The sequence below is a fragment of the Tachypleus tridentatus genome, chromosome 6, assembly GCF_004210375.1.
Source record: "Tachypleus tridentatus isolate NWPU-2018 chromosome 6, ASM421037v1, whole genome shotgun sequence".
Lineage (NCBI taxonomy): Eukaryota > Metazoa > Arthropoda > Merostomata > Xiphosura > Limulidae > Tachypleus > Tachypleus tridentatus.
In genome coordinates this window covers 38724916-38797004 of record NC_134830.1, presented here as the reverse complement: position 1 = coordinate 38797004, position 72089 = coordinate 38724916, and the positions used below count along the sequence as shown (strand labels likewise).

General features: G+C 32.9%; 2 protein-coding genes and 1 long non-coding RNA gene across 3 annotated transcripts; all 3 read left to right on the top strand.

The window, feature by feature from the left end:
* Positions 1 to 18013: 18013 nt before the first annotated feature.
* Positions 18014 to 24176, top strand: LOC143254531 (solute carrier family 22 member 13-like). Its single transcript, XM_076509702.1, has 4 exons — positions 18014 to 18431; positions 19082 to 19263; positions 21222 to 21361; positions 22597 to 24176. Exons 1-4 carry the CDS (start codon positions 18278 to 18280, stop codon positions 22661 to 22663), a joined length of 543 nt encoding a protein of 180 aa, XP_076365817.1. The 5' UTR covers positions 18014 to 18277; the 3' UTR covers positions 22664 to 24176.
* Positions 24177 to 39169: 14993 nt separating this feature from the next.
* On the top strand, positions 39170 to 50360 carry LOC143251593 (solute carrier family 22 member 6-B-like). Its single transcript, XM_076502864.1, has 9 exons — positions 39170 to 39314; positions 41285 to 41765; positions 44976 to 45079; positions 46962 to 47116; positions 47574 to 47742; positions 48064 to 48211; positions 49137 to 49225; positions 49711 to 49925; positions 50212 to 50360. Exons 2-9 carry the CDS (start codon positions 41412 to 41414, stop codon positions 50358 to 50360), a joined length of 1383 nt encoding a protein of 460 aa, XP_076358979.1. The 5' UTR covers positions 39170 to 39314; positions 41285 to 41411.
* Positions 50361 to 50362: 2 nt separating this feature from the next.
* Positions 50363 to 55314, top strand: LOC143252282 (uncharacterized). Its single transcript, XR_013028924.1, has 3 exons — positions 50363 to 50391; positions 52373 to 52512; positions 54476 to 55314. It is a non-coding gene; the product is annotated as an uncharacterized LOC143252282 (long non-coding RNA).
* The last annotated feature ends 16775 nt before the right edge of the window (positions 55315 to 72089 follow it).

The window sequence follows — 72089 nt, the reverse complement described above, 5'->3', positions numbered from 1 at the left end:
ACATCCCAGAAATTGGGTAACTGTACTAACTTGTAGCTGTAACTCTAACACTGGTTGAATTCTTGCTTGTTAGTGTCTAATAGTATGGAAACATTCTTCCATTGGGTAACTGTCAGGTTCTCTAGTTCATGTGGTTTGACACACCAGTGGTCAGTATCAGGAGCCAAAAACGGTATGGCCAAAATTTCCCAATCTGTCGATATTCCTCGGAAAGAGAGTAAGATTATTATATAACACTGAAGTCGTCATAAATTTCCTACGACGTCAGTGATTTCGATGTTTCGAGTTGGTTGTGTTGTTGTTTGTTTTTGTTCTCTCTCTCTCTCTCTTTCGTTAAACAAGTTTCGTCAAATTTTTGACCGACTGTAAACTTTCAGACCGAACCGAACACAACATTACTATCTTGGTGAAATAAAGTCGCCAGAATTCGACGGAAATATGTAGTAGAGCTTAGAAGCAAACCTGAAATACTATATATTATCAAAAAAGAAAGATTTTTAAAACAATATCATATTTAAATAAACACACTACTCTAAAATGTAATAACAAAAACTTATATTCAAAAAATACTTAAATTTTATGTCACAGCTACAAAAATCTAAGATGAGTCTTTCTCCATTGATAAAAAACTATGGTGTTTTTTATAAATTAATCTACAGAATGATCTGAAGTACATATAATGTACTAATCACATAAGTCAATTATGTATCTAAAACTGTAAAATAAAGAATTTCTGAGCGTTAGATCTAGTCAGATCTATATCGTTAAGACCCCACCAAAATTGGTACAGCAGTAAGTCTACGGACTCACAACTCTAGAAACCGAGTTTCGACAACCATGGTGGGCAGAGCACAGATAGCCCATTGTATAGCTTTGTATTTAATTATAAAACAAACAAACCTTACAGGATTACGGTTATATAATCAATTACTTACATGAGAGAGAATTCAGCCAGCCACAAGGGTTTGACTGTCACTCTTTTAACTCGTTCCAAGCTTACTTTGGTTTTTTCACCTAACACCATCTGATATGTCAAACACTCTTTTTTTTTTTACTGAAAGAGTAGAAAGATAGATCTATAAACTTTAGAAAAACAGTATTCCTTTGCACATACCATTTTACTTGAAAGTTAGTTTAAAGTGTTGTTCAAAACTGGAATTGCTTTTTAAATAGACCACTCGTGTATATAGTCGAAATTCTCCCCTCCTCAGAAGGTAAAGATGTAATTATCACTTACCAGAGAGAAGACAACCACTGAATATCACCAGTCGCCACAAAAGATTGACTTTCACTCTTTTTGTTTACCCAAAGCTGTTTAAACGGATTACGGCACTAACCTTGGGCTTTTTCATCCAGAAACCAGTATGTTTAGCAGTGGACCATTCTCGGTCCAGCTTAAAACTGCAGTCATTACATGAGAATTTGCTGTACTATTTTGAAGCCTTCCCCGTCACATTTCAATTACTCAGCGATTAATATGAGGATTCATGCCTCTAAAATCTATGTTTCGAAACCAGTGACAGCACAGATAACCTATAGTGTAGCTTTGCACTCGACAACTAGCAAACAGAAACTAACGTGAAATATAATTTTATATATATATATGTTCAGTGCACGAATTATTATTAGTTCTCTCTCTGTAGGAAACAAGTTGGACAACAGCAGCTATCGACAACTTGTGGGCTGCTTTTGTGCGCCCGAACAGTAATGCTTGGCCGCTACGGTTACGGCGAACCCCTCAGTAAGTGGATTAATATCAAAATAAAACATACATTATTGAAATAAAATGTTATTAACTTTCAAAATAAAATTATCCGCAAACATTTTATTAAGTATTTCTCTGTAGAAGTTTACTTATGATAGCTGTCCCTAATTCTAAACTGAGAGATTAGACAGAAGAAAGCTAGTCAACAGCACCCACCGCCAACTCTTAGAATTATAAAATACAATCTACCCATAACACATTCCAAAGGTAAAATTCTGCAAATCACTTTACATTTGTATTTTGTTGTCTTGGGGAATGAAATGGTAAACTTTTCCAGATTATAATCTTAGAGAACCTACAACTAACAAGTGAAAAAAGAATAACAACTTTAAATGTTCGGTAGATAAATACTACAATAATCACTATAACTGAGGACAACTAAAGTAGATAATGTTGTATAGTTGAACGTTAAAACGTACTGCTTGCTGCTATATTTACCTTATAATTAATATTAAAAGAAAAATAATATTATGTGTGTCATTTCCTGTCTTATTTTTATATTTTCACTTTTAACATAAACAGGAGGGATTGAGTCGAACTTAAGCCTATTTTTCTTTCAAAATGACAAGAACACGTAGACTTCTTATAAAACTTTGATAAATTTTTTATTACATTATTACCTACCATAGTATCACTTATACTCCCATACTCGTAAGGATTCAAATTCAAGTCCTCACGTTGAATGGTAGTAAAGATTTCATCAAGTTAAGAATAAGTTGGATGTTTCTCTTCCTCGAACTGGCATAAAAAAAATGCTATTTTCATACGTAAATCTCGGATTATGTGAAACCGCACCCAAAGTGATCTGATTTAGCAGTGATATATATAAATTTCATGTCCGCCTTTGTGATGTCAAGATATGATTTCTACCCGCTCCAGCAATCAAGAAGTTTACTAAAAAACACACTCAACCATAATGTGAATAAATATTGTGGTTCCAGTTGTTTACTGTGTTTGTATTTTTCTTTTTTCAGTTCTTTTTATATTTTCATGAAACATTTCCTCAATCTACTGCTTACTGAAATTGCTTATAAATTAATTATAGAACACCAATGTAGCAGAATACTAAATCATGTACATGTCATATGATTTACTTTGACCCTGAGTCCAAGTGACGAGTCTAGTTTGTGTATGAGCTGGTGTTGATGTTAGATCTCACAGTCAAGATAGGTTAGCCTAATTTTTGGTGATTGGCGTTACTATAATATGTTTATTATAAAATAGGTAAATACGTTTGCTAGCATAAAAAAAGAAATGTTGGTATATTTGATAATGGTCAAGTGTACTCTAACGGCTAATTAAAAACTGAATAATAAACAACGCTCCAAAATGTTTCTTTGCACCTGATCAGGATAGAAATCTCTAGAGTTCAGGCACATCTATCCGTAATTTTAAAGTACTAACTGGAGCAAAGACAGTCAGTCACCAGCACCCACCGCCACAAAGACATCATTTAGCTTTGACTCTAATCGTTGTGTTGACTGTCATTCTTATAACACATCTATAACTGAAAGTACGGAGAGCATTCATCAGTATCATATTGATATCCGTGGATGATCCGACAACTACCAGCACATGTCCATCTCGATATTTTTTTAATAGAACTATCCAATGTTTCATCTTTTTATGTGTTGTAATTCATACATGGCTGTGAAAAGTGGGAGAAATTTGCAACACTGGGACTATAATTACAGAAAACTACAGAAAGAGTAGATTGCGTTTGTTTCAACTAATTAGAATACGACAATTCCTGGCTGTTCACACATTTGTAAGCGATGACATGATAAACCTATGTCGATCCATACAAGGCCTATATCTATGCAAAACACGGCTCGTTTGGGTTGCGAAAATATTTTACATAGAACCCAAACGAGCCGTTTTTTTTGCATATATATTTTTCTACAAGTGGGTTTTCTCGACATCACTGAAGGCCTATATCTGCTCAAAGTTACTGACCAACGTGTACATAAGGTTAATTTTGAAACAAAGTCGCTGATTGTGTAACGTCACATACAATGACTAGCTTACTTTTTACACTGCTGTGAATTACTGAATTTATAGTGTAGCTGGTAAGGTTTCAGTCACTAAAAGTTTTCATTATGACGTATTGAACGATGTCTGCACCATGAAATACCTTAAATACACCGTTTTAATCTTCTCAAACTGACCACTGGTATGCGAAGCCGATTCAGCTCAAGAACTGGACTCACGATGAATGGAAGACATGTTCATACCATTAGATAACCAGAACCTAATGTTTAGCCAGTGTTGGAGATTCTGATACTAGTGTATTCTAATACCAAAAATTAGAATGTTATTGTGAACGTTGTAGTATTTTTTGAAAGAGTTTTATTACAGGTGTACAAACACTTCTGTTGTACACTGGTAAGTTATACAATTCCTTTAATTTCGTTACTGAGGACTTATAATGCTAAAAATCAAGTTTAGGTTCTCGAGTCGAGAAGGACACAGATAACTTACTGCGATTATGTTTCAGCGATATTTTTCAGTAAAGCAACAGATACTAGGTTAGTGATGTCGAGAAACCCACTTGTTGAGAAATTTATATGCAAAAACGGCTCGTTTGGGTTGAGAAAATATTTTACATAGAAGAGCGAACAACGTTTCGACCTTCTATGTAAAATATTTTCTCAACCCAAACGAGCCGTTTTTGCATATAAAGATACTAGGTTATGATGCCAGGCATGCATCTTATGATGCTCATAATTAATGAAAAACAAAAACAGGAGTTAGGTCGGGGAAAAATGTTGGCAAGTCATTACCGAAAGCCTGTGTATGCAATATTATTATTATTTCATATAAGACAAAACAAAATCTTGTATAAATATGACATCATGGACAACTTCAAGCTGCAGGATGTCTGCATGGTGAAGGTAGAGTATCGTAGCGTACAATATTAAACTCTAGGAGTTGTGTATGACGCAGGCAAAGCATCACTGTGTACAGTATAAAACTGTAGGAGATGTGAATGGTACAGGCAGAGCAACACTGTGTATAGTATTAAACTGCACAGGTTTTGTATGATACAGGCGAAGCAACATAGCATATAGTATTAAACCGTAGAAGTTGTGTACGGTGCAGGTAGAGCAACATAATATATAGTATTAAATTGTGAGAGTGGTGCATGATGCAGGCACAACAACAGTGTAGCGTATTAAATAGTAGAAATTGTGTATGGTACAGGTAGAGCAACAGAGCATACAGTATTAAACTGTAAGAGTTGTGAATGGTACAGGCACAGCAATTTAGTGTACAGTATTAAACAGTAGGAGTTGTGTATGATGCAGGCAGAGCAATAGTGTACAGTATTAAACGGTAGGAGTTGTGTATGTTACAGGCTGAGCAACGTAGTGTACAGTATTAAATTTTGGGAGCCCCTTATCCCCCATGATTTTCCAGTTTATAAGGATGAAATTAAAATCTCCCATAATTATAAAGTTATTAACATCCGACTCCATAGTTTCTTATTACTTTATTCAGTTTTATTTGGTGATCTGTAACAAATCCCAACTAAAAGCGAACCCATAAGGTAAATCCCGTATCTATACCATGTACAACTGAGTATAACAAAGTTTCAAAAGTGCGTTCATTTTTTTAATGTTAAATTCCTTTGTTTTATTATATATGAGACAGGTTTTAATTTTAATAATCAAGGACAACACGAATAATCAATAAAACAGATTTAAAGGTCAAACACAAGGCAGATTCTCTAAGAAATTGTTTTTATTGTTTTCAAAATAACATTTCAAAAACCTTAATGTATGATAAAGTATAAAAATTATAATAATTAAATAAAAGTTATACTGACTTTAAGCTTAAGTGCTTTATAGATGCAAATAAACCTTTCAACAAACTGTATATTAGAGTAGCTTGAAGTTTGTAGAATATGTTTGAATAAACCTGAAACTAAAGGCACACAAGCAAATACTTATGTCCATCCTTGATATACAAAATATATTAACTTTTTTAAAATTATCTTAGTATGGTTTATTTTATAATTCATTTCAAATTTATAAGTGAACAAATTTGATCGTTACAAACGTTGTACAATTGTTACTATGGCATCCTGACATAAATGAGAGGTTAAACTATTGACAGAGAAACAAAGCTTTATCCATTTGCACCTCCTTCCATATTTATACAAATGTACTCACCAGTGATGATGTTGTCATACTGATTTTGTCACGTGAAAAAATATATTAATAGAAATATTGAAAACACAAAAAATGAAACCTTTTGTAGAGACATGAAGTGTGGATTTTTGTTTTTTCTGAATTCAGCCAATATATATTTAAACGTTCATTTAAGCATCATTTACTTACATAAGCTAATTAATTTTTCATGGTAGAAACATTCCGAAATATTCCACGAGTTCCCATTTAGGCCTAAAGTTCTATATCTTTCAGTGGGACTTGTTCTGTGATCGTGAATGGCTTGTGCCCATGAACCAAACGGTGTTTATGTTGGGAATTTTGTTCGGAGTATTTATATCTGGTCATCTTGGCGACAAGTAAGTATTTTAGAGCACGATTTACCTTTTTTATAAAACAAACTTCTCTTTAATTAAAACATTTTAATAGGATAGAATAACATCAAATATTGGAAATAATAATCTAAAGTCATTATCATTACTGTTCTTGTTTTATTATAACAAAACGTGACTTGTGTAATTCTAACCCTCAGCTTGTTCTCTTGTACGTTTACAATGAGCTATTTCAAAAAAAAAAGAAAAAAAGGAGCTCACAATTTTAGACGAGAGAATGAATGGCCTCACATCCTGACTAGGCCCGGCTGGCCAGCTGGTTAGGACGCTCGACTCGTAATCCGAGGATCGAGGATCCGAATCCCCATCACATTAAACATAGTTACACTTTCAGCCGTGGGGGAGTTATAGAGTTAAGGTCAATCCCATTATTCGTTGGAACAAGAGTAGCTCAAGAGTTGGCAGTGGGTGGTAATGACTAGCTGCCTTCCCTCTAGTCCTACAATGCTAAATTAAGACGGCTAGCGAAAATAGTCCTCTTGTACATGAGCGCGAAATAAAAACAAACATATCTTGAAGCGATCTGAACGATTTTACTTTGTGTTCTTCGAAATATAGTATCAATACATAGAGAAAATTAAGATCGTTTTATGCTAAATAAATCTATTTTCAACATGCACTCTGAAAATCTCGTGATAACCATAACGATATGAAGCCTCGGTGGAACGCCACATATCAGAACCACATTTTGTTTAAATTTAATACCCTGTAAATTTATTGCTTTTTTGAAGATCCTGTAAGAGCTTTTTCCGACGCAAAATATTTATACCTTCAAATAAAAAAAGATGTGTTCGTTTCGGGAAATTTTCAAGATGGGGACATTCTTCATACCTAGTAATGTTAAAAGAAACCATATAAATTAACTCTGAGAAAGAGGCCTATTCAATCAAGATCTGCAACAATTCAAACTCCAGACAACAGTTTAAAATATAATTAAGGGACTAAGTGATATTTATGCCTGGAAACGAGGCTAAAAGCTTATGGTTTCACCGAGATAAGATTTATTTTATTCTCATACTTTTTGCTCAATCGTCGCTTATCTCAAGTACATGAAAATGAAACGAATATTTCTTCTAGTCCATACACAAACACAGAAATCAAGTTCCTAGCTATCTGCGAGATCGCAATGTGGAAACTTTTATCCTGGTACCACAGAATAATTATGTTAAGTACTCAAGGAAGAGTTGTGTGCGTTGGATATAACATGTTTGTAACATGAACTACGTTGTAGGACTATTGTCAAGATGCACGGCTGTCAGGTAGAGCATGACCGGGCGTGGTGATATAGGCTATAACGACGTGTTGAATCTCGTAAATCGTTTTAATATAATAAATTCTGCTTTTCTTTGAAACATCCTTAAGTGGATCAGCCGTAAATTTACGGACTTAACATTCTAAAATCCGGGTTAGAGACCTCGTTGTAACCATTATATAACCCATTGCACTAAAAAACAACAGCCTCTATTATACTTGCTCCAAAATTATTAGAAGACCAATTCGCAAACATATTAATTCAGTTTATCTTCTTTCCATCTCAACGTTCATATTAACAGCAAAAAATAAACGTGGTGACGTGAACTGTAACGACGTGGTGAGCTCCGGAGTGTATTATAAATAATTTGACCATTGTATAAAAATAACTTATTGGGTAATACATTCTTAAACACGTTGCTTTAGGTTTCATCACACACGTTTCTCGATTTCGACTTTCACACAACTTTTTCGTTTCAAGTATTTATGAAGGTATGGACTTTTTTTCTTAATTTACACAATTTATCACTTAGGTTTGGACGACGTCCTGTGTTGCTGGGTTCCCTTTGCCTGATTATTGTTTCAAACTACGCAGGCGCAGCTGTTCCGAACTTGTCATTTTTTTACATCACCCGATTTTGTTCAGCGATGGGGGTGGCTGGCATACAGAATGCAGGTGTTTGTCTTTGTAAGTAGTAACAGAAAGTTTGTTCTTGTTCATCTCCGTATGATGTTATTATAGTAAGTAATATTTGTAATATTTTAAACTCGTTTTCTTGTACGTGAAAAATAATTCTACCACCTTCTATCACTGAGGGTATCAGAAATGAAACTTTGAATAATCACTACCGAAATGTGGGCCCTGTTTGTCTTAGATGTTCATTCCTCCCAAAATTTAGTGTCTTCTATTGTGAATCAAGTATCTTCAAAATTCATTTAGTATTGTCATTTTAATGGTAGTAGTTTTAATGTATAAAACTTATCTTATGAAATTTCTATTTTTCTTTTGTTTATTTTATGAGGTAATCTATATTAAGAAAACCAGCGTTATTTCATATAATTACTATTTGAAAGTACTTCCCCCCAAGTTGTTACTGGTTACCGATGTTGATCGCCTGTTGGTGAGTTGGGGAATATGTTCTGTTATCTCGTAAACCAAAAACTCAACTTCCAATATGCAGCAGGTCAGCGCTAAAATCTGGGATTTCTCTCTCTGCGGTAAACACAGTAGATAGCCAGATGAAGCTTTCGTTAAAACAAGCAAACTTAACACTTTTTTATAGTTGTATCACAATTTGACTACTTTGACTATTTGTAGCATTAATAAAATACTAAACTATAGGGTAAGTGCTTCATACTATTCATAGTAGCAAAATATTTCGATTACTTTAATTATTCACTAAAAGTCATAAACTACTTACAGACCGATATTCGGAATGATCAATAGTCCAAAAATTGAACTTAAAAAACAATTACACATGCAGGCCTAATCTTCATTCATGTTGTTATATTACATGAACAGTACTATATGTATAAGGTATATTAGTTATATATAACCCGATAACATTTTGAAGTATACTGTAATTGTTCCATAGATCTTTATACTTTTTACCGTAGTTAATATTTTCTAATCTTTTGAAACATTATGTCAAAATTTACATAATAATAATAAACAATAATAACGATAATTAATGATGATAATATTATTATAGAAACAGGACAAAAAGTTGAATAGCATTTAAAAGAAAAAAGCAAACTCCAGTATTGGTGGGTGATTTTTTTTATAATATCGATCTGCCCCCCCAAAAAAAATAGTTAATGCTTTCTAGTGTAAAAGTTCTGTATGAGTGTTTTAACGAGCTGTGTAATCAAATTCTATAAACATAAATACATTTACAATAATCTAATTACAATATTATCATTCCTAGTTTGTTTTAAATTAAACATTCACAATGGCAAGAGAACAGCTTTGTTTTATAGGTATAAATTAATAACAATGTGTAATGTACAGGTACAAATATGTTGGCCCGGCATGGCCAAGTGGGTTAAGACATTCGACCCGTAATTTGAGGGTTGCGGGTTCGATTCCCTGTCGCACCGAATATGTTCGCCCTTTCAGATGTGGAAGCGTTATAATGTGACAGTCAATCCCACTATCGTTGGCAAAAGAGTAGCCCAAGAGTTGGCGGTGGGTGGTGATGACTAGCTTCCTTCCCTCTTGTCTTACACTGGTAAATTAGAGACGGCTAGCGCAGATAGTAGCTAGCAGAGTAGCTTTGCGCAAAATTCCAAAAAAAATAACAACATACATGTCAAGCTTAACTGATGTATAGATTGTTGAATTTAATAAATAAGGAAACTACCTTCTTTTGTCGTACATACAGAACTAATTAAACGTGCTACTTTTTGGAACCTTCATTATAGATACTATTATGTATCTGAACCCAATTATATCAAGTGATACATTTGTAGAATATCAGTACTTAACGATATATAAGGTTTAAGCAGCATTATCGTGTGCTAGTGTTAAGTATTACAAAACTCTGGTTTATTATTTATTGTTTATGGTTTTTCTGGAATATGTAACAGCAACCATCGTTATTTTTTGTTAATTCTAACATCATATGTGTGATAATTTTGTATAAATAGTATTACTATAGGTGTGATAACATTGTATAAATAGTATTACTGTATGTGTGATAATATTGTATAAATAGTATTACTATAGGTGTGATAACATTGTATAAATGATATTACTATGCGTGTGATAATATTATTGCATAAATTGTATTAATACATAGGTAATTATTTTATTGTATAAATAGTATTAATACGTGTGTGATAATATTATTGTGTAAATGGTAATAATACATATGTCATAATATTATTCTCTAAATAGTATTAATACATGCGTGATAGTATTATTGTACTAATTGTATTAATACATGTGTGATGAATTTTCTGTATAAATAGTATTAATACCTGTGTGATAATTTTATTGTATAAATAGTATTAATATATGCGTGATAGTTTTACTGTATTAATAGTGTTAATACATATGTGATAGCATTACTGTATAAAGAGTATCAATACTTGATTGTATTATTGTATAAATAATATTAATACATAAGCGATAGTATTATTGTATAAATAGTATTAATACTTGTTTGATGGTATTATTGTACAAATGGTATTAATATTTATATGATAGTATTATTGTATAAATAACATTAACATATGTGTGATGATACTATTGTAGATATAGTACTAATATATTCAATAAAATCTTTAACCACAGATATGTATTAATATTTTAGGTTCCTGCCAGAATCTCCAAGATGGCTTCTTACCAGAAAGCGGTATACAGATGCAGAGAATACCATCAGGAAGTTTCTTAGTTTCAATAAACTAAGTGTTTCAAACCTGGATCACACGATGAAGATATTGGAAGCAAAGATTGAACTGGTAATTAATTTATATAATGAAAGACTTGAAGAAGAATTCTAAACAAGTATTTCTTGCATATCTAACAAGGACGTGCGTAGGAATATCACTTTTACTGATATCGAGGGTCAAGCAAACACACACACTATATATTTGTATACAACTTACGAGTACAAACACGTACATCACATGCAAAGAAAGAAATAGTATTACATTCATCAAAATGGCCAAGTTTGTGTACATATGATTGGGGGGCGGTGGCTGTTTGCTCCTGCTTTTGCACGCGCCTCTTCTCTCATCACTTTAAGTCGCTCAGTGGATTATAAGCACTGTATATGTACCATATGGATTTTAGCATTATAATATCTTAAGCTTGCTGTCGAGCCATCAGACAGAGATAGAGTAACTTAAACTATAACATAATTTACAATAACAGATTTTTAGCTTATTTTATTAATTTTATTTAAATTACCTCAATAATCAAATTTCATGAGAGTAGCGAACTAAATGAGTTCATATAAAAATTGTAAAAAAGAAACGAGACCTACAGTGACGAATAATAGCACTTTATTGTGTTTTTTTATTATTTAATTACTAGTTCCCTGCTGGATCAATGGTAAGTCCACGTATTTATAACATTAAAATCAGGCGTTCGATTCTCGTCAGTGGACACAGCAGATAGCCTGATGTGGCTTTGCTATAAAAAAAACATATACACTTTAACTGCTAATATTAATATATTAATTGAAATAATCCGATTCGGTATTATAAGTTCATTCGCTGAATTCGACTATTTTCTCCTTTAAAAATAGTTATTTTTTAAGTTACACATCTCAAAACATAGGAGAATCATATATTGTTCGACAGACATTTTTAGCTCGTACGCTATAATGAGAAAAGATATATATTTCTCATTATAGAGTAGGTTAATAGGTGGCTTTGTGTGCTGTTAATTGCTTTAAAATTATGGATGTCTAAATGGAAATTGGAGACATTGTTTGATCTGGGGAGGTTAAAGCTTAAACTTGAGCAGTAGCTTGTAGCGAAGAACTTAGGAAGTGAATTTTACCAATAGTACCTGGTTTTTTATGATTCATTTTAATGTGTTTTGAAACTGATAGCCAAAAGATAAATAAGCCAATAAAGGTAGTTAGGGCCCTCGACTCGTAATTCGAAGATCGCGGGTTAAAATCCCTGTCACATCAAACATGCTTGCCCATTCAGCCGTGAGCGCGTTTTAAAATTACAGTCAGTCATACTATTCGTTGGTAAAACAGTAGCGCAAGAATTGACCCGTGAGTGGTTATGACTCGCTACCTTCATCCTATTGTTACACTGGTCAGTCTGGGACGGCTAGCGCAGATTGTCCTTCTGCAAGTTTGCACGAAACAAACAAACCAATAAAAGATAATGATAAACTTAAGAAAATGAAACCTCCGTAGTAAAACGTGTACTTTGAGTCTTTAAATATCAGAAGTATTAAAAAAGAAATGTCTGTCACTTGAATTTTGTCTGATCAGAATAGTTACCTAAAGTTAAATAATGTCTCTTGAAACCTTGTTTCATCCGCTTTGGTTCATCAATAGTAGCAACTCGATTTTTGTAACCATTTAAGTCTCCCGGTGGGACAGTGGTAAGTCCATGGATTTCAAAAGCTAAAATCCAGAGTTCGATAGCCTATGGTGGACGCAGCAAATAGTCCAATGCGGCTTTGTTGTTAAACAAACAGATAAAGCATTCATCAAAATATTAAAAAAAAATTCGCTCATTTCATTGAAGGTGATTTATCTTTACTTGGCGAGAACAGAAAGTAAGCCTAACCGAAAGAACAACATTATTGAAGTAAGTAGTATATTGTAAAATACATATCCATTAACATAAGTATGTTCTGATCAAAGCAAGATACCGATAAAGAAGTTTATTCCAGTAAATATAATGAAGATAATTCGATATACAGATTTAACTAAGAGTTGCAAAAGTAAAACTTGTAATAATTGTGTTGCATTAATACATCAGCCGGGGGTCTTGCTTTATCGTTATTTTCAATGTATAAATAATTCTTGTACGAGTTCTATGTTAGTCTTAAAATCGTATATTTATCTAAAATTGTGGAACATTATACGTAATAAAAATAGCATATAATATGTAAATGAAAAATACTAAACAAAGATATATGTATTAGACATTTGAACTACTAGTAAAACTAATCTTAAAAAAAAAGGTAAAAATAATCTTACTTATGGAAATCTCACTCAATCTCTCACTATCAGCTTGTTCCATTGCCATCTCAGCTTAACCAAAGGAAGACGTTTGTTTCGAAAAGAACCGTTAAACTTTGCTCAGACTCCAATCACGTCTTCTGGATCTTCTATTTGTCTATATAATATACAACTTCTCAACCACCAACAGGTGGCAGGTTCCCTTCTGCTATAAAAATTAAATATTTTGACAGAAACTAAGCGATTCTTTTAAATGAATATCTAGAAATAATCTTTCATCTTTAGCTCAGTTATTTTTCACGGTCAAATCTTCAAACCACTGAAATTAAAGTAAATAATTACTACTTGTTATTTCTGTTTTAATCAAACTTTAGGAAAAGAAAACAAAATTAACGTTAACTTCACTGGACTTGTTCAGGACTCCACGGCTACGACATAGAACAATAGAAATAACGTTTGTTTTGTGAGTATTCATAGACAATACGTGCTTTGATGTAACACGTGAGCATATTTATGTAGATGTATTGTATTAGTGATACATTGTCAAACATAACATTGAAACGTTGTTGGTATTAATAATGTAAAGTTTTAAATATTAATTTTATATTTATGATAATATTGTTTGTGTGGCATAAATCAACATTAATGGTCAAGTGTACTCTAACGGCCAATTAAAAACTGAATAATAATCTAACAATGCTCCAAAATGTTTCTTTGCACCTGATCAGGATAGAAATCTCTAGAGTTCAGGCACATCTATCCGTAATTTTAAAGTACTAACTGGAGCAAAGACAGTCAGTCACCAGCACCCACCGCCACAAAGACATCATTTAGCTTTGACTCTAATCGTTGTGTTGACTGTCATTCTTATAACACATCTATAACTGAAAGTACGGAGAGCATTCATCAGTATCATATTGATATCCGTGGATGATCCGACAACTACCAGCACATGCCCATCTCGATAATTTTTAATAGAATTATCCAATGTTTCATCTTTTTATGTGTTGTAATTCATACATGGCTGTGAAAAGTGGGAGAAATTTGCAACACTGGGACTATAATTACAGAAAACTACAGAAAGAGTAGATTGCGTTCGTTTCAACTAATTAGAATACGACAATTCCTGGCTGTTCACACATTTGTAAGCGATAACATGATAAACCTATGTCGATCCTTACAAGGCCTATATCTATGCAAAACACGGCTCGTTTGGGTTGCGAAAATATTTTACATAGAACCCAAACGAGCCGTTTTTTTTTCATATATATTTTTCTACAAGTGGGTTTTCTCGACATCACTGAAAGTTGTTTGTTCTCTTTGAATGAATAAAACCTCAAACACTATAACCAGTATGATATACGAAATATTCTGGAGAACTTCTCTGGTTACTATGGTTACATTTAGAAACCTCACTTTATTACCACACTAGACTCAACGTGATGCAATGTTAAGTTTACCACATTACTATGGAAACTTCTCTTTATTACCTCATTTTTTATCACTCGAATAAATGAATGGAGAAACAGAATATTAGTGTTGTTTTTAAAAATATATATATACATTATTTCTTGTTACCACAACCGTTGTTTCATGAATGAAAATCTTTAAGTATAGCCTGTTCTGATTCTTACTTACTGTTCCAGGTTTTGTACTTTTTAAAACAAGTTTGTTGCTCTTAAAACATTTTAATTTCATTTACTAGTAACTGTTTTTGTTTTGTTTTTAGTATCAACATGTGTGTAAATTTATTTTCTCGACAACGAAGAACTCTTGCTCTGAAGAACTACAAGTTTTCCTGTTGATAGTCTTAGGGCTTCTTTTTTTGTGAGATTTGAAAAGTTTCTATTACTAAATATCATCAATGTAAAATGTGTCAAGTTTACCTAGACATGATGGATTTCTACTGTCAGATAAGAACGATAATTTGAAAGTTAGAAATGATTAAAATCACTGAACTTGAGTTTATATATTTTAAAATTCTTCATATCTTTATTTCATTAATACCTTAGTGAGTATTTAAATGTACTGTCAATTTTAGTTAGGTGAAATTATTATTAAATAAAATCAACCAAAGTATACAAGTAAAGTTCAACATATTTATCAAGATGAAAGGATTTGAATAACTTCAGTCAATTTTAACATGACATAAGATAATGTGTATGGACAACAAATGACTTATTGGTCATTTTCACTGTTCCATCCTCTATGCCAAACTAAAACTATTAAATAAATACACTTAAAAAATTAAATTCATCTTTATCATCCATTTATCCAGCTTTCTTTTAAACTCACTCAAATTTATTGCTTCAACCTTATCCAAAAGAAACCCATTCCATAGGTCAAACACCCCATTTAACAAATAAAATTATCTTAGCTGAAGACCACTTCTATTTTACTTAAATCTATACTTTATGTCTATTTATGTAGATACAGCGTAAAATCCAATTTGCCTTACCACTAGCAACAGCACACTGCTTGGATGGCTTAAAAGACTAATTAGCCATTATACCAAGGTAATTTTCTTTCATGACACTGTTAAGGTTATTACCATCCAAATAATACTTATAATTCTAATTATAATAACCCACGTGCATTATTTTGACTTTATCATAATTGAAACTCATCTGCCATTGATTTGCTCAACTCCTTAAATGATTAAAATCCTTTTGTGATGGAACAGCATCCTTTTCACAGGGATCAGCATCCAAAACCTTGATATCATCACTAAATTTAAGTAATTTATTTACCATTCCTTCATCTATGTGATTAATTAAAATCAAAAATGAACAATAGTCCTAAAAATAAGCCCTGAGGTACCTCGATTGAAAATTAATTCAGCTTGACTGAACTTTATTTGTAATAACCATCTGCTTTCTTACATCTAGCCAGGCTTCTATGCAATTAGTTAACTTATTTTCTACATGTATAAAGATAAGTTTCTTTACAAACATTTTATGTGGCACATTATTAAATGCTTTCTAAAAATCGAGATACAAAATCTAAATCAACACCATTATCCTCAGAGATAACTTTGTTAAATGACTTTGCATAGTCTCTTTTATCAAACTTTCCAAAACCTTTTCCACAACTAATGTAAGACTAATAGGCCCATAATTGCTAGAACAACTTCTATTACCTAACCTGAAGACAGCAGAGACATTAGCTTATTTCGAATCTGTTGGCACTTGTTCACTATTCACTTTTGACAAATGGTTCACATATCCAATTCTTGACCTCCTTTAAAGCCCTTGGGGAAATATTATCTTGTCCAAGAGCCTTATTATTCTTTAAACTTCCCAATTTTATTTTATCCAGCTTAGGATTTATTTAGTTGTCTTGTTCAACTTTGTTTTCAGTTATTAATTGTTCAATATGAGGAATACTGCTTAAGTCTTCATTAGTAAAAACTGAAGAGAAAACAGATTTAACAACTTAGCCGTTTCATAATCATCAGATACGAGCTTTCCTTTATCATTCTTCAAGGGTCATATCCCTATTATAACATTTTGTTTACCCCTAATGAGCTCTAAAAGTCCTTACTGTTAAATTTTATGTTTTCGGCCAAATTATTTTTCACACATTCTTTTGAATGACCGAATTTCATATTTGACGAACTTTTTTGATCTTCCATAATACCAATCAATTTAAATTCCTGATGGTTTTCTTTCATTTTATCTCTTGTACCCTTTGTGAGCCAACCTGGTTTTTTACTTGCAACTACCATTTTTTTCTCTGTAAGGAATTTTTTGTTTTGAATTTTGAAAAATTTGTCTGCAAAAGTTTTCTACATTAGCTCAGTATCTCTGAATAACGTATCTGCCCAATTCACAACAGATAGTTATTGTTGCATCCCTTCAAAATTTGCTTATTTGAAATTTTGAATCAAATTATTCTTGATTTTCAAATGCAGCAAGACAAATCTAACACAAAAATGATCATTTTTGTTCAGGTGTTCTGCCATTTCCACCCTCTTAACCATTTCTTTATTAGACATTAACGATAAATCTAAAATAACATTATTTTTATAAGGCTCCTTGACCAATTGCTGAATAAATTCATTTTGATCAGTTTCTGGAAACCTTTCTTCCTTATAGCTTGACTCTAACGTTTCCCAGTCAATATGTCTGAACTCTAAATCACCCATAATTACGACTTAATTAACATCTGAAACCTTAATCTCACTGTAAAGTTTCTCACTAATCTCATCAGTTTCATCTGGTGGTCTGTAACAGCTTCCTACTAAGTGTTTTTTTTCCTTGATATCCACTAACAAAAACCCAAATGGATTCAATTTCCTTGCTATTATCTTTGATATTCTCAACGTCAACAGGATGTAATTCACACTTTACATATACAGCCACTCCTCCCCCTCTCTGTACTACACTGTCCATATTAACTAATTTATAACCATGTATTTCAAAGAAAGTTTCTCAACTAAAATATTTTTTTAATCAAGTAATCTTCAGTATATCCAGGACATATAAGAAAGAGACTTGTCAATCGTTCTGGGGCAGGGCGTAACAGCTTCGAAATGATATGTATTTATAATAGACTTCTGTTTACACTGAACAGAACGTATTAATAACCAGGAAGATTTGACACTTGTATTATAAATATACTTACATAACTTCGTTTATCGACTATTAAAGAATAAAAGCCACGATTATAAAGCAGTGAACCAATGGATGCGGACTTGAATTTATAACCAGTTTCAGTGATATTCTGTCTCTTCCGTATTTGATACTTGTGCAGTGTGCAACAGTTTGAGAAGTGTGAAAAAAAATTATATAATATGTCCGCGTATGTGGGTGTGTGTTTGTGTGAATTGGCAAAATAGATAATTTTGATAATGTGTTGCTCTATCGTAAGAAAGTTGGTACCTGATAGAAAACTAAACATTGACCTACGACAACCACAACCGTTTTCTTGTCAAGGATTTTTTACTAAAATTATTTTGCTTTACTATATAGTTTTGTATCATCATTTCTATACTACGCATTGACCTTTGACTCGGCTAGACTAGGGGGCAGTATGTACATCAACTTATTTATCTCGGCTGCTGTGGAAATCCCCGCTTGTGTAGCGGCCCCACTACTAATAAAGTTCGTGAAACGGAAACCACCATTCGTAGTATGTTTTGTGGTTACTAGTATTGCCTGTGTTCTGGTGATTGCTATTCCGGAAGGTTCGTGTAAAAGTAGTGAGAAACCTTTATTTTTAATTGTGGCAACTTGAAGAATAAATATATAAATAAAAATAAAATCTGTGTTCAAAACACACAATAAAACTGTATTTGTCCTAAATTAATTTTGGCTTTAGGCCAAATACAGTTTTATTGTGCATTTTAAACTTTTACATTATTTTTAATTTGACGGCTTTTTTTTTTAATCGAAAACTAGAAATTACTTTTAACAGATCTAAAGTGCTTTCACATTAGCAAAGTGTAACAAACTAAAGCAACTGGAACCATTTGAAACTATATTTATTAATTATAAGAAAATCCACATTAGTCTAAATATTCAATGAAAATAAGGTGACTCTGGAGTATATAAAAATATTTCGTGAGATAATTGTCCTTTGTCTTTCTCATTTTTGTATTTGTATAACAAATAACAATCGTTATTTTGACCTGACTCTTTGTAACTGTTATGTTTAACATTAGTCATGACAGTGACTGCATGTTGAATATATCTTCCTGTGATATCTTTATGAAAGTCAAAAATTCATTTATATAAATTACGTTTTTAAGGTATCATATCTGTATTTAACTTACAACTGTAGTTTAATGGTCACTGGGTTGTTGTTATTTTAAATGTATATATTTATTTTACACAGATATGGTGGCGACAAAGATTTCACTAAGTATGATAGGAAAGATGTTCATATCCACTGCTGGTGGCATCAATTTTGTCTATGGAGGAGAAGTGTTCCCCACTGTTATTCGTACTGTGGGGGTTGGCACTTCTATCATGTGTTCAAGGATAGGAAGGGCAATCGCTCCTTTTGTCCGTGAATTGGTGAGTTAGAACAAACTTACGTTGTGATAAACATTTGTATACCAGGATTAAGTTTCATCCTTGTAGATACAAGCCGAGATAAAGATTACTAAGTCAAACTGGATTATAACAAGCCGTTTCGAGCCGTTCAAGAAACATTTATGCATTAAAATACACCGGATTATGTATTGCCTCTCACCAGACATTAATTATGTTAATGAAGAACCACTGACCACCTATGACTGATATACGAATTCATTTTTCATGTGTTAAAAATTTCACATGACAAAGTGACCATAATGTAAATTAAATCAAATAAGCACATGTAATACAGCTCGGCATGGGGTTCGCGGGTTTGAATCCCCGTTACACCAAACATGCTCGCCCTTTCAGCAGTGTGGGCGTTATAATGCAACTGTCAATCCCATTATTCATAGGTAAAATAGTAGCCCAAGAGTTTGCGGTGGATGGTGATGACTAGCTGCCTTCTCTCTAGACTTACACTTCTAAAACTTCTCGAGTAGTTTTGCGCGAAATTCAAAACAAATAAACACGTGTAATAGAAATTAAATTAAATTATAAATAGGATAAATAGAAACTAGTCGATTCTTAGAATTACATAAAAATCGCTAGAAAAACAATTCTTTAGCTTTTTGCTAAACAAAACAAGCATTCAAGTGATATAACTTAAAATACTAGAAATGTATCTATATACAGTTTTTCCCTGAAAAAGAAAGGTCCCGGCGTGCTCAGGTGGTTAAGGCATTTGACACGTAATTTGAAGTTAGCGGGCTCGAATCTCCATCACACCAAACATGCTCGTTCTTTCAGCAGTCGGGGCATTTTACCACTATTCGTTGGTAAAAGAGTAGTCCAAGAGTTGGCAGCCAGAGGTGATGACTAGCTACTTTCCCTGTAGTTTTACACTGGTAAATTAGGGACGGCTTGTGCAGATACCTCTCGTGTAGCTTTGCACTAAATTTGAAACAAGCAAACCTTTAGAAAGCGCATCATGTTATAGGTTTTAATCATTTTACATGTGGAGACTATCTGGCAATGTTTTTCATGCTTTAAGTATAAGAAAAAATAAATAAAAGTTCACAATAAATACTGGCAGTTATAAAACACAGTTGACGCAATTACACTTTTAATATGTTCTGTGTGTAATTTTATTAAAATTTGATAAAAGTAATATATGTTTCAAAGAGTCCAGATTATATGATCTGGTGTTCGTAGAACAATAATGATCGCTTGAAAATCTCTGTTTATTATAGATCATCCTGCAATGCCACTTTTTGTTATACTCAAACAACTCTTCTTGGTGTTTATCCTGTAATTTTACTTCCGTAATATAATATGTAACAGAAGTTTTGTAATAATTACCTTTTAGTCTTATTAGTGACGTGTAAAACACGACCTTTAATCACAAAATAAAATGTTGTGAAAACACTTTCTGAATAGCAGGTAAAATAACAATTTAAAAACATAAATAACTAATAATTTTTCAAATTAAAATTTCATATTTTTTTTACTTAATACGTCGTTTCTTAGTAATTGACAAGCCATAATAGTAATAAATATATTATTTTGCCCAGTTTGCAACTGTGAAATACACTTTGGTTTATTATGAAGTCGTTCTTACTGCGATGTTGTATATAAATGAATTAGATACGATAGAAACTAAGTAATCCGTCCGGAATTATAACACATGTTATTTCATTGCAAAAGTTCCAAACACAGTGAAGTGTTGTTTAAAATAACAGTGTTTAACAGCTTGTCAGATCGTTTATATTCCTTCGCTATTTGACAAGAAATGCATTTGTAACAATATAGCTTTAAAAACAAAAATTATATAAATTAAACTTATATTGTCTTTTTAAAGTAATTGTACATTTAAGAGATGACTTATTTTTAAAGTTCCTAATTTATTTATAAGTTTAAGAATAAGACGCAATAAGTCCTTCCATATTCTACTTTAGAGTAAATCCACGCACGTCGCTGTACCTTCAGTAATCTATGGTGTTCTGTCAATAATAGCAGCCATTATGGTCTTCGTTCTACCAGAAACATTTAACAGACAACTTCCTGACACAGTACTGGATATAGAGAACCCAGAGATGTAAGTGAGCTTTTAATTTTGATTTATAATAAACCATGACAGTGACGGTGTTGAAGTATTAAAAGTGAATATTTTCTAATAAATATGAATTCAGAGAACGACATTCTGAAGTTCACTTTTTATTGTAAATATATGATTCTGACACGTTTTTCTTTTGGTTGTTTAGTGATGAGCTGGAGGGCTTATAATTCTAAAAATGAGGATTCAATACCTGCGGTCACTGCAATACAGGTGACCGATTGTTCAACTTTGTGTTTAATAAAATCAAAACAAAAGACTGTCATCAGGCCATACTCTGATTTAGTTTGTTATAAAATAAAGTTGGAATGTTGTGTTGTTGTTAGGATTATGTGAGAAATTAAAGTTTAGTTCTTGATGTTTCAAATAACAGCAAAGTTATTGTCAAGGTTACTTTGTAATTTGGCTGTCCAATTGTTCCACTTGGTTATTTAGTTACATGTTTAGACTTAAAATAATTTAGGTTGGTTTCAGATTTACTTTTAAGATATAAAACAACAACAATAGCAACAACAACATTTAAGATATCACTCAATTATTTAACATATTTTACGTGAACTTTCATCATTTCCCTAACTGAATTATAAACGTAAATTAGGCCCGCGTGCTTAAGTATTATGGGCGAATGTCTAAAAGATTTCCTTTCTCGGGTAGTGACCCTATTACAGTAGAATGTTACTGGAGATAATGGAGTTTTGTTGGTACACTGAGACCTTTATGAATTGTAAGGAGCCTATGAACTCCGAACTAGATACGGATATTTTTTACTTATATCTAATATAGGTGTGAGTTTATTTCAGGAAATAACTAATAAACCTCCTTTCATGTTTTAAACAAAGTTTTTACCACCTGTTGATTCAAAGTGTTTCAAAGAAGCTGTGACTTTATTATTCAGTCATAGAAAGATGCTAGTTCTTATATAGAAGCCTTGGCTTATTATTATTTAGTTAAAGACATATCTAAAGTGTTTTAAAGAATCCTTGACTTTATTATTCAGTCAGAGAAGGATGAAAAATGTTGCGTCGTATTTCTGAGCAAAGCTGATAAGCCTGAACAGTCAACATCCGATGATTGTGATTAAATGCTTAAAGCGCTATCTATCTTGTGTTTGAGATAGAACTGAAGAATATTTTTGGAAAAGTATATAAAACAGTAACTTTTTACTCATATTTTGAAATATACTTATCAATTCTTTTCATTCATATCTTTTCTTACAGACTGACCAAATATCATACAGAAGGTCCAGTTGAAGAGACTGAGCTTCCAGAACCAGTAACAGCATGAAAACAGAGGCATAAAATCTATGTTAATTTGTGTTTGACAGCATATTAGAATTATTTTAATAACTCTCCTTGTAATTAAATTCATCGATTCAAATGTTTTCCAATTTTGATTAGCATTTACTAAAAGGAAAAATAATATGAAACAAAATAAATGAAAAATTAGCCGCGTGGTTAACGCGCCAAACCGTGATTCAAAGATTCATTGGTTTACACGCTGTTTAGGAAAATGAAGTCATGAAACGCATTGAATGATTGTTTTTGCGCTATAAGAGTGACTGTTAAATCCTACTGTTGAATTAGAGTAGTTCATGAGTTGGCGATGGATAGCGTTGACTAGCTGTTTTTTCTCTATTCTATCACTTCAAAATTAGGTACCGCTTGCATAGATAGCCGTGGGGTATCTTTTATTTAATAAAGAGCAAATAAAAAAATAATAATAAACATCTGTTGCTTCAGCCAAGTAAAACTAGAAAATATAAAAGAAAAACATCACCGTTAAAGCAAAAACGTTTTTAATATTTAGCTAAACGACTTTTTTTTTAATCCTATTTTTTGGTACTGGTTTTCTCTGTATAAAACTACAAATGAAATATGTAATCTCTTCACTGCGGGGAAACGAACTACGGATTTTAGCGTTACTACAGTATCGTAAAGTTAGCACTGACAATGCACATTTCTCTTTCTCTTACAGCGTCGACTCGCAATCTAAGGTTCGCGGGTTTGAATCCCTGTCTCCGGACATGTTCGCCCCCTTTATCCACGGGGGTTTGTAATGTAGCAGCCAATCCTACCATTCATTGGTGAAAGAGTAACCCAAGAATTCGCGGTGGGAGACATTGACCAGCTGCCTTCCCTTTAGCCTATCACTGATAAATTAGAGACGGGTAGCACATACAGCCCTTTAGTAGCTTGCGCGAAATTCAGAGCTAATCAAACCTTTACAGCGGCTGTAATCAGTTATTTAATGCAAAATTTTAACAACGTTCTGGTAAAAACAAAACAAAAAAAACACTAATATCTTGCATTGGTAGTGTTTAGTATTATAGACCAACTGCAAAGACGATTTAGACTTCTTTAACACTGTACTCAATTTTGAAAATTACAGCTGAATACAGTTTTGGTGTTTGTGATTTGATTTAAACTAGAATTGATTTCTTTCTTTCATTATAACACGAAAGGCCATTGGGCATGTTAACATAAGGTTTTTGTCGCATTACATAGTAATCAGAGGACTCTGTTGAGGTATGACTCTTCAAGGTGAAAGTCCATGACATTCAAAAATCAAATGAAAACCATATAATAATTTGTTTTGGTACCCTGCTGACCGAATAAAGACCAATAAATACTTTTGATTTTCAAAAATTTTTATTGCAGATTCAAAATGTGCTATAAACCGCACTTGATTTATTGTTAAACTGGATCTTATGTAGCATTGGAACATTTTTTCAGAGTTAGAGTATCTTGTGTTGTTCTATGTATCGATATTTTTGTATATTAAGAAAAAATAAACACAGTTTCCAACTTTTCTATGTCGTTCAATTTTGAAAAGGGATTTCGAAAGGTCAAACCCTTAAAGAATGTTGAACGTCATAAGGTTTCAATAGCTCGTGGATTAGACTACACTTTTGAATACTGAGAGTGTTACTTGAGAGCATTAAGATGTTTCAGTAGCACGTTAATAGTTTATTTTGGCTGTAATTAAGATAGACGTAATCTAGTAAATGTCATTAATATAGTTAATGCAGCAAATAGGAATAGATCGTTTTGTCATTACTAAAACACTCAAGGAAACAGCACGGATATAATAATTGGCTTGGAAACTTATCTTTTCTATTACTTATGCTAAAAGTTCATATAAACAATGTTCGTAACTTATCTTGGGTTAATAAATTATTTAATTCTTAGGGATAAGCGAGACCAGTAGAAAGCATCGGAGAAGAGTCTGTAGATCTAAGGATTTCATCTCCTTAAACAAAAAACATGGTCCACATATTTGGACTTTTAGAGTGCGTTATAAGGGTGAAGTCCCACTTTTTGGTCACTGTAGACTAAACAATTCAGTGGGTTCTTAGCTTTTTTTATTAAATATATTTTTTAAAAAAAATAAATCTTATATGGTTGATACTATTAGTTGTCTCAATTTGTTAAACATTCAACACAGGTGAAGAATTCGCCGTCCAATTGTGAGGTATCTATTTATCCAGCATCTTAATGCCGTTTTCCTGTAGACTTGAAAGCTTACTGTGCAGTTAAAGGAGGAATATACCTGTAAAAAATCAACAACAAAGAAAAAACATGGAAATCACTGATATTATAGGTAATTTAGGACGACTTCAATGTTACGTGATAATCTTACTTGTTTATAGCGGAGTACCGACGGCATGACAGATTTTCGCCATACCATTTTTTGGCTCCCGATACCAAACCACATGAAATAGAGAACTGGACAGTTACCCAATGAAAGAATGTCTTCATACCGTTCAATACTATTAAGCAAGAATTCAACCAATGTCAGAGCTACATGTGATAAATTAGTACAGTTATCTAATTACTGGGATGTAATTATTGTTCAGAATGTCACGGTTCCCTGTACGAAATGGATTACAGCTTTACAGATAACATAATAATAACTCAGGTAAGTTCTAAACTGTAAATAAGTCCTTTAATAATCCATCCCGTTCTATATTCGTAGCTTCAATTGTCATGTACAAACATCAGTCATCAAAGGTCAACTTTTTTTTTCAGAAATAAACAATCAAGATTTAACTTTCAATTCCGTAAGTAAAAATACTTTAACATCGTATACGATTGCAAGAATCAATCCTTTTATTGCGAATTACTTGGTTTACTGAGAGCGTGAGGTTTTTCAGTGGTTCAAATATCAGCTTGAGAGCTCATAATCTTAAACGTCAAAGCCCAATAGCTCAGTTGGTCTCTGAAAAGAAAGCAATTTGTATAACTTTGTACCTAAAAAACACAAACACAATAGAAATTTCCTATAAGTGGTTTATTTTACAAGAGTGAGAGTATCGCTTCAATTCCTAATATAACTTATCTAGAGTATTACAAATATTTTCTCTCAAGAAGAAATAATATATTTTATTATAATTAAAATGATAATTCTTCCAGTGAGAGTAAAATACACTTAAGCAAGAGTGTCGCTTCATCTACTGGAACTAATTTGTAAGGCGCGCGACTCGTAATCCGAGGGTCGCGGGTTCGCGCCCGCGTCGCGCTAAACATGCTCGCCCTCCCAGCCGTGGGGGCGTTATAATGGTACGGTCAATCCTACTTTTCGTTGGTAAAAGAGTAGCCCAAGAGTTGGCGGTGGGTGGTGATGACTAGCTGTCTTCCCTCTAGTCTTACACTGCTAAATTAGGGACGGCTAGCACAGATAGCCCTCGAGTAGCTTTGTGCGAAATTCCAAAACAAACAAACAAAGTATAACGGGAGTGAGCGTATTAATCGCTCCACAAGTGAAACAAATTATTTTATAACGCACTTGAAGTATAAGATGTAGGTTATATGCCTGTAAACATTTTTGAAGGTTATTTAACAACATTGTTAATTAACTGGTCAGGGTTTAAAAATTCGGAATTAGTTTTGTTTTTCTCTTCGGGTTCCCACTTAGGCCTAAATTTCTACGTCTTTCAGTAGACGTATATACATTGAGATATTATTTATTTAGTGTAAAAGCTGAAATCAGCATTAATTAATTTCTCATAGTAAAATACACAAAACGCCTGAACTATTTATCCCGTCTTTGTATTTTCGTTCAGTTCTATATCTTTCAGTGGGACTTGTTCTGTGAACATTAATGGCTCGTGTTCATGAATCCGACAGTGTTTATGTCGAGAATATTGTTTGGAGTATTTATATCTAGTCATCTCAGTGACAGGTAAGTATTTTAGAGCCTGGTTTATCATTTTATAGACCAAACGTATATATAGTACATGCATTTTAATAAGAATGAATACAAACCATTAATAAGAATAATTCGTAAATAAAAGTCACTATTCTTCATTTTACATTTACTATGAATATTAATATTAATGTGTTTATTGATATTCTCATCTTGAAGGCAAGGCATTACAAAAGGTGTATGGTGTAATTCTAAATCTAACATTTTTATAGTAAGATGTTTTTATAAAAAACTAAACTTATCTTTTAGACTATAAATGTTGTTAAGATATGTGTTTATTTTTAATATAGTATAGATATAGAGAACAGTCTTGAAAGGTGAACCTGTAGTGTATGGGGAAAATATTTTGTGTGCGTACATAACAAACACTGCAAAATATTAATATAAGGGATTTAACCTTTGAATAAAAACGTGTTGTTAGGTAATCTGTTTTTAAACACATACATTTTGATCAGACACTTCTGGACCTCTACTTTCACATATCGTTTTCATTGGAGTATTTATGGTGTTATGGATTTCTATGTTAATTGATCTTAGGTTTAGACGTCATCCAGTGTTGCTGGGTTCCCTGTGCCTGCCTCCTGTCTCGGCGCAGATGGCCTAGCTGCTTTGTGCCATAAAACACTAAATCAACCTCCTATCTCCAGCTGTGCTGGCACAGCTGTTCTGAACTTACTATTTTCTTACGCCATTTGTTTTGCTTCAGCGTTGGGGGGTGGCTGGCATGCAGAATGCAGGTGTTTGTAAGTAACTACTAAAAATATGTTAATTTTTATCCATACAGAATGCAAGTGTTTATTTTTGTAAGTAACTACAAAAAATATGTTCATTTTTATCTATACAGACAGGTGTTTGCTTTTGTAAGTAGCTGCAAAAACGTTTGTTTCATTTCATATCCAACTAATGTTGTTGCAGTAATATATATATATATATATAATAAATTAAATGATTCGGTGTTGCACAAGAAAAACATTTTTATCACCTACTAGAAGTAAGAAAAAAGGGAAATGACTTCTGAGCAAGCCAAATATTATTTTTCCTTCGTTTAGACGTTCGTTCTTTTACGGATTCGATGTTTACTATTTTGGATCAAGTGTGTTTAAAGTTCATCCAGTGATATCCTTTTAATTAGAACTGTTTCCGTATATGAATAAAACTTAGCTAATGAAGTTTCTACTTATTTTTTTAAAGTAATTGTTCAAGTCAACATTATTTTAAACATTAATTATTTAACTGTAGGTCTCCCTTATCCTGAGTGGTGACGTAAAATAGATGTAGATCACTATGTAATTCAGGATTTTTCTGGTCTATTTCAGTAGTGATGGAAACGATTAATCCAGAGTACCGACTTTGCGTAGCGCTTTCATTTTCATAGGCCCGGCATGGTCAAGTGGTTAAGACACTCGACTCAGGTTTGAATCCCCATCACACCAAACATGCTCGCCATTTCAGCCGTGGGGGCGTTATAATGTGACGGTCAATCCAACTATTCGTTGGTAAAAGATTAGCCCAAGAGTTGTCGGTGGGTGGTGATTACTAGCTGCCCTCCCTCTAGCCTTACACTGCTAAATTAGGGACGGCTAGCGCAGATAGCCCTCGAGTAGTTTTGCTCGAAATTCAAAAACAAAAACAAACATTCCACTTATCAAAATGGAAGTACTTTGTCCCCAAATTTGTCTTAACAATTGGATTATTTGTATACTATGATTAGATATTGGTAGTATGTTGTTAACACTATTTAGTCTAGGTTTGATAATTAAATAGTTTTAGACTGTATTTTTTTCAAAAATAAATACATTTAATTTGTCTTACAATCTCACTGCAAGTTAAATGAAAACAAAGTGTAAAAACTGTTATGCGTACGAAGTTTACTCCAACGTTATAGTCCGTTAAAGTACTAAAATCAGAATGAAAAACTTATGCCTACTACTTTAGTCACAGTCTTACTAAATATAGTTATTTTTTGTTATTTAACTCTAATTTCCAAACACAAAAATAATAAAACCAAATAACACTCAATGATCGTCTATATTGTAAGAAATTAACACTCTAACGTCTTCTCTTTTACATTGTCGAGTAATGATTCAAAAGTACATTTAATCACTTACATTAATCTTTATTGAATTTACGTTCCTTTAGCAATTTTGTAACAGTTACAGACTTCAATTATCTAAAGTACGTTTTTAAGGTATCGTATGTATATTTAACTTACTACTGTAGTTTAATGGTCACTTGTTTATTGGTGTTTTTAAATGCATATATTTATTTTGTACAGATATGATGGTGACAAAATTCTCGCTAGCTGTAATAGGATAGATGTTCATATCCACTGCTGGTAGTCTCATTTTTGTTTATGGAGGAGAAGTGTTCCCCACTATTATTCGAACTGTGGGGGTTAACACTTCTATCCTATGTTGGAGGATAGTAGCAGCAATTGCTCCTTTTGTCATGAACTGGTGAGTTAGAACAAAGTTACGTTGTGATGAACATTTCCTTATGTTTGAGTTTCATTCTTTTGAATACAGTCCGAGGTAAAGATATACCAAGCGAATGTGGATTATAACAACATTGGGAGCTGCGAGATGCACAAGAAACATTTATGCATTAAAGTATACCAGAGTGTGTATTGCTACTCACCATGTATTAATTATTTTGATGTAAAAACGCTGACCACCTATGATTAATATGCGAACATTTTTCAAAAGTTAGAAAATGACCTATTACAAAGAGACCACAATATAAATGAAATCAAATGAAAACATTTAATGGAAAATGAAGTAACTGATAAATAAGATAATTAGATTTAGTCGATACTTTACACAGATATTTCTTTTTTTAAAATACTTAGAACACCTTGCATATACACCATTGGACAAGTAAACACATCGAACAACTCAAAGGTAAATATCAAAGAACTCAGCAAGATAAACTCACTCACATATGGTTAAAACCCTATTGTATGTTAACACGGCTCCAATCACGACCTTAGACGTGTCAGTTATCTACCATTTCTGAGAAAAGTATAAACATCTATGACTTTGCACTTGCTTACGAAAGCTTATTAAAGTTCATAACTGTTTCTTGAGTTATCTAAATACAGATTAATTTTAGTTGAAACGTTGCTAGTTCAAAGTTACTTTATATACCATCCAACCACTCCAGTGGGAAATAGACAAGTCAAAGTAGGGCTCTCAGGCGACTCAACAACTTTATGTGTTGAGACTTGTAACTTATAATTTGGGATTCGAATAATTTGGCGGATAGAATGTCAGACAATCCATTTTATAATTTTTCATTAAACAAGGCAGATAAGTAAAATACGCATCTGCTCCATCGCACATGTCCTCCAGCTTCTGATCTTCCTTCATCCATCAATGTTTGAATAAAATGTTTTGTTAGGAGTCGAAATCTTGGCTTCCAGTTGGGCTGTAACTTTTAGGTGAAAGGTGCAATTTAACCATATTATTTAGTTCTATTCTATAGGTAACCATAATATAATCTATATACGTCACTTATTGAAGCAAGATAAACAATGACCAGGATACTGCGTGGCGCAATAAGGTGTGTAGGGTAGGTTATCTATTTCAATATAACACACGTGGTGTATTACTATCAAAATCCTGATTAGTACTATAGGCTACAACTAACCAATCACTACATAGGTATCGCTGCTATCCTCCCTGATTAATATTTAATTACATGAAACATTATAAATTTAATGCAGTCTTTCTTAAGAACAATTACACCAGGTTTAATAAAAGTTGCTGCATCTTATAAATTTATTCCAAGTTATATATTTGATTTGATGTCATAGTTAGTTTTACTTTGCACTTTCTCTTGGTTGACTTAAAATGACTGGTCTTTTTATGAAGTTCTTTCTTTTTTCTCGTTTACTTCTCATTTAACTATAATATTTCTATCTTATCATAAAAAACGGTTTCAGTTCTCTCTGTATTCGGATTATAAGCACGAGCAGTATCCAAGGATTTTATTATAATTATAACAAAGCATCAAAACTTGCAGTAAAACAAGCAACATATTTTAATAGAGGTAGATCAAGGTATTTTCGTGTTTGTTTTTCTAACTCATGAGATTTAAGATTACATCTTACCTGACTGTCTTTCATTCTTCTAACAGATGATGGTCCAGATTACTTCTTAAGTAATGGGTGTTTGTAGAAACGCTGACAACAGTGTGAAATCAATGATGTATTTTTTATTGAGACAAAAATGTGCACAGACAGATTCAGCGAAATGACCTTCCTGTGTTTGGTATTTCTAATATTTTAATTAGAATGATTAATAAATCGGTGGAATGAAACTTTATACATGTAACTGTTGTAACTGACTTAACAGTAACTGCTTAATAAAAACATACAACTTACATGCTTCATGATGTCAAAAAAATAGGTCGATTCTGATAAGATTGTCCCACAGTGGCACAGTGGCATGTTTGTGAACATAAATTGTCTGAATCCGGGTTTCGATACTCGTAGTAGGCAGAGCCAAGATAGCCCGTTGTTTAGCTTTGTGCTTAAATCTAAACAATCATCCAAATCTGATAAGATTAAGACTCGTCATATATTGATTATTATGCATATTGGGCAACATTAATCTGTATCATTGCATATATTTGGGCTCTAAGTAACCTATCGTGGATCAAAATTTAATACACTCAAAATGTATTCATACAGAGAGATAACTTAGCTGCTAGTAGGCCATGCTTTAAATATTATACGAGACAAAATTTTATGCACAGAAGTTCAGAATAAATTTTCGTAGTTATAAAACACCAGTAGGACTACTAAACTCGTGTGTGTGTGTGTGTGTGTGAGGTTCTTGAAATTTGGTAATAATAATATAGATATAAAATATTACAAATTTAAAGACTTACGTTAAGTGAGTTTTGATCGTTATGTGTTACGATTTTAAATAGCCTGAAATTGAGTTAAATTGTAATTCAAATTTAGAAGGTAATTTAATATGGAAATGTATGAAAGTTATGATGTTTGCCAATAAAATTGATACACACAATTTCCTTTCGAAATACAAGTATATTTTAATATACACAAAATAATACAATTTATAATAGCGGTTATTACAAATAATGATTTATGTAAAAAGGTCTTACAAACTTACAAACAATATATTGTCTTATATCTTGTATGCAACTGGATATCTTACTGAGTGTTCACGACGAGCGAATTAATTCTGAGTTGACATAGGGAAAGTTCACTTAACTTGGAGCGAGTTAGCTCTTCGCTGATCACAGGCGAATTTTTCACTGCTGAAGTTATATAATGTATTCGTACAAATACTTACGTCCGATATTAATCTGCTGAAGTTGATCGATTTTTTAAACTTTTATTCCACTTTTAAGATATCTTTACATGTATCACATTACAAATTTTTACAAGTTCTCTATTCATAAATTTAAGAATTAGTTCATATAAGTCGTTATATTTTGTTATTCTAAGAGTAAATCCACGCACGTTGCTGTACCTTCAGTAACCTATGGTGTTCTGTCAATAATAGCAGCCTTTATGATCTTCATTCTACCAGAAACATTTAACAGACAGCTTCCTGACACAATACTGGAGATAGAGAACCCAGAGAAGTAAGTGAGCTTATAATTTAGATTTTTTAATAAGCCGTGACAGTGATAAATAAATATTTTTATGAAGTGCACATTTTGTTTTAGTTATCCGATCCTATAACATTCGTGATGAATTTCTGTTGTCTGGTTGCTTAGCAGTAAGATTGAAAGTTTATAACACCAAAAAAAGCGACTCTTGTAGTGAACATAGTGCAGTTGGCCAATTGTGCCACCTTCAACTTAAAAAAGAGTGTTTCATGTAATTGTAACACTCACATTTTTTTACAGTAAAATATTATAAGTCCATAATGTTGTTTGATGTTCGTATATAACTCTACCTTGTATAGTTTACTAGAATTTCCATTCTACCAGAAATTTCTAATGCATCTGAAGAGAGAAATAATATTATTTTCTCTATCATAACCCTGGTGGTGAACACAGCGCGAGATGGATAACTGTGAAACTTTGTTATTAACAAAAGGAAAAAAACAAAACAATAACAACGTAAAAAACCAACAATTATAAATAAATTCTATAAACTACAGTAACGACAACCTTTACAACAGAAAAACTCTGATTTTGATAATTATATTTGCCCAATATCAGGCTTTTGATACATGAAGTGGGCACAGCACAGATAGCTACTGAGTAGTTTTGCGGTTACAACAAACTAACTTAAAAACAAAATGTAATTTATCAAAATTTCATGTTTTCCTACCTTAACTGTTTGCAACAATAACATGTTTTATTTAATATCACATAGAGTTATTTCTTGGCAAACTAAGTATAAAATAGCTTTTTATTGTCGTCGAATATCTTCAAGTACCAAGGAAGCAGGGAGAGCTACAACTTGCCATGAAGATGACCCCGTTAGATAGATCTAAGAGTATGCTCTGAGGGTCACTCAGTTGCTGTCGCGAATATTTTATACTCGTTATATTTAAAATAGCTACAAGTTCATTTTGAGAAATAAACAGAACTTTTTTTTATTTTTTAAACAAGATTTTTTACCCATTGTACAGTTATAAAAAAATTCAAAGTATCTTGGAGAAGCCATAATCTTATTCTTACATTATAGAAAGTTTCAAATTATTTATAATTTCTTTATTATTATTTAATTAAAGACATATTTAAAGCGTTTTAAAGAACATGTGATATCTTCAGTCATAGAAATATATTAATCACATTGCAATTAATTCCCTGTGACACCAAACATGTTGGCTTTTCAGCCGTTGGGGCGTTGTAATGTAACAGTTAATTCCACTATTCGTTGGTAAAAGAATAGCCCAAGAGTTACACTACTAAATTAGGGACGACTAGTTCAGATAGCCCTCGTGTAGCTTTGCGCAAAATTCAAAAACAAAGAAATCCTGCAATTAAAGCGCCATTTGTCACGTGTTTGAGTTAGAGAATATATTTGGAAATATGTTTACAATTGTATGGACGCTATTCACTTCTGTTTTTAAAATAATAATATTAATTTTTTATTCATGTCTCTCCTTAAAGATTGGCCATATATCATACAGAAGATCCAATTGAAAACACTGAGCCTCAAGAACCAGAAGCAGCATGTAAATAGAGGAATATAGTTATATTAAGTTGTGTTTAACAGTATATTACAATTGTATTTATTGTCTTGTTTTTTTAATTGAAATAACTGACTGGGATATTTTCTAATTTTTATTACTAGCAACTCAAAGATAAAAATAATTAAAATGAATCGCGTTGTTAGTGTTCCGGACCGTGACTCCAAGTCCAGTGGTTTACACACGATTAACGAAACGTAGTTGTACCATTGCGAGGGGTTTTAGAATAAACTGTTAATGTGCCATTGAACGACGTAGGCCTGGCATGGCCAAGCGCGTAAGGCGTGCGACTCGTAATCCGACGGTCGGCGGTTCGCGTTGCGCTAAACATGCTCGCCCTCCCAGCCGTGTGGGTGTATAATGTGACGGTCAATCCCACTATTCGTTGGTAAAAGAGTAGCCCAAGAGTTGGCGGTGGGTGGTGATGACTAGCTGCCTTCCCTCTAGTCTTACACTGCTAAATTAGGAACGGCTAGCATAGATAGTCCTCGAGTAGCTTTGTGCGAAATTCCAAAAACAAACAAAACTTGAACGACGTTTTTTATCGCAGTTGTTTTCCTTTTTTCTTTATTAGAACGCTGCACATTCGGCTGTTTTCGCTCTGTCCACTTCTTGGAAATAAACCCCGTATTTAACCACTGTAATTCTCTAATGCAACCACTCATTATGCATTCTTTTCTCTTTCTTACAGACCCGGCATAGCCAGATGTTTAAGGCACTCGATTCGTAAATCGAGGGTCGCGGGTTTGAATCCATCTTGTCATTACCACTCATCGCCAGCTCTTGGATTACTCTTTTATCAACGAATAGTGGGATTGACTGCGACATAATAACGTCCCTACAGCTGAAAGGGCGAACATGTTTGGTGCGACAGGGATTCGACCTCGCGACCCTCAGATTACCATAACGTTCTGTCACATTCAGTATTCATGAGAGAACTTTAAGAATAATGACGTTCAAAAATAAATTAAAAACCGCATAATAACAATAAATTGTCTTGTGGTTTGGTGCCTTGCTGTTCAAAGAGCATGCAGTAGAAGTGAATAAATAGTGTTCTATTTTCGAAGTATTCCGATTCCAGATTTGAAACACGTTACAAATACAACTGTAAACTTGTCTCAATCATTAATAAGTTATAATGTTTCTAGAGTTGTTGTTTTTTTATTAAATTGGATAAGTTTCTTACTTCTACACGATTTTTACCTTTTCTATTTCTACAAATTTGAAAAAGAGTTTTTAACATATCAAACCACCAGTCCACAGTGTTGAATATTTTCTTCAATCTCCATATGAATTCTTAAGGCACTCATCACTAAGGGGATTAGGATTTAAAAGTCGCAGTAATTGAGGTTTCATATTCAAAAGATGTAACGACTGAACTTTCACATATTTAGAGTTACTTGAGGGTCAATATAATATTTTCATTTAGTTATAATTAAAATATTTAACAATCTAGTTGATATATTTAGTTTAATTACTATACCAGTAATTTACTTATACCTTTGGCCTTTACCTCTCAAATTACTTACTTCTCTATAAGCAGTTTACTTCCGCTGATTTTAAGCTTCTGATCATAAGTGCAACATTTTTTTGTTAGAACAATATTAAGTTTGATTCACCTTCTAGAATATTCTCTCGTCTTTGTTTCTTGCGCGTTTTTCATGAAATAGATTTGTAAAAATTTGTGCGATTCGTTGGAAGAAGGTTGTGATGAACCAATTCTATGGCAGATTTAACTTTGTATTTTGAATGTAGGTATATAGTCTAGTTCATACATTTTGTAGCCTCAGAGGAAATCATTTGGAAACAGTTGTTACTTCCAAGTTATGGTTATAAACTGTCGACATTCTTCGCCAGTTTCTTCAAACGGTGACTTTAAATGGTTCAGGCGAGACTTCAAAGTCACATTAATTTTTCTACGAGGTCAACACATTGATGTAGCTTTGGACCATTTATTTGTCACACATTGTTAACAAACTGTAATTATGTCACTAATATCATAGAACGTTTGAGATTCGTAACTGAACTGAGAATCATAGTGAGGGACTGTAAAATGTAATTCTCGTCTTCTCTCTCTTTTCCTTCTTCTATCTCCTTCCATTTCAGTTTTCTCAAACTTCTGGATACAGCTGTCTCCTTCGCGTCTTAATTCATCAGTTTCTTCGTGTACGTATTTCAGTTTCTGATGTTACTTGTATGTTTCCCTGCGATTTATTTATCCTCCTTTGTCATTTTCTAACCATCAGCTACTCGCCTTTCTCTATTTCATTATTCAACTGATTTCACCTTCTTTCTGCTTTTCTTGGAGCTTTTGGACTACGTTTTTGAAATATTTTAATCTGGATTTTCTTGCCATCTTAAACATTAGGCTTACGTATTATGTTCCTCCTAAACGGTTAATAATGAACGGAGAGCTTAAAATTATTTCCACTTCATTTCATACCAAGGAAAGTTATCAGTTCCCCGCTAGTAAAGTGATCAGTTCTTCATATTGTCTCTCTACACAGTTTCCTGATAGATAAGTGATCAGTTCTTCATATTGTCTCTCTACACCGTTTCCTGACAGATAAGTGATCAGTTCTTCATATTGTCTCTTTACACAGTTTCCTGACAGATAAGTGATCAGTTCTTCATATTGTCTCTCTACACAGTTTCCTGACAGATAAGTGATCAGTTCTTCATATTGTCTCTCTACACAGTTTCCTGATAGATAAGTGATTAGTTCTTCATATTGTCTCTCTATACAGTTTCCTGATAGATAAGGGATCAGTTCTTCATATTGTCTCTCTACACAGTTTCCTGAGAGATAAGTGATCAGCTCTTCATATTGTCTCTCTACATAGTTTCCTGATAGATAAGTGATCAGTTCTTCATATTGTCTCTCTACATATTTTCCCGACAGATAAGTGATCAGTTCTTCATATTGTCTCTCTATACAGTTTCCTGATAGATAAGTGATCAGTTCATCACCTACACTTGTTACAATAAACAATGAGTAATTTTTAAACATACTATCTTTATTACAGTTAAAATTTTAAGAGTGACACAACAGTAGTCCACTTCACTCACACAACAATAGTCCACTTCATTCTATTTTCAATCAAACATTTTACTCTTTGATTGTTAAAACGAAGTCATTTTTTACACTTTAACGATTTCAAACTTGCCGATTGTTAACGTGATACAACTGAAACTAAAAGAAAACACACGAAACACCAATCTACATTCCTGGGCACTTTATTATTATTTATTTAGACACCTTCATAGAGGAGGCATATACAAGAAAACGATACAGATAAAACAAATAAATTATTGCAGGAATAATATAATAACATCAAATTTTATAATACTAATACTTAAAACCGTTAATATAAACTAATTATATTTAAAAAGTATTATATTAAACATGCCACAAGGATATACCCCCGAAATCCACTTTCCACCAACAGTACTATATAAAAAGTAAAAACGCTCAAAATGTTTTTTTTTTTTTCAAAATAATTTCGCTTTAAATTAACATGGACATTTTGACAAAAATAATTTAGTTGCATGAAAAGGTGTGCTACTTCTCTAATGAACTAAAAATACGATTTAATTGTACACAAACCTTAGATACACTCTCGGTAGAACCCATTGAAACACACAATACCTGATTCACCGTATTTAATATTAAATTTTAAAAATTCCGCAATTGAACTTTATCATACTGAAGAAGTAAATGAGTAATAAATTCTAATGACACTTGGCAAAAATGAAAACAGCCGGTTAGATGGAGGTTCATGTGATCGAATTTTATGTTTGTTGTAACTGCACGATGCTAAAGTAAAAATAATATACAAGTATCATAACTTAAATCCAACAAAAAGATCAAAACACGATTTTGGATACTTCTGCACTCAGTATCTAATATCACAAAACTACAAATATTTTGTTCCACAGAAGGTTGTATATGAACAGATAATATACAGTAGATGCACTTTTTAGACCACCCATCAGAAAAAGAATATTCGTCTTTAGAGGTTTATAAAGAGACAAAAAAAGCCCTTTATGAAAAATCAGACATCAGCAACTAAATAACACTCCAATTCCAAGGAAGAACCAAAAGTTAAGACCTCTAAAAAATAAATAATGGTGCTAGAATTAACACAAGGTTTAACCTCCTTGCACAAACCAATAATGACCTTCTTCCTTAAAAACAATGGAATCATTCATAACAAATCTTGACCACGTACAATATCAGCATCTACAAACTTAAAGAAACTTTCCTTGAATATCAGTCAATAACAGATTATGGAACAAAGACTGGTTAAAAACACCTTTTTAATCAGAAGCAGAATCGATTACAGATCCACCAGTAAAATGAATCCAACCCTCAAATAAGTCCTGAATAAATGGATTTAATGGTTTTAAAAGCCGAGTCACAATTTGACACCAATACCTATATGCTCATACGTACCAAGGGCATGATTTGTTAAAGATACCAAAACCTTGTAACAATCACGATTAACATAATTCTGTAATAATTTCAAGCGAAAACCATACTTACGCAGACGTAAATCACTTAAATTAATGACGTATTGTGATCTCATACTTGACGTCGCCACAAGATAATTAACAACCAAGAATTTACCATGCAGTGACAATCCAGATAGCACAAAAAGTGAGAATACCTGTAATTGTAGTCTAACTATTACCGATTAATTAGAATAAGACATCAACTGAAGATTACTGTAAGCAAACTATACCCTCGTGAACGGTATCAACGATCCAAATCCAACTTTCTGTCCACAGCCACTGCACTTTTCACAGTTAATACAACCACCAGAAGCCTTACCACAAAACCTAACTTCTTGAACATGACATAAGGAAGCCGTATCTGAGAGTTCGTGTCGTCAGCTTGTTGACAAATAAGTCTCAGAATAGAAAACAAATCAACCCAAAATAAAATGAAGTAATCATATTAAGCAAAGGTTCAAACTCTGTAAAAAAAAAAAAAAAGATTTCACTGCACTGACAACATTATCATAAGAACCTTGTAACCAACGTTAAAAGTGAGAACCAATCCGTAGCGTCAAGTACATATTATATATGCGACATTCGGCAAATATATAGGTTGACCTTTAGTAAGTCCTGTTTGTACTGTAACGCGCATCAAATATTTCATGAACTAAAATGTTACGAAGGAGGTCACAACGAAATTCCAAAGCTAAACGTTGTTAAAGTCCTTTTAAATTAATACTGTTATTCAGTTTTTTTAATTAGTAATTTGTCATTATTTTCTCTTCTTGTCGTAAAACAAATTAATCATTTTATAGAGCACTGAAACGAGATCTTAGCACATGCTTTATATCGTAAAATGAACCACTGCAGGATTGGTTGGTCTTGATCTTTGACGTACAGTAACATAACACATGAACACAATTAAAGAAAGTCCACTAACTTAAATTGCAACAGACCAAACTGAGACTGTGTTCAAAACGATATAACCACTTTAATAGGACCGATATATGAACGTGACCGTACGGAGGAAAAGTTGTGAAACATTGCAGGTAAGGAATTAGAATGAGACATGTTTTTTCTGCATTCGTCTGTTCGAAGATACTTCGCGCTTAAATATTTTTATTAAAAAATAACAGTTGTTTGATGTTTAACAAAATTCTTTTGTGACAAACTTATATTTTCATTTCATTGGTTTTCCCAACTTTAATTTTATGGTTATCTGTTAATATATTAAACTGAGTGTAATTTCTAAAATCTGAGTATTTTATTTTCACTGTTAAAACTTCAATATCTTGTTAAACTTTACATCCCTCGTGTCTATACTAAAAACCAAAATTTATTCAAAAGATCTCAAAAGTTATTGTTTTGTTAAAATTACTGTGTACAAAATAGGTTTAGCACCAAGACGTGTGTGTTAGTTTCCTTATATTGATCGAATATACAACATCACCAACTGGAATTATGGTCAGTTAAAACTTATTTCGACTCCTTATGGGCAGGTAGTTAGGGCGTTCGATTCACGATCTGAGGGTTGCAGGTTTGAATCCTCGTCACACGATACACGCTCACCCTTATAGCCGTGGAGACGTTATAAAATAACGGACAATTCCACTATTCCTTGGTAAAAGCGTAGCCCAGGATTTGTCGGTGAGAGGTGATGATACTCTAGGGTGATACTGTTTAATTAAAAATCAATAAATTATTACATTGTGTTCTCCTTCTGAGAAATTTGATGTCCCTACATGTGGCTTCCTCGGTGAGACAACGACAAGTTTTTGCTTATATCCGGGACTCATTTTCTCAGTAGTCAAAGCAAGATGGCCAAATATGGTCTTTGTTCTAAAACAAACAAACAAAACCATTTATTTGTTTGATATCATACTCTCACAGAATATTGAGATTTTAATCCTAAAGATCCCAAATCCAAGTAGCAAAGATATTTTACATAGTTTTACCAGCAAAGATATTTTACATAGTTTTACCAGCAAAGATATTTTACATAGTTTTACCAGCAAAGATATTTTACATAGTTTTACCAGCAAAGATATTTTACATAGTTTTACCAGCAAAGATATTTTACACAGTTTTACCATCAAACGTGTTATATGTAGACTTTACTTGGCAATCCTTAGTTGATTTTACTTATCCATAAGAGTTTGTCTTTTTTTATTTTCTCAACTCAGTTATGTACTTTGGCGCGAAATTCTAAAACAAAGGAACCCCATCAGTGTAAAGAAATGGTATATGAAAATATGTGGAGAGAACCTGTACAAAGAATTAATGATAATTCAGTAATTTGTATTGGTAACTAGCTTACTGTATAGATAATTTCGTTGTGATCAACCATTATTTTGTAGACGTATTTATTTTTTGTTAATTTAGTTGTTGAAGTGTAATATGTATGACGTAGTTGACAAATCAAATTGTTTTTCTCATTCAATCCTTTGAAGACCTCTCAGTAAATATTCAAAACTTACGTAATTTTCCATTGTTACAAGAAGTTTAAATCAATGTATAGGGCTTCTGGTGGGAAAGCCAAAAGTTAATGCCGTGATGTTGTTCTGCATTTTGAGCTTTAGCCGCGTTGTAAAAGTTATAGCCAATCTTGTTATTTGATCCAAAATTGGAGAAAGCCCATATGACGGCAGGTGCTATTAACTGGTTTCTTTTTACTCTGGTCTACTTTTCTAAATCAGAGCTAGCTATACCTGAAAAAAGGAATCTATTGCCAACCCATTATGACACGTAGCAGTTCCAATAATTTATGAATTATACTTAATTGCTTCAGGATATTCTGTGGATTCATTTATAAAATCGAAAGGTTTTTACCAATGGAAATAAAGCTGTTCTAAATGTTTGTAGCTGTGAAATATAAAATTAAGTTAAAATCGTATCTGTGTTTTTGTTATTAAAGTTTAGATTAGATTGCTTTATTAAACATCAAATTATTTTTAAAAAAAACTTTCATGATTGTCTTTTTTTCATATTTGTTCTAAAGATTCTCGGTTTATATGTCCAGTTAGTCCTACGAGACTCACCGTCGAATTGTGTTTCATTTAACCAACTGTATCCAGTCAGACCTGAAAGCGTATAGTGTGTTTGAACTAGGAATAAACTTGTCAAAGAAAGAACAACCAAAATAAAACATGGAAATCACTGACGTCATAGGTAATTTGGGACGACTTCAGTGTTACATAATAATCTTACTTATTTACCGAGGATTACCGACGGCGTGGCAGATTTTGGCCCTACCATTTTTGGCTCCCGATACTGACCACTGGTGTGCCAAACCACACCAATTAGAGAACTGGACAGTTACCCAATGGAAGAATATCTCCATACCGTTCGACACCAACAAGCAAGAATTCAGCCAGTGTCTGAGTTACAGCTACACGTTAGTACAGTTACCTGATTCCTGGGATGTAATTATTGATCAGAATGTCACAGTTCCATGTACAAAGTGGGATTACAGCTCTACAGACAACACAATAATAACACAGGTAAGTTTTGTAAAATAAATAGGCTATTTTATAAGTTTTCATTGTATTTGCTTTCAATGATCAGTTGTGTAAAAATGAAGTATTAAACCAGATGGTGCAAATTTAAAGATCTGTAATTTAATAGTTCTTTTATATTTCATTTCGATGTCTAGTAAAGAAAGGTTTCTGGAACTTTTTAATTTTTTATCTAAAAGTGAAAACACTACAATTCATTTGACGACTGACTTCGTTTTTATTTGAAATAGTTATTTGACTGACCGTCATCTACGTGCTTCCCTTCAGCTCCATTCAAAACAGCAGGCTCGATTATTAATTTTGAAACCCACATCTGTTCATAGAGCTTTAACCTAAATTGTCTAAACACTAGGCCTTGACAAAGTGCAAAGTTTATATATTACTGATGTTATTGTAATGGAAATATGGCATTGAAATCTCTTGTAACGTAAATATTCGTTATTTAACTTTGATTTATTTAAGGCTTAAGAAAAGTTATACTGTCTGAAACCAAACTGGTATAAATTACTTGATAAAGATGTAGCATCTATACAGCTTCGAAAATCTAGACTTTTTCTAAAAGTAGAAGACTATACGAGAGGCCTCCCCAATGTCTGTTTATGCTTGTTTGTTTTTAATTTCGCGCAAAGCTACTCGAGTGATATCTGCGCTAGCCGTCCCTAATTTAGCAGGGTAAGACGAGAGGGAAGGCAGCGAGTCATCGCCACCCACTGCCAACTCTTGGACTACTCTTTTACTAACGAATAGTGGGATTGACCGTCACATTATAACGCTCCCACGGCTGAAAGAGCGAGCGTGTTTGGGGCGACCGGGATTCGAACTCGCGACCCTCGGATTACGAGTCGAATGCTTGGCCATGCCGGGCCCTCCCCAATGTCACAAACAAGATATACGAGAGTTTAAGCTTTTCTATGGGCTCAAAGGGAATCTTGAAGGCTTTTTACTCTTTATATATTTGTTGAATACATAGCCCATTGTATAAGTTGTATTTAAGAAAAAAAAACAGAGACACATTAGAGTTTCACTTCCTGTTTTGAAAATATCTTATTTCCTCTCAGTAGAATTATCTTATTTTACGCGGATGTGAATATTAATTTCTTTTAGTGGAAGTAAACTATTTTATTCTGTGGGGGGCCTGCATGGCCCGATGGATAAGGCACTCGACTCGTAATCTGAGGATCACAGGCTCGACTTCTCGTCACACCAAACATACTCGCCCTCTCAGATAGCCCACGTGTAGCTTTGCGTGATTTTCAAACCAAACCAAACTTTGCTCTGAGATCGTTAGATACAAAAACGCTTTTAGTAATCTCCTAGGTACAAAATAATGACACGATGTTATCTTAACGTTTGGTGTCTGTAATTAATATATTTTTCTAATATATATGTTAACTGGAGAGAGGCGTTTCGGACTACTTCCATCATATATGCAGTGTATGGTTATTTAACAAAAAAACGATTTCTTTTAAGCTAATATTTCATGTAAGATTCTGTTATGCAGTATCTTTAGGTTTGCATATTTGTATATAGAACCTGATGATGTGGACCTGGGTACTCTGTAAACTATTGTAAATAGAACATTTTGTGTTGTTTGTTATTTTCTTATGCATTTTGGTGCTGTAAGTATTCACACTGGATATGCATAATCTATTACTGGAGGGTATATGTTTTATATTGTAACCATGTTTTCGGCGTATGTGCCGATGTTTTAGTCCGTTAGACTCCTAGCCTAATTCGTCCGTTGCGAAACTGTGGTTTTCATAACATTGTGTGTTTGACCATCGGAGTAAGTGTCTTTTACATTAACTCCAGGGTAATACCGCGCTGTAGTTCCATTTCTCACACTCGGCATTCCAGACTATTGATCTATACAGTGTCGCTTGCTACACAAAGAAAGCGAGCGCGAGTGACTTTATTTTGTTAAAACTATTTGTGATGAATTCGGTCAACCTAACTAAACGATCTGTAGTTTATCTGAATATTCTTAACCCAGTAATTTTGACAAGATCTCAAACTATGTAGTCTATCACTTATTATTCGTTGTAAACCTGGTTACGTTGTTCAGTTTATTTGCTGTTTTTCTTTTTTTGTGGAACATTAATACATTCAATTTCTTCCAAGTAATGTGGATCTATCCAGGGTTTAGTAGGAGGCTAAAGAGAATTGTTAGGTTTCAAACAATCGCTGAGTAAAGTATAGTAGGGGCATTCAAACGTTGTTAAATTCCTTTCTGATCCAGTCAAAATTAAGGAAATTTATGAAGTGAATTGAAGGCATATTCACAGAATAATTATTGGTAAAAATCAGTTAAGTTAACAGTTTCTAACATGTGGAAAAGTCAGTGCGTTTTGGTAACATAACGTTCCAACTATATCTTTTATGCCATGTTGCTCAACAACCAAAGTATAATATAATATTGTTGATAACATGAAATGAAATGTACAGACAATAAAGCTAGAAAAAAAAATTGGTTGATTTCTTAACTTAAGTGTCTCTGTTGGTTAAATAAGTTTGTTTTATATTAGAAAGAGCTTTAAATGTAAAATTAAATAGATGTTTTCACTTTCATGATAGATTTTAAACACATGGTTAAAAATTAACTGATCCTAACACTACGTCTTTACTTTTGACTTATTTTACCAACATCCATTACACTTATAAGGCTTCACGTCCCCCTTGTACTCTTCTCTCTAAAATCGTAATGGGCAGACAAAAATCGAACTGTTCCATCTGGATAAATACATTTCGTATTATATGACTCATCCTATTTCGAGAAATCAAGCGTTAAGTAACACAATGGTATTTATATATGTTACATGTCTTATATTATTGATATTTGCTTAGTTACTTGATGGACTATGTGATCGTTATTTATCACATTATTTATGCGTGTTGTATACGTTTAAGTTTCATGTTACATTTTCATATTTACTCACCAGAGAGGATATTTTCGTATAAATTAGTCACTTCAAAAATTGTGTTTACACCCCCAAAACAGAAAATTTTTTAGCCATCCAATTCAAATGGCATATTAAATATTAACCTATTAGATTGGAGGTATATACTTTGAGATTTTTATTGATTTAGCCTAAAAGCTTTAACCAGCATTAATTAATTTCTCATAGTCGAAAAACGTCTGAACTATTTATCCCCTCTTTGTATTTCCATTTAGTTCTAAAGTTTAATATCTTTCAGTGGAACTTGTTCTGTAATCATGAGTGGCTTGTGTCCATGAACCAGACGGTGTTTATGTTGGGAATGCTGTTTGGTGTATTTATATCTGGTCATCTCAGTGACAGGTAAGTATTTTAAAGCCTGGTTTATCATTTTATAAACCAAACTTATTTATAGTAAATACATTCTAATAGGAATGAATACAAACCATTAATAAGAAGAATTCTTAAATAAAAGTCCCGATTCTTCCGTTTGTATTTACTATAAATATTAATGTGTTAATTAATATTCACATCCTGAAGGCATGTCATTACAAAAGGTGTTTGGTGTAATGCTAACCCTAACATTTTTTTACAGTAAGATGTTTCTATAAAGGACTGATCCTACGTTTTAGACTCAAAATGTTGTTTAAATATCTGTTTACTTTTAATGGTATTAAATATAGATGTCGAACATTAAGTCAGTCTAGGTGTACAGAATAATCTGGAAGGTGAACCTATAATGTACGAGTGAAGTATTTTGTGCACATGTATAACAAGATACGGAGCTAAATCAATTAGTTTATAAAAAAGATATTAGGCGGCACCACTGTAATAATTGTTTAATATCTCTTCCATTGTTTTCGCTCACTTTGTTCATTCTGATGACGGCATTTGATGTTGCAGCAGGAAATATCTGGTCAGGAAAATCACACTTTCCTGTTTCAGCGATATTTTTCACTCAATGGATACTAGATTATGATGCAGATATGCACCTTAAGATGTTATAACTAATAAACAGCAGGAATTAGGTCGGGAGGAAAGGTTGGTAAGTTCTTACTGAAAGCCTATGAAAGTAATATTACTATTGGACGGTGGATTTAAGACAAAGCTCATTTTTGTGTAGCTATAACATCGTGGATAGTTATAAGCTGATGTTCTTTTCGTATGACGGTATGTTAACGTCACCCAGTCATTTGGCGTGTCAGTAAGTACTACTGTTTAATTTTTAAAGGAAAAGGTAGTAGCGAAACTATAACAGGGATTTGTAATGACTTTTATTACATAATTACTTGGAATAAGTGATGCAACTAACCACGAAGAACGAAATTGTTCTGATATGTTTTAGGATGAATCATAACCAATTTTCATCAACTGTAACATATGCCATGGGTTTCATTACAAACGTTTTTTTTTTTCTTTCTGGATTGTTAATAATGTTTTCTAGCTTCTGAAAATACCCAGTAGAATAGAGAAATACAGATGCAGGGTAACGTACCAAACTTTAATATAGTACAACGTTCTGCATCTCGATCATACGGTTATTCCTACATCAAGAGTTTAAGTCTACAATATTAGTTCATTGATGTTCGTGGGTGACCTTACCTTAGATAATTAACTGAATTCGTATTCTTTCTGAACTTTCTAATGAATTTGTTCAGAGCAAATTTTTATTTCCATATCATAATTACTAAACAGTAGTGAGGTAAAACACGATCAGGCGTGGCGACATGATTGTTTGTTTCTTTGACTTTCGCGCAAAGCTACACGAGAGCTATCTACGCTAGCCGTCCCTAATTTAGTAGTGTAAGACTAGAGGGAAAGCAGCTAGTCATCATCACCCACTGTGAACTCTTGAGCTACACTTTTACCAACGAATAGTGGGATTGACTATCATATTATAAGGCTCCCACGACTGAAATGGCGAGCATGTTTGGTGCGACGGTGATTCGAACCCGCGACCCTCAGATAACGAGTCGAACGCCTTAACCCACCTGATCATGCCGGGCCATGGCGACATGAACTGTGAGGACGTGGTGAGGTTGAGTGATCGTTTTAATATAGTTAATTCAAATACTGTATAAAAACTTGTTCGGATATTAATAGTGGGTTTAATTGATCATTCATTGCTCTACACTTGATCACTCACTTCTCTATCTCAACTTTCACGTCATTTTTTGTTTTGAAGTGTTTCTCATAACATAGATTTATTTGTTGTTTTACACTATTTACATTATTTATTATTCAGGTTTGGACGACGACCGGTGTTGTTAGGTTCCCTATGTCTGTCTATTGTCTCGAGCTACGCAGGTGCAGCTGTTCCGAACTTGTCATTTTTTTATATCACCCGGTTTTGTTCAGCGATGGGTGTATCCAGCATACAAAATTCTGGTGTTTCTCTATGTAAGTAGCTACAGAAAGTTTGTTCATTTTCATTTCTGGATGATGTTTCTGCAGTAAATAGTATATCTAATATCTTAAATGTTCTGTCTTCTTTTGTTTTCTGTATGGAAAGTTATTTTCATCACCATTTAGAGCTAACAGAGAAGAGAGGACTTGTGAATATTTGTTCTCAAAATGTAGGATCTCTTTGTCTTAAATATAAGTTCTTCCGTGAATTCAGTGTCTTTTATTGTGGATCGAGTGCCTTCAAAGTTCGTTCATTCTTGTCGTTTTATTTAAAACAAGTTTAACTTATCATGTAAATGTTTCAGTTTGTTTTTCGAGATAACAAACAGATTGCATTGAAAAAGTTAACGTTATTTGTCGCAATAATTAATTTAACTGTAGCTCTACCTGAACCTTTTTGGTAACGTATAACAGATGTAGACCAATATGTTTTACTTGTTTGTTTCTGTAGTGATGGAAATTATTAGTCCAGGGTATCGACTTTGGGTAGCGGTTTCATTTTCTTTTGGTTGGACTCTAGGATTAATTATCCTTCCTGGACTTGCTTGGATAATCAAGGACTGGCAGTATTTTCAAGCTGTAACCACGTGTAGCTGGTTACCGATGTTGGTCGCCTGGTGGTGAGTTGGAGAATATCTTTTGTCATGTCGTGAAACATAAACAATTTATAGTTGCAACATTACTTTAAAGTTTCAGAAGTCCTGTTACCAAAGAGTTTGTGCTATATAATCTGATCTTTACATTCAACTGAATAATAATGATAATTAATAACAATGTGGGTTTGTCACGTTATCCAAACACTTAAATTATTGTATTTATTGTTGGTGAGTAAAGGATTATACATTAAAAAACAAACAAATTACATGTTAATATTAGTGTGTATAAATAGTATTAATACATTCAATAAAATATTTGACTATAGATGTGTAATAATATTTTAGGTTCCTGCCAGAATCTCCAAGATGGCTTCTTACCAGGAAGCGGTACACAGATGCAGAGAATACCATCAGGAAGTTTCTTAGTTTCAATAAACTAAGTGTTTCAAACCTGGATCACACGATGAAGATACTGGAAGCGAAGATTGAACTGGTAATTAACTTATATAATGAAAGACTTGAAGAATTGTTCTAAACAAATATTTCTTGCATATTTAACAAGGGCGTGCGTAGGAATACCACTTTTACTGCTATCGAGGGCTAAGCAAACACACACACTATATATTTATGTAAGGAAAGACTTGAAGAGTTTTTGTAAGAGATAAGTTGTTTGAAGTTAACTGTTCATCTGTTTTAAGTGCACCACTGGACAATGTGCTAGCTGCGCTTTACCTACTGTAGGGATTGAACCCAAAATGTTAGTGTTTTAAACACTCAATATTATCAATGAGCCCCCGAAGTTTAGCAGTGTTAGTTAATTGCTAAAGATAAAATACAGTGATAAGTTTATACACGGACAATACTGATTATATTTCATGAAAATAGAATAATGGTGTATGATATTGTTCTCTGTATATTTAACTACCAATATTATTTGAAATAAATTTGTAATAATTCGAATACATTGTTTTTGCAGTTGGAAATCCTGACGTTTTATTGAAATTTTCAGCAGTAATCTCGATAAAGCCTTACGAAGTTCGTGTAACGTTTGGAAAATAGGTCAAATCTAAAATAATATATTATGCCATGTATGAAAAATATTTCTAATATTAAAAACATATATACGTATGAAATAAAGGACATAATACGGATGAAATAATATATATATATATATATATATATGTATATTAAACATTTTAACCATTAGTTATAATGAAATTAATTTTATTATTAAGTTTTTGACCATCCAAAGGTTTCAGTTTCCTTTATTGCGCACCAGTAAATGATTGTGAAAGAAAACAATTGTTTTTTTTTTAAATTTACATACTTTCTAAGGTCGAGTCTTAAAATTGTGAATATCAACAAAAGTATGGGAACAATAATGACTTCATTGTCTTTCTGTATTAATAAAAATGTAGGAAAAAAAAAGAAAGTCATCTTTAACCTTCCTGGACTTGCTCAAAACTCCGCAGCTACGTCGTAGGACTATAGAAGTAGCATTCATCTTGTAAGTATTAAAAAACAATACGTGTTTTGGTGATATACGTGTAATATATTGTTAGCCGCAGCATAACCGCTCGTAGAATGTTTCTGAGTTTTTCTAGTGCAAACGTTTAGCTCATAGTTTCGTCATCTCTTGACCGATTTGACATCAAATTATGGTTTCGGACTCGATTAGTGTATTTAGTCAGGTCCAAGATCTCATAGGTTAACTTATTCTAATCCTACATTGAAGAATATCGATTTGAGGATAGACTTATAGATATTTCAATGAGTAATGAAATCGAATCGAATATACACGAGTCCATGTTTGGTGTCAGATGCGCACAAAATTATAGATAAAAAAAGATAAAGTTGGAAAACCACTATATATGCATCATAAAATAAAACGCGAACACATTTTACACGATCTTTGGCGATAATTAAGAGGAATTGTAATGCTTGTATTATTAACAAAAATAGTTTTACTTATAACATTTTTTGCCTATCTAGTTTTGCAACATCATTTTTATACTACGGCTTGACCTTCGGCTCAGCTACACTAGGAGGCAGTATGTATATCAACCTACTACTCTCAGGTGCTGTGGAACTTCCGGTTTGTGTGGTGCTCCCTCTAGCAATAAAGTATGTGAAACGAAAACCAACGATCATAGTCTCTTTCGTGGTTACTTTTGTTTCCTGTGTTTTGGTTATTGCTGTTCCGGAAGGTGTGTGTAAAGTTTACTGAAAATCTGTTTTTCTCATAATTATAAATTATTAATTTTACCAGAGTTGTTATGCTTTCAACTACATGTTGCAACAAGCGTTTCAAATGAGTCACATATACTAATGTTCATTGAATTTACGTTCGTGAAGTAACTTTGTAACACTTACAAACTTCCGTTACATAAAGTAAGTTTTAAGGTATCATATCTGTATTTAACTTACTGCTGTAGTTTAATGGTCTCTTGGCTGTTGGTGTTTTAAATCTCTATATATATTTATTTTACAAAGATATGGTGGCAACAAAGATTTCACTAAGTATGATTGGAAAGATGTTCATATCCACAGCTGGTAGCATCAATTTTATCTATGGAGGAGAAGTGTTCCCCACTGTTATTAGAACTGTGGGGGTTGGGACTCTATTCTCTGTTCGAGAATAGGAGGGCAATCGCTCCCTTTGTTCGTGAACTGGTGAGTTAGAACAAACGTAAATTGTTATAAACATTTGTTTACCAGAGTATGTATTGCCACTTAACAGGGATTATTTATATTGATGCAGAAACACCGACCGCTTGTGAATGATGTACGAACACATTTTTTATATATTAAAAATTTTCACGCGACGAAGTGACTACAATGTGAATTATAGGATATAAAAATATATAATAGAAAATAAATTAAAGTTATAAATAGGATAAGTAGAATTTAGTCGACTCTTAGTACAGCCATATCAGTTTACTTTTTCTATAAATAGATTTAGAAGACCTTGTATATAAACTGTTGAACAAGTAAACACATAGAACAACTTAAACACAGATGTCAATTTATGAGGATAAACTAATTCATGTACAGAGAAAATCTCACTCTATTTTAACACCTGTTGACGTGTGGCCAGTATTAAACAGGTTAAGCTCATTTCAATCTTGTTAAAACACGACTGTTCTTTAACAAGAATTTATCCTTAGACGTGTCCATTATCTTTCAGTTCAAATAGGTCTGTGATGACGAGAAACCCATTTGACGTAAAAATGTATCTCAAGACGGCTGGTACGAGTATTGAAACTTTTATTCTTAGAATGTCGAAACGTTGTTCTCTACTGTATTTTAATAAAAGTTTTATTACCCATACCAGCCGCCCTGAGAAACAGTTCTAACAGATGTGCAAACGTCAGAAGCTTCACACTCGCCTATGAAATTATATGACAGTTAGTAGCAGTTTATAGAGTTACTTAAATTCAGATTGTTATTTTAATTCAAAACTTTATTAGTTCAACGTTCCGTTCCATATCATCAAACTACAAAACTATCACTTCAATAAGAAATTGACCAATCAAAACACAGCACCTCCGGCAACCCATCTGTATGATTCGAGCCTTCTAAGTCTAGAATTTTGGGTTCTAGTACTTCGGCAAATACAACTCCTAATAAATCATTTTGGAGCTTTTCACTAAAAAAAAACAAAACAAGGAAGTAAAATAACACACTACAAAATGTATTTATGTAGAGGGACTATCTGGCTACGTTTACCACACATTTAATATTATAAAAGCCACATTTTTTAAACAATAGCACATAATAATCACTGGTAGGTGTCGAACACAATTGACACCACTACACTTTGTATACATACAGACTTACAACATCTGACGTTGTTTTAGCGTTAACAAACGCGTGGGAAAGTTTATCGGTGATTTTGCAGAAGATTATACTAATGCCTTCCCATCTTACCAAGGATGAGTAAAACGTAACTTTTAATAACCCACTAAAATATTGTCAAAAATATCAAATTTCACACTGAATGGCAGAAAGAAATAACTATTTGAAAATATGAATAATTACTTTAATAATATTTCAAACTGAAAATTACATTTTTTGAAGTTGAAATTTTCTTTTTTGACCCAATATGTTGTTTCATAGTAATACATTACGAATAAAGTTAATAAGAGTAGTAAATATATTATTTCCCTTAATTTGTACTTGTGAAATATAATGTTAGTGTATCGTGATGTTGCACAGAAATAAAGTAAACACCACAGAGACTAGGATATTCTTACGGAACCTAAAATACGTGGTAAAAGCTTCAAACACAATCAAGTGTTGTTTACAGTTGGAGTATTTGATAGTTTATGACAATATGTTTATATACCTTTAAATATTTACTGAGAAATGCTGCTGTAAAAGTATAGCCTACCACTTGCTCAGCGGAAAGTTTTTTTTGAAATTATAACCTTAAAAAAATGTGTTTCGATACTTGTGATGGGCACAGCACAAATAACCCATTGTGTAGCTTTATGTTTAACAACAATAATAAAAGAGACAAAAACTGAATGAGCTAAACTTTTATTTTGTTTGTAAAATAATATTAAATGTTGATGGTGTTTTCAAACTTCCATTTATTTCTGCATAAATTTAATAATCAGTAGAGATTAGTTGTTATAATTTGATCTTTTAGAGTGAATACACGCACGTCGCTGTACCTTCTGTAATTTATGGTGTTCTGTCAATAGTAGCAACCATTATGGTCTTCCTTCTACCAGAAACATTTAACACACAACTTCCTGACACAATACTGGAGATAGAGAACCCAGAGAAGTAAGTGAGCTTCAAATCTTGATTTATAATAAACCATAACAGTGACAGTGATGAAGAATTTAAAAATAATTATTATTTTTCAACTTTTTGAATTTAGAAAAAAATCTTGTCAAGATCACTTTTTACTTCCAATATTCAATTCTAGAACATTCGTGATAAATTTATTCTACCTGATTTAGCGGTGGTAACATTGAAAGCTCATAACACTAAACTGAAAGGTTCAACCCTTATGGTAAACACAACTCATATGGCCATTTGTGCATCTTTGCTCTTAAGAAAATTAAAATAGAAATAAATAATTATGAATTAATTCTATAGGCTACAATAGCAACAACCTTTAAAATAGAAAGATCTGAATTTGATAATTCGTTTCGACTACTACCGTCGATACTGTGGGTTGAAACGCTGTAATTATTAAAATAAGAACTTATCCACTGTAGAAGTGGTAATGGTATTTGGTAATCAATTACTAAGTTCAGTAGATTTAACTATAAAAACACAGTTATATGGTTTATTTTTTAAATATAAATGCTCAATAAATTATCTGTTTTTTAATATTATTTTATTGTTAAAACACAGTTGTTGATGTTTAAGTTTAATGGATCTTCTAGTGTACTTATACAAAATGTTTACAGAAAATGTCTTACTACTTGTGCCAGCCTTATTGTAATAAGAAGAATGCTTCGGTCATGTTATTTGGCATTCTTTCTTGACTGCTTGAAAACAACAATTCAAAAACCTGTTACCAGTTGTCAGAAACAAGAAACTTTATAACCAACACCGGAAAAATATTTTACCAGTAAACAACAACAAAAGTTTCCACAGTTTTAATTTTGGCAAGATGTCCAGTGTATTCTGAGCTAAGATTACAACTAATGTACTTCATGCCCCGCTTGTGGCTCAGCTGTAAATGTGAAGGCTTATAAAGCCCAAAATCCGGCTTTCGATACATGTGGTGGGCGTAGCACAGATAGCAGTTGAGTAGTTTCGTGGTCACTACAAACAAAGCAAAAAAACAGACTATATATTTAATGTAAAATTTCATGTTTTCTCAGCTTAATTACAAACTGGAGACTCTAACTGTTTCCAACGATAAGATGTTTTATTTCATATCACATAGATTTTTTCTTGAAAACTAATTATATAGCTCGTTATTTCTTGTTGTTTACTCTCGGAGTTCAAAGCGGAGGGGGCTAAAATGTGTCATGAAAATTACCCAAACACGAAGGACGCACTAACCGAATCTAGTATCAGTGTTTCTTTTCTCCCCCTAGATCCTGTGTACGCCAAGTTTCAAATTGTGTTCATATTCTCACTCAGAAGCTATTGAAACCAAACATACATCACGTGCACAGATACCAATCCAATACCACGGTTTGATATCTAAACGGTTTTGTTTTTGTGTGCTAGCCCTACTTATGGTTAAATGTAAAATAATTAAATATAATAGGGAAACATTGATACATTGGGGTCTCTTTGAATCATGAAGGGGCATAAACTTCACAGATATCTTGTGCTAGTTATACCTAACATAGGTGTGAACTTCACTTAAAAATTAAGAACAAATCTCTTATGTTTTAAAGAAGGTTTTTAATTATTGTACAGTTATATAAGGATATAAAGTATCTTAAAGAAGTTGTGACTTTATTATTCAATCATGTAAAGATGCCTTGTCTTGTTATTATTTAGTTGAAAACAGAGTCAAAGTGATTTAAAACAGATGTGACTTTTAATTATTGAAATTTTCAAAATGTTGTGAAGCATTTAAGAGCAAATCTAATATGGATGTTGTTAACTTCCGAACCTTCTAATTAAGAGCTAAAGCGTCATCTATCATGTGTTTCAATAACAAACAGGGAACATGTTTGAAAATGTGCTTAAAAGCTATTTTAATATTTTGCTATTTCTGTTGTGTTTTTTTCAAAAATAACTACCAGTTTTGTATTCAAATCTGTTCTTACAGATTGGTCAAATATCAGACAGAAGGTCCAGTTGAAGAGACCGAGCTTCAACAAACAGTAGCAGCATGAAAATAGAGGCATAAGATCTATATTAACTTGTGTTTAATAGTGTATTAAAACTGTTTTATTGACTTATAGTTTAATAAAAATGGTCTACTGTGACGTTCTCAACATTTGTTTAACAGGTACCGAGAGGAAAAAGGAATGATGCTAATAAGTAAAACAAAATATGTATTACATTCAAAGTTCCGTGGTTCTAGCCCCGCTAACTGCGCATACTTCTATTCCAATTACAGCAAATTTAATGGTAAAAAAATTGTACCATGTATTTATGTAGCGCGTTATAAAAGTGACAATCAAATACCATTAATGAGTAATAGTTCTCCATAGGTTTGTGTTGGCTGGCTTTTCTCCCTCCCCCTTTATTCTATTATTTCGAAATTAGGAACGGCTAGAGAAGATAGCCCCTGAGCAGCCTTAGAGGAAATTCAATAAGAAACAAACGAAAAAATAATTAATGAAAATAATATTAATAGCAAACGATTGGTGCTACATACAAATAAAAACTGAAAACAGAAATATCGTCGTTTGGATTTAAAAAATCTTAATGTATTAGTGAACAACTTTCATTTTTATCCTTATTAACGTCATTCCTTTCTCTCTCTCTCCTTTAGTAGAACGCTATACATTCGGCTATCTTCACTCTATCCGGTTTTTGGAAACGAATTCCGTATTTTAGCATTGCAGTTCTGTCATACTGTCACTGACTACGTACATTTCTCTGTCCCTTAGAGTTATTTTAATTTTTTACCAACGAATAGTAGGATTGACCGTAACAATATACGCCCCACGGCTGGGACGGTGAGCACATTTAGCGCGACGCGAGCGCGAACCCGCAACCCTCGGATTATGAGTCGCACGCCTTACGCGTTTGGCCATGCCAGGCCCTGCAGTTCTGTCCTACTGTCACTGACTACATACATTTCTCTTTAGAGTTATTTTAATTCTTTTTTTTTAAATTGTTGTGCTTTTCATTAATTTGTTTATTAAGTTTTAACAAAGTTCAACTAAAAGAAACGAATTTTATTTTAAATCAGATTTGAGTTTTTTTAATTAATTAAAAATAAAAGCAGCATTGATAAAGTATAAATTTAAACACTACGGTTTCCTCTGTATCTGTACTACGTATCACATAACGATATAGATGAAACTAGATACCAATATAAAGGAACGCCTTTATACCTATATTAATATAATAAAATAAATAAAATTATATATTCAAACATCTAACACCGCCCTCTACATTCCGACACTCAGTTACAGAACCCCTTTCAAACATGTGGTCAGCTTCCGGTCAGTTACCTCTTTCTTTGAGAACCTGACGATGATCGAAGAAGGTCGAAACGTTGTTCGCTCTTCTATGTAAAATATTTTCTCAACCCAAACGAGCCGTTTTTGCATATAGATAAGCATTCGTTTTATCACAAAACACCAGACACACGGGCATATAGCTGATTGAGACGAAGGGTGATGCCGTTCAAATACTTCATTCGAAATTCAACACGCCATAAACATGACTTTAAACTCGCTTGTCCATTAACAAAGCACAACGTTTTTAACTTGGAAATAATTGTCTTTTTTTTTTGGGGGGGTGAGGATTAGAGGGCTTTTACACTTCTAGATATACAAGATAGTCGAGTTTCATCTTTTCTGTTTCGTACCATTTCCCAAAAAGTTTTCAAAGTTTCACAATAAAATTCCACGGTATTGTATCCTTCAATGTTCAAGTGAATTCTTGACATCAGATATACTAGATATGAACAATTTAAGACAGATGAAACAAGATATTATGACTGAACATTCCAGTTGATATCATTAGTTTAATTTCTACATCAGCAACTTTTGTGTAATATTACCTTTTGATCCGCGGGTTCGAATCCCGGTCACACCAAACATGCTCGCCCTTTCAGCCGTGGGGGCGTTACATAGTGACGATCAATCCCACTATTCGTTGGTAAAAGAGTAGCCCAAGAGTTGGCTGTGGGTGATGATGACTAGCTGCCTTCCCTCTAGTCTTACACTGCTAAATTAGGGACGGCTAGCGCAGATAGCCCTCGAGTAGCTTTGCACGACATTCAAAATAAACAAACCCTTTGACTCTTAAATTACTGACTTGTTTGCGTACCGTTAACTACCGCGGTTTTTTATGATCTTTGTCGTGATGTTTGAACTTTTTCAGAAATCTATATAATCTGAGATAGCATTTCGTATCACATTCATTTTATTAATGTTTCGTCCCAAGCTTCATCTGTTTGCCAAAAAACAAAATGTATGCGTATATAATTTCTCCGAAAGGAGATGGAAGGCCGAGTGGCGGAGTCATCTTTTTAACAGCTATCACCACAGTGCAGTAGCGTGTCCTCTGTCAACAGACTCTAAAATGAGATCATGTGACGTTAACAAAACCTGCGCGTGCCGTGAATGGCGTGAGAAAGTAAACACTCTGTAGGCTTCAACACAGCGTGACAGTCGAAATTCGAAATTAAGAAATAAAAATATTTGTTAATTTCGAATTTTGGTTTTATCTACTCTTGAAACAGATCACCTTCAGGGACCCTGCATACAAACACACATACAATATCCAAATTGAATCATAAGATAATAAGATATGTAATCTGAATGATGGTACATAAAATATACAGGCTTTAAAGAACAACGAAACTAGAATTCTAAAAAGAACCAAACAGGCCCTGCAGAATTGTTAAGCCCACGTTTCTCAAGTATTTGTGGTAAAAAATTCCTTGTGGATTGATGAATACAAGACGCACAAATAATATAAGCAAAATACCATCAGTATTACTATTAGTTCTACTAATTAGTATCGGAATTTTCTGTCTATTTTACACAAAATTAATTAGTGATTTTGTTTGGGATTAGTTCTTTAAACTGGTTGTTACTACAGATAAAATTATAAAATAACTGATGCAACGTGTTCATCACGCCATTAATGATTCGGTAATTTGAGGGCTAACCTTTATACGATTGGTTCATATATCCCAAGCCAATTTAATTTGAAGTTATTGTTTGCAATTAAGTAAAAAAGCTACTCAAGGGGATGTCTGTATTCTGCTAACAACGGGTATCGAAACCCGTATTTCAGCGTTGAAAGTCTACAGACATACCGCTGTGCCACTGGATGGCGTTTTAATCTATAAATAAACATTTCTCACATTTGTAATAACATTCATATTTTTCCATGTATTTTCGTACGTTAGCAGGTGTTTTTAAACAGAATAATAAACTTGTTTTTCAACAAACTGTGTCTTTTCTAAAACAACAACTTTGTGATGTGTTTAAATCCTTATATAAATTACCAACCATATATTTATACAGTTTGCACACACCTAATTAAGAGATTATGAAAGTCTCCTTTGAGCTATTCGTCCAATTTCTCTCAGGCCTATATATTTCACATTATTAAATGTTTTCTAAAATTAATATTTTAACATAATAATTTTATATTAGAGATTGAAGAATCAAATTGTCAAACACAAATAAACTTTGCTAAGCGCTTTGAACTTGCAAGGCCAGATAGTTAGGACGCTCCCCTTGACATGTTCGGGTCGCGGGTTCGAATCCCTGTCCCAACAAACATGTCCGTCCTTTCAGTATTTGGGTGTTATAATTGTTGGTCAACTGCATTATTCATTGGTAAAATAGCCCAAGAGTTAACGGAAAATAGTGTTGGTGTCTTCCTTTTAGTGTATTACTGCTGAAGTACGGTATGCTAGCCCAGATGTATTTTGCGTAAAATTCAATACAAACAAACTAAAGGCTTCCGGTATGGGCCTGAAGGAGGCTTAGAATGACAGAAATTTTATGACGTTAACCTATTTAACTTTGTATTGGAAACAAAGAACTTGCGAAATAGTGTTATATTTATTTTCAGTTTAACAAATATTTGACTATTCCTTTCATACACCGTTCAACTTATTTAATAATGAACATTAGTTATACAACAAGAAGAAATAAGTTCATAAATAGCTAAGCCTATATAGTGTTAAAGCATGACCTGACTATAAAATATATAAAGTCTAAACGGGTCTGAGTTCTTATTACTAATATATTTATACATTTGGTGATTTTGAGTTTCTCCTTTTGTTGTTTTTCTTATTTATGTGTGAATTAAAAAGCCCAAGGTTCGATCTTTAACAATCAGTATATGCACCTGGAAGGCCTTATTACAGTGACAATCAGTCCCTATATTTAATGTTTTGTGGGTGCTACTTACTGGTTGCTCTTTCTGTGATAAACAGCTCTAAATTAGGTATGGCTAGATATAAAGCTTTAGATGTTCGATTTGTTCTTTCATTACTCGTATAACACAATGTACTGTTCAGATTGTGAAGACCAGTTATAAATTATACACTGAAAGTGTTTGTTATTCTAAAGTTAGATGCATGACGTGCACCCATCACATGTTAAAGTCATAAATAAAAATTGTGATTTTTTCGTTTAAGTCTTGGTAACGACCCAATCTTAATGTACATTTTATCAGCGATCGCATTTATAAAATTCTTCTGTGTGAAATTCAATGTAATGAATTCGTTAAAAAACGCAACACACTGTTTACGTTATCAATAGATAGTGTGTTATGGAATCAATCAATTATTAAATCAAAATCGTAAAAGGAATTTTTAAAATAAAATTATGATATCGTTTGATTTTAACCTCAATAAAGAAAGTATATCACAACATAAATATATATATATACATATATATACACGTAAATTTTACCACATTGATTTGTTTCCAGTTGAGTATAAAATGGGCTTTATGTGCTCTGCCCATTACGAGTATCGGCACACCGTTTTTACTGGCTTTTGTCTACAAATGTACAGCTTTGCTACCGAGTAACATTTAGCTTAAACTTAATTAAGATATAATACTCGATTAAAAGCATTTATTGAAGAAACTACAAATATCCTCATTCAAGAATGAGACAAAAAACAGTTTCATTTCTGCTTGGTCCTTTCGCTCGAGACCATTCATAAATTAACAGGTGGTAATAAAACAATACAATACCAGTATTTTAAGCACTTCGTATCCAACTGGCTTAGTGCGGGATTCCATTGAAAAATAACGCATATTAAAATCTTTCATTGATTTATTTTTTCCAATGAGATGCTTATTAACAAGCCTCAACGCAGGCTATTGGGTTCCACGTAGAACAGTATCTGAACATTTTTATGTATTATGCATACTTATATATAAATGTATGTCTTATGCAAAATATGTTATGAAAGGTCGTATTGAGTAACGATGAAAAACCATATGTGTAACTGTGATATTCTGCTTGGAAAACTACAGTAATTAGTCAAGGACAAGAAAATTTAAAATGTTTACAGTTCTATCTCTAAACTTAATTAAAACTGTCATCAGCAGTCTCATCGTTTAAAAAACATGGTTAATATAGTTTTAGCTTGATAATCTTACACTGTCCATAACTCGATTGATGATCAATATCACCATAAACTTGTAACTGATGAGGTAAGAAGATGATTAAAAAAATTCCAATGCCAAAATCATGCTCACGAGAAGACGCTACAGTGTAACTTATGACTATATAAGGATATTGTCCAGTAAGTCAAGATTCATTCTGTCTTCTAATATTACTCGTGGAAGTTTATCTCTAAATGCATCAGAATCCTTTTGTAGCTGAGTCATAGTTCGTTAAAATTCGTTCAGCCGTTTTTGAGAAATTTTACTGACAAACACACACATAGAGAGATGAAATACAGAGGGTAAGTTCTGACCAAGGGTCAATTTCAGTTTAGTTCTTCAATTAAGACACCGGTCTGATAAACGTGTTTCTAAGTTAAATAACGATGTATACCAAAACAAGAGGGAATCCTCAATGGTCGCGGAACTTTAACTTCTTGTTGGCAAGTGTAGAGTAAGTTCATCTCTGAATCCTATTTTTTTTCGTTTGTATATTATTTATACTAAGGTAAAAGTGTGTTAAAAATCAGAGAAAGCACTGAAACCAAATTTATTCTGTATCAAACTGGCGATGCACAAAAGAATATTCAGCAAATATATAAAATTTCCTTCCTAAGATCATGCCACACACTGTTCTTGAATGTACTGAATATAACTGAGCAAACGTGCTACATATTGGTGCCTTTTGATAAAGGATTAAAACACACGATAACCATGTGATTATACATACACCTATTATTCTTCTAAGGAGAAACCGTCCTCTTTCCAAAAGATAATTCATATCTTCAATCTGTTTTAACAGAGGCTGTTTTGTAATAATTTCCAAGCACAGATTTTCACTAATTTCACCAGTTTTTTCATGCGTCGATAGGGTGCAAATGCAATTCAATACTTTCTTTCATGGAAGTCTTTTGGCTTTTCTATTCGGATCTTATGTAGCTTGCCGCCATAATGATGAGCTGTCACACTCATAACGCCATATTTGATCTGACCCTGGAAATTCCCTCCTTGACTTACTTTTATGTAGGAGAAAAAATGTCGAAACGTGGAAGCTATTTTCGCTCGTGCTAGTAATTAAATTTAACTAAAATAGTTTATTTGTGTTTTCTTTTTTAATTTTGCGCAAAGCTGCACAAGGGGCTATCTGCGCTAGCCGTCCCTAATTTAGCAGCGTAAGACTAGAGGGAAGGCAGTTAGTCATTACCACCCACCACCAACTCTTGGGCTACTCTTTTACCAACGAATAGTGGGATTGACTGCACATTATAACGCCCCCACGGCTGAAAGGGCGAACTATTTGGTGCAATGGGAATTTGACCCTGCGACCCGCAAATTATGTGTCGAACGCCTTAACCAACCTGGACATTAAAAGAGGAATTGGACTCTTTTAACTCACTAAAGCCAGAGAAATCGAGTGTAACCATATAATCCTTGGTTTACATATGTATTCATTTATATGTGCCGGAAATACCAAGCATGGAGTTCGCGTATACGCGATCAGATTTTATTGCTTGTTAGAATCTCTAACAAATTGAAATTCCTTTACGCACGATTAGAGTAAATTGATCTAAAGATCTTGAGCATGGTAAAATACATAAATCTAAAGGGTTGGACCTCCCGTGTCCAAAACAGTTAGTCTATCTCAAATTGGAGTTATAAGCTAAAACTTTATGCTTATAAAGAAATAAAAAAACTTATTTTACGAGCAATTTTACGAGTCGCTGTGCCGCGCTTAATAAGAACTGTAAATATACTTTTACATGCATACAGTATTTATTACACCAAAATGTGTAGCCCTTTCAGGCAATTAAAAGTATCACTAATTAGGCTTCAAAGAAATACTATAGCCAAACGTTTCAACGTTCTATTAGAATAATACTGTAACACAGTTCTTCCTCAGCTAGTAATAAATGTGGGATTATTTTTACTGTTCTGATCATAACACAAATTGTCCATTTTATACATCTTTGAAACTGGATCTCAGCACATGTTTTATATCATAGAGTAAAAACTGTAGGGGTTGTTGGGTCTTGATCTTCGACAAACAGTAACGTAATACATGAACATGATTTTATAAACAGCCTATTTTATAAAATTGCAGCTGACTAAACTAAGAGCATGAACAAAACGGTATAACCATTTTGATACGGTTACTGTATGAAAGTGACCGTAAAATAGGGATGATGTGGAATATTCAAGGATTTGTTTGTGTGTTGTTTAGGACACAGCTATACAATGGGCTATCTGTGCTCTGCCCATCAGGGATTGAGGAACTCGGTTTTTAGTGTTATAAGACCGTAGACGTGGTGCCTCTGGGGATCGTAATATTCAAGGTGTGTGTGTGTGTATGTTTGCCTGTGTTTTCTTATAGCAAAGCCACGTTGGACTAACTGCTGAGTCCACCAAGGGGAATCGAACCCCTGATTATAGCGTTGTATGTTCTTAGATTTACCTCTGTACCAGAGGGGGGGTGACAATATTCAAGGAAAACAACAGGTGATGAATTAAACAGTGCGTGTTCTGAGTCGTATTCGTTATACTTGACTTTTAACAAAATCGTTAATGTGATTAACTTGTTTTTTCTTTGTCCATAACTAGTCTGTACTTTACTTTTATTGTTAATGTGGGCGACAACTCTGCCTTTGTAAAATGGCTCGGTTTGTTCATCGAAGTGGAATTCTAAATATGTCTTTAACAGGTCATTAATAGTATGCATGGTTTCCTTTTATTACAATATATGTAATGACTGAGTCACAAACTCTGAAATGCTTGTAAATATTGTAGTGAACACTTTGAATTTCTTATTATTCTATCTACTGCTTCTTTTATTACATTTCACGAGGTTTGTTTTCATGATTGATGATTGTTTTAATAATTACTACTAGTTAATAGTACTTATAAAAGCGGATACTCCGTTTCAAACTGGCCCAGCATGGCCACGTGGTTACGGCACTTGAGTCACAATCTGTGGGTCGCGGGTTTGAATCTCCGTTACAAACATGCTCGCCTTTTCAGTCGTGGGGAGACGTAATAATGTTACTGCCACTCCCACTATTCGTTGGTAAAAAGAGTAGCCCAAGACTGGGCAGTGGGTGGCGATGACTAACTGCCTTCCCTCTAATCTTACACTGCTAAATTAGGGATAGTTAGCACAGATAGCCCTCGTGTAGCTTTGCGTGAAATTAAGAAAAAAAAAGACAAAAATAAGTTTATGTTAAATCCGAGGCTTATTTTTATACAGTATACAAAGCAAGATAGCTTAAAGTGGTATTTGTTCTGAAACAAACAAACAAAATATTTTGTTTGTTTGATATCATACTTTCATACAAAATTAAGATTTTATTCATAAAGATCCCAAATCCAAGTACCAAATTGATTTTACACAGTTTTACCATCAAACGAGTTATAAGTAGACTTTACTTGGTAATCATTAATTGGTTTTATCTACCCAACTGTGACTCCCAAATAAGTCTTTCGACTCCCACCGCTAAACACTGGGTTTCGATACCTGTGGTTTGTTCTACACAGATAACTATTTCTATGAGTTTATGATTAATAATAAATAAAAAAAAAAAACAACAAAATACTTCTCTCCAGTCTACTAGTTCATAATTAGCGACCAAGGTGTGAAGAAAGTCCTTTTGTACGTTGACGCAAAATTCTAAAACAAATAACTCCTTACTAGTGTAAGGAAATGCTATATTAAAAAATATGTAGAGAATTTTTATAAATAATTAACGATAATTAAATTTAATAATCTGTATGAGGTAACTAGTTAACCCTACAGATGATATAGTTTTGTTTAATTATTATTTTTGGTGTATGTATTTGTTTTGCTGATTTGGTTGTTAAACTAGAATACAGGACTTAGTTTAATGTTAAAGTATCATCTAATTTGCAAATCATTTGCAGGTGTCGTAAGTATTTTAAATTTCCATTTTTACAAAACGAATAAATATTTATATTTGTTGATAACTCATATCAGGTGTTACTTAGAATTGGATGTTTCATCGTTTAATTACAAAATTAAGAGACTACTTCACATGCTGAAAATCTAGACCACATCCACATCTATATAAGCAGTAAACAAAGAATGCTAACGGTTAGTAAGACAAGATTTTCTCTTTGTGAAATGAAGATCAATACCCAACAAAATACTAAAATTTGATAAACGACTTTGCAAAAAATCTTTTACAGAATTTCAAACACTTTCCACCAACTCTGTGAAATCAATAGGACTCTAATTACATGGACAGTTTATGTCTCCTGCCTTGGAAAGAAGAGTAACACTAACCAGTTTCCAACCTTCCAGCACCTGTCGACCATTTACATATCTAATCCTTACCCTCTTTCAAATCACTTGTGTATATAATCTAGCTAACGTACTCTGCAATTTTTAAACTTCCCAGTTGTTTCTTAACAATTTCAGAATTAATATGATAATTTTATTCAAGCTTGTTTACGTCTAGCAACTCTTCAGGTTGAGAAATATTGTTCAAATATTCATCAGTGAAAACTTAAAAAAAGTATAGTTTAATAACCCAATCATCCATAATCATCAGATATTATTCTTAAGATATCATCTTTCCATCTTGTTTTGAAATATTATTTTGAGTGACATTTTAAAACCTGATGTATGGAAAAGTAAAAATATTATAATAAATAAAAAAAATTACATTAACTTTGAACATAAGAGCCTTATAGACATAAATACACCTTAGCAATATGTTAACTCAACACCCAGATCTTTCGTAATCCGGGGTTGCACTACTCCATCGACATAGAATACATTAAAGAAGCACTAACAGAACAAAACATAAAATACATTTCAGTTGAACGCATAACTTCAAACACAACAAAAAAAAACCAACAAACTTAATTAAAGTAGTTGCAGACAATACTCAGGACATAACACAACTCATAAATAATGGTATCACAATGTGGTATCAAAGATACACTGTAGAACAAACCAAAACACTATCAGTAACACATTGTTACCAATGTCAAAGATTTGGACATGTAGCAGCAGCATGCCAAGCAACTGCGCGTTGTGTAGGCTGTGGATATAACCACCACATATCACAATGCACTAAACAAAACCCCAAACCTAAATGCTGTAACTGTGGGGAAGAACACACGGCAATCTATAAAGAATGCCAAAAATATAAATCAATTAAGACACATATATACGAACTTAAAAATCCAAACACGAACATGTCAAAGACACACATAATCCAAGATCAATCAAAACCAACTAACATTCAGAAACCAGAAAACACAACCTGCACCACAAACACACGAGTAAACTCATATGCTGCAACAGTAAAAAAAAAAACATTACACAATCAGGAAAACCACCAACAATTAGTGAAGATTTATTTAAAACAACTGAAGTCACCCACAAAACCACACCAATGAATATTGAAAACATATTGGCCAATGCCATTACTTCCACTTTCTCTGAAATAATGGCCAAATACACAAACCCAAATAATGAAAACAGTTTAATAGGCGTAACCATTAAAATAATTACGAAAAAACATCCAAAAATACCTACTACAAATCTTAACATATGTCATAAATTCTATCAACCATGGATAAATTCACAGTACTACACATCAATCTCCAGGGTACTATTGCTTCCAAGAAACATGAGATTGAAGATACAACCAACTCCATAAAACCAGATGTGTTTGTAATTAGTGAAACAGCTCTCTATAACTACCATAGATTCAAAATAAAATGATATTTAATCATCAGGCAAAATAGAAAGGATACGAGAAATTCAAACAGAGTAATATTGTTGTTGTATAAAACTGAAGTTATAGTTCAGGAACTCAGACAACCTTCCTATCATGAATCAGTAATAATAAACGTAAGAAATGAAAATAATACTGAAGTAACAGTGGCGGGCATTTACTGTTCGCTTAGCAAGGTATTAAATGCTAATCTATTACATTCCGTATATAATCACAACCCAAATATAGTAATTAGAGGAGATTTAAATAGTAAACATATCACATACAACTGTAGATGTAATGGTAAAATACTTTATACATTTTTAGCTGAAACTAATATGATCTTGTTAAATGATGCAATACCGACACATATCTCGTACTCACGTGGCAGCAGTGAAATACTGGACTTGTGTCTGTGTTCGTATAATACGAGTCGTAAATTCGTATGCCACGAAGGCATCAGATATATATGCATATAGTCATATAATCTGTGAGTGCCTAAAACATGCAGCCAACAGCTCAATACCGAAACAAAAACACTCCACAACAACACACATAAGGCAACCACATCAAGAAATAATACACCCAATAAAAGAAGAAGAAAACTACGCAGACAGTACATATAAAATCGAAACCCAACACTAAAGACACAAATAAACACTATAAGAAATAAAATAAGACATCAAATCTGACAAGAAAAACAAGACAGTTGGGACACCTTCTGCTCACAATTAAATCACAAAATAGCTCAAAGCAATTCTGGACACACTTGAAAGGATATACTAACACAGGAAAAACAAACGGAGAGTACTCATCACTCGAATCACATGACAAAACAGCTTACACTAACCTAGGAAAAGTAGAGATATTTAAAGACCACGTACAAAACACATTATGAACCAGACATAAACAGATACTTCTATAATAAAGTCAATAACTTCATTGAACAGAACAAAACCATATACATGTCAAAATTCCCAGTAAACACATTAATAAAACCAGAGAAAACAATAGACTGGAGCACTCATCAACTAATAAAAGATATAACAGTTACGGAAGTATTAACAGCTTTCAAAAACACAAAAAACAAAGCTCTTGGAGAAGATGGTTATCAAGCCATCCTCCTAAAACATGGTACAGTTTTATTTAACTTATCATTATTAACCGGATATATCCCTGTTTCTTGGAAGGAAGCAGTAATATCAATGTTCCAGAAAGAAGGAAAGCCAGCAAAGAAACCAAACAACTATCGCCCAATTATCCTAACCATTTGCATTGGCAAAATTTTAGAAAGAATAATTAGGAACCGACTCTCTATATTCTTAGAAGTAAATTCAAAATTATCCGAAATTCAAAATGGATTTAGAAAATACAGACAAACTACAGACAACCTAATCAGATTAATAGAAACAACTACAGACAGCTTTAACAAAAACGAATGCACTGTAGCTTGCTTTCTTGACACAGAGAAAGCATTTGACACGGTGTGGCATAACGGATTACGCCACCGGTTAACGGAAATGGATTTACCCAAGGGAATTATTCGTTGGCTATCTAACTTTCTGGACAATAGAACGAGTAAAGTAGATGTGAATGGGGCCCACTCAGCGTCCTTTTCACTTGAGGCAGGAGTCCTGCATGGAGGGTAGTTAGTCCTATCTCATTTATCATATATGTGAGTAATATGCCACTGTCGGACCTAAATTTAGGTTTTGCATCACAATTTGCTGACGATGTAGCAGTCTGGAAAAGTGCCCCCACTCCTTCAATTGCACCAACAAACCTCCAATCAGTCCTTAATAATATAGAAGAATACTGCCAGAAATACAGAATACAAATAAATATTCCGAAAACCCAAGTAATATTATTCTGCAGATTAAATAAACTGAAAAAAGATCCACCTAAGTTATACATGAATGGATCACTTTTGCAAACTGCTACTTCTGCTAAATTTTTAGGATTAACTGACGATACCAAATTAACGTGGATACAGCATACAATATCCCGATTAGAATTTGGAAAAGAGCAAATTATGCAAGAAGCCTTTCAGGTAAAAATCAAGGTACATCACCTGATAATATAATAAAAATATACAAAATATATATTAGACCTATAATAGAATACACATCTCCTGCCTGGATAAACATAACAGAAAAACAATTACAGAAAGTACAAAAAATACAAAATTTAATCTTAAGTTCAGCCTACAAAGTACCACGCAGTACTTCATGCACAAGAATACAAACGTAGAACCAATATTTTAAAGACTCTTTCTTACATAATGCACTAAACTATTTTGATAAGAACTGACATAAAAATCATTTAATGTGTGATCTCGACAGACACTACGTACATGACGAACATACTCCTAAGTACCTCTCTCCTATGAATCTATATGTAAGAAACATAAATCAAGCTGGCACCATGCACTAGATGCTTAAAACTAGTATAATATCTATATTTTTTCTGTATTTATTATTTTATTTTTTCCGATAAATATATATGGAAAAAAGGGGGAAAATTAATATATATTTATATAAGAATATACGTGAAAAATAAATAGAAATAAAATAAAAGAGAAAATAAATAAATAGATAAATAAAAAAGGGCAAATCAAGACAATACATGGACATTGCCCTGAAAAGGGCCGGAGTACTATGGGATACTCTGGACTAAAAGCACTACAACAACATAATAATAGCCGGCATGAAAGCTTGGGATGGAGGAAGAGGTCCTGACCCTCCTAGGTATTTAAAATGTAACATACCCAAATACCCGCAAAGAAGAAGTGAAGCGAAGTATGTGTCTCTCATATTATTAGGGACTGTGTGACTATTTACCTTCACTTTCTTTAATTCCTATCTGATATGCTGGTCTAAAGAGCAGTATTACCGGGAACATATTTCAAACAAACTATTGTAATTCATGCAGTTGATGGAACATTAATCATAGTTAAGGTTATGATTCAGAGATCTATGATGTAAATAAAAAACCAAAACAAAGTTGGAATGGTTTTTCTGTTTTTAACATATACATTTTATTTCATTTTCTCACAACACCGAATAAATGAATACATGGTAATTACAAAAGTCATAAGTCATATCTTAAAATAAGCGTTGTGAAACGAAAATAGAATAAATAATTTCATTTTATAAAATAGCTATTTTATGCTTTCAGTTTTTAAAAAGCGTTCTGAAACTGTTTTTCCTTTTTCTTTATTGTTTATTTGTAAAACTAATTTTTTAAAATATATTTATACAAAAGTATGACTCGTATCTTTTGAGTATTTGATAAGTGACACCTGCTGGGTACTTAAAATGTTTTTTGTTGTTGTTTTCACAAATAAAAAATAAAGGAAAACATTTTGAGAACGCTTGCGAAAAACTGAAGAATTATATGATAGATATTTTATAAAATTAATTTATTTATTTCTCTTTCGTTCCTTAACGCTTACTTTAAGATAAACATCAAGAAACGTTAAGATTTTTTTATAGAACGTTACACGAATTCTTTATTGAAAGGACCAAATTGTTAAAAAAAAGGCTTAAACCACTGTAACTGCATGTGAGACTACAGATCGAGAGAATAGTTATATTAAAAACTTCTAGTATATCATTTACTTTCCTGAATTAATTACACTTCTCAGACTAAATTTTTTTTTTCATCTAAAGGAAACTGAGTCAAAAGGGCGAACGTTATATAAATTAATATTTCCTAGAACGATATTTTCTTTTCTTAATAAAAGCCACTGGAAATCTAATATTCGTTTGAGTGTTGCTGCAAGATGGCTCATATTGTCTCAATTTAGAGAAGATTATGATATAAGATATTTCACTTGTATCATCCGTAGTGTCTGAAAATGATAATTACTGGAAAAGGTTTGGTTTCTAGTTAATTTCTTTGTATTTTGAAAGTTATACACACATTCAAAAGTGTTTTAATACAAGTATGAACCCTTTTCTTAGTTATAAAAGCTTAAAAGATTAAACTGTATTGATATTTATATCTTAGAATAATTCATCGGTCTGTTGAAATATAAGAAACTATATTAAACTTGATAAAGCTTGTTGTGCCCACGCCTAATACGACTCAATTTTGATCGAAACCTATTTCAAAGCTCATTTGGCTCTGGCTTGGCCTGGTGGTTCAGGCGCTCGTCTCTCCTCCTGAGGGTCACGGATTTGAATCCCCCTCATCACATATACTAAAGCATTCACCTGTGAGAGGGTTATAAGGTTACGGTCAATCCACTATTCGTTATTAAAAGAATAGCCGAAGAATTAGCAGTGATACGTTCACTCTTATCTACCACTTCTAAATTAGGAACGGCTAGTGTAGATAGACCTCTTGTAGTTCTTGGGCGAAATTCAAAAGAAACCAAGCTTTATAAACGTGCAAAATTTCCAGTTTTATCTGACATGGTATAAACTATAAAACAAAACAGATTGACCCTAAACCGGAAATGGTTGTTTTGAAAAATGTTACGTTTTCAGAGTTGTCAGACCTGTAAATTTCGATTATTTAGATAATAAAATAAATGTTGTTAGAACAGATTGGTTGTAAAAGGTAAACTTCAAGATTTATAGCTTTAACTTGTGGGCCTCTATCCCTCCGGTAAATAGAGCACTGATAGCCTATTGTGCATCTTTGTGCTTCTATAAATAAATGAAATCAATAATTATTTATAAAATTACGTTATACCTGTGCAATAATTGTTTAAATGAGTTGTACTTTCTGATTAGAGGCTGAAAAATATAATTAGTTGATGTTGTGTACCAGTTACTGTATTAATGATGGTCCTTTTAAAATATTTCTTAATTAAGAATATTTTCATGTTTTCTCGAAGTACGATTATACAAATTATTTGCATAACAAACCCATACAGTCTGTCGATTTCCAACTTGCTAAGTTATGTTTGAATTGTTTTGAAATTAAGTTGTTTAATAAATATATTTTTCCGTAATTCACGCTACTAGTAACTGTTAAGTAACTGTATTAGTTGAAAGTTACATTATTCCCAACCAGTTAAGGTTCTTTACCTTGACAGAAGTCTAAGTTAAGCCACAGTTTGACAAAAATATGTGTGTGTGTGTATCGCTGGAACGCTCATCACCAAATGTGTTGAATACCCTTAGGGCCCTTCCGTAAGTGACATTCTTTGACGAGGTTACTGCTTATGTAGAAAATGCGATACGAAATATTTACTTTGTTTTGTATGAACCTTATCGACTCACTAATTTTCCATCACTCTTTGAAACAGGTTTTGACTGTCCCATAAAGATAATTTGCAAAATCATTTAACAAAGTTTAGAATTTTATCGGACAATTAACATGATTTTACCAGGGAAAGATCTTGAATTACTGGCCTTTTGACATTCTTTGAAGAGGTTACTACTTATGTTCAAACCTGAAGGGTGACACTTCATAAAAAAATATGCATATAAAAAACTACAGTATCATTTAATACAACAACCGAAGCACATGCATATCATGACGTGATATTAGAGAGGTAACAAACATTCACGAGAGCGAGGTGCACGTCATGAAAAACGGAAATTTCCAAATATCACAAGAAAATTCACTACGACATAGTTTTTCTGATTACATTTGAATTGTTTATTGTGTATATTAATTTACAAAATAGCAATTACGAAACACTAATTTATTTACGAATTATTTATTTCACTTAACTTTTTATAGTATGTATATTAAATTACTTAAATCATTAAACTGTCACTAATTTGAAATTTTACGTATTTTGAAGTAAAGTGATCAGGTAGTTGCTTCCTTTATGCCAAAGGAGGCCAATATAACATTAAAGATATGTTTTGTTTTATTTTATTACAAGTATGAATTTGAAATTTTTATTCAGAAAAGTATTTATGTAAGAAGCATGCATTACTTATGTTACAAAAATGATTTTGATTAGAAATACTTTTCTAGTAGGAAAAACTAAAATTAACTGTAATAGGAAGCATTTTACGAGTTGTAGTCCAGATTCTTCCCAACAGTGCTTTCGCCCTTACAAGGTGATTACTGATTATGTCCGGTTTAGCGCAATGCATCCATATGAATAAGTTGTAAATTCATAACGTCACACATTTGTTGGCATTAAATATTTGTTTAACATACGTTGGGGAAGTATTGCTTCTGCTGCTTCCACGGACCTTAATCCGGTTAACATTCAACACTCCTTTTCTTTAATACGCGTTCAACATCAACATATATTTGAGAATCAACGCGGTACTAAAGTATCAATATCGAAATAGTACATCAGGTTGGTCTTTTTCTGTCTTGTGGCCCCACGGTACAAAAAGAGATGTGTTTGAAAGTATCCGATAAATGTGACCTCACGAGGTATTTAGTAATAAGATTT

Bases quoted from the DNA above. Each gene is read 5' to 3' on its own strand.
- LOC143251593 (XM_076502864.1), top strand. From the start codon at position 41,412: ATGGAAATCACTGACGTCATAGGTAATTTGGGACGACTTCAGTGTTAC. The intron at 47,743-48,063 runs GTGAGTTGGAGA...ATAATATTTTAG, and splicing joins CCGATGTTGGTCGCCTGGTG to GTTCCTGCCAGAATCTCCAA. The intron at 49,926-50,211 runs GTGTGTGTAAAG...TATTTTACAAAG, and splicing joins GGTTATTGCTGTTCCGGAAG to ATATGGTGGCAACAAAGATT.
- LOC143254531 (XM_076509702.1), top strand. From the start codon at position 18,278: ATGTACATCAACTTATTTATCTCGGCTGCTGTGGAAATCCCCGCTTGT. The intron at 18,432-19,081 runs GTTCGTGTAAAA...TATTTTACACAG, and splicing joins GGTGATTGCTATTCCGGAAG to ATATGGTGGCGACAAAGATT. The intron at 21,362-22,596 runs GTAAGTGAGCTT...CTTTTCTTACAG, and splicing joins GATATAGAGAACCCAGAGAT to ACTGACCAAATATCATACAG.